This window comes from Microtus oregoni, unplaced genomic scaffold (assembly GCF_018167655.1).
Source record: "Microtus oregoni isolate MIOR12 unplaced genomic scaffold, Mior012 000009F_ref0000495, whole genome shotgun sequence".
Taxonomy (NCBI): Eukaryota; Metazoa; Chordata; class Mammalia; order Rodentia; family Cricetidae; genus Microtus; species Microtus oregoni.
The window spans coordinates 3,084,309-3,156,397 of NW_024543068.1; positions in this window are offsets into that span (position 1 = coordinate 3,084,309).

Here is a 72,089-nt window from a genome sequence, read left to right on the forward strand (position 1 = left end):
AGTTGAAACAATGAAACAATTGTAGCATCCTGTCAAAGACCAGCAGAAAGAGGAATGTGGGCTTCAAATCAGATTCCAAGTAGCAATGGATGAATGTGTGGCCCTTAAAGAAAATATTTTTATTTATGTTTTTTCTTATTCCATATGTGTGTGTGACTGTGTGTGTATGTATGTGTGTGTGATCATGATTGTGAGTATGGGTGAACATGTCATAATGCATAATACATTAAGAGGGTATCCTAGAATATTGTTAGCCCTTACTTTCTACCTTGGTTGAAAGAGCACCTATTTTTTTTTTATTGCTATGGATGCCAGACCAGTTGGCCCATGTGTCCTTGAGGATTCTTTCTGTAGTAATTAGGGTGGCAGGGCTGCATTCCCAGCACCCCGGCCACCTGCTCGGCTAGCTTATGCCCCGAAATAATTACGCAGACACTGTATTCTTTTAAGCACTGCTTGGCCCTTTAGCTCTAGCACTTACAGGCTAATTCTCACATCCTGATCAACCCATCTCTAATAATCTGTGAGAACCGGTCTTACCGGGAAGATTCTAGCCTAGTCCATCCTGGGTTGGAGCTTCATGCCGTGTGTCTTCCCGGGAGCGGGGCATGGCTCATCCCGGGAGCGGGGCATGGCATCTCTCTCAGGCATCTGCTCCAGAGAGGAGAGATGTCGAGACTCTGACCTCACTTCCTCTTCCTCCCAGCATTTTGCTCTGTTTACTCCACCCACAGGGCCAAGCAGTTTCTTTATTGGCCAATGACCTTCCTCCATCATCTTTCTATATCCCTTTTTACCATAATAGTGTTATGATTACAGATATGTACTAGTATGCTTATTTTACATGGTATTCACATTCTGGTGATACTTGAATGGTAAATAATTTACCCACAGAAAGACCTTCTTAAAGCCATACCTGTAAGCCTCACTTGAGCTAATAATAAGTATAAAAATACTTATGTGTGAAACTCAGCATCCTGTTTATTCAATTAGGATTCCTACAATTATGAATGCTTGTCTTTTCCTGAAGAACATACAATTCTGTCAACACATTAATGTTTGAAATTGATTAAATTCAAAAGTACATTTTAATAACTGTTAGCTAAGTGGAAAAGTTACTCGTTGGTCTTAATTCAAAACTGGAAAATATCTAAACAAATAGACAATGTTGTCTCAATTTGTGTGCCTTTGTAACAATCCAAAAACAATTAATACGGACTGACACTATCCTTAGACAGACTCTACTGAGTGAAGCTCCTTGGGTGACAGATATCTAGTACAAATGGACATTTCCCTTATGATAGCCCATAAATTCATTTTAATTCTGTTTTATAGGGAACTTTTTTTTAAGACAGGGTTTCTCTGTGGTTTTGGAGCATGTCCTGGAACTAGCTCTTGTAGACCAGGCTGGTCTCGAACTCACAGAGATCCGCCTGCCTCTGCCTCCCGAGTGCTGGGATTAAAGGCGTGCGCCACCACCGACCGGCTATAGGGAACTTTTGAAACCATTGCTCTTAACAGTTACCTGAATGCACACATTATTATTTATATTTTCCTGAGAAATACTCATGAGAACTTATTTTTTTATAAACAAGTTTACAATATTTTCTCTCTATAGGCTTTGAAATAGGCCTCCAAACTTGCTATGATTCCGTAACTGCAATTTCACATACAAGTGAAAAGTTTTCCTTCCTACACCAGAGAAAATCTTAACCTTAGTTCTAATATATTATACAGAAGAGATTTTAAAATTACAAAAATGTGGGATCCACGCTGACATCACACAATTAACAAAAACACAGAGTATTGGTGTTATTAAGTATCAATATTATATTTTTAAATTATTACATTCATAGTGAGATAATAAAGTGATAATTTATATAAAATAACTAGCTCTGGAGGAACTAGCATAGAAAAGTTGACCAGGGTTGGGAATGTAGATTAGTAGGCAATGTACTTGCCAATAAAGCATGAGGACCTGAGTTTGATATCTAAGACCCATGTAAGAGTGATTGCTTATAAGTTCTGGCATAGACTTAAAAGTGCTGAGGAAGAAAGATCTCTGAGGTTTACTGTTCTGTTAAAGTAAGTTATGGTTTCAATGGGAGCCATTGTCTAAAAACATATGGAAGGGAGTGATTGAGGAAAACACTTGGCCTCCACATGTAGAATCCACCTATGGCCTTCGCATGTATACACACACACACACACACACACACACACATACACACACACACATACACACATGCACACATGCACAATGAGAAAGAGAGGTTCTAAATTATTTTATTTGTAGTTTAGAAGGTTTGTATTAGTAATTTATTTAATTAAAATGTGAGAACTAAGTCAATTAACTCATTATTTACAATTACTTACAATGAGCTGAACTATATTTTGTGCTATACTTAAATTAAAAATTGAATTAACTATTTCTTCAGTTGTAGCTGAAATGGTAGAATATCATAATATTAATATAAAAACGTGAATTTAATAATCTGTTTTGTACACTGACAGATTTCATAACAAATCAATCTAGCTATTTGTTGTTACACATAAATGAAATTCTCAACCAAAAATCTCCATTTTAAAGACTTAGTTACTCGGGAATAAAGTAATGGTTTAATACAGCATTTTGTTTTTGTAGTAGGTTCTCCAGAGAAAAAGAATAATATGAATGTTGCATATCTATATTATATGTGATATAAATATATCATGTAGATGAATATATAGGCAAAAATATAAGAAGTTATCTCACACTATTAGCAGAGGATCCATCCCAATCTCTGCCATTTGATTTGCCAAGCTGGAATATATATTCTAGGATTATCAGTTCAAATCAGCAGGAAGAAGACCCAGGAGGGCCCATGATATAATAATTCTTGCTTGGAGAGTGGCCAGATTGATCCCCAGAAATAACTCATGCCCGTTTAAGTCCAAAGAAGGACAACAACTGAGGTCATATTTAGAAAGTTAAACAAAAGAGTTCTGCATAATTATTGAAGAATCTACTTTGTGTTCTATTAAGGCCTTTGCCTGATTTCACTATGCTGTCCTATAACACAGAGTTCAACCTGTCTCATGCAATCTACCATTTTTAATTCTCATCTCATCTAAAACTTTCCATATGGACACAGTTAAAATGCTTATAAGCAAATATCTGAACTTCATGCCATAGCCCCATCCAGTTAATCACCACACCCTTGAAGCTCCAATCCTCCAAAAGAAACAAGAAATAGCTATCCCAAAGTTTATATAACCCCCCCTTCACATTAACTCATCCAGTTATCTTAGAAATAGTTCTGCTCAGGAATTTCCTGAATGTTCACAATATTTCAGATTCTACACATGAAAATAGTCTACAGACCAGGATATAAACCAGGTGTGACACTTACCTCACAGTTCATCATAGGGATTGCTGACTCTATCTTACATAATTCATGCTTTAAATTTTTAAAAAAAATATGTTGATTATAATGGCTACTACAAAAGTAAAATTTAGAGTAAAGGGTGATATTTTATCTGCTTTTTTATCATCAAACTACTAAATATGAGATGACTGCAGAGACTAATGCTCATAATTCATATTATCTCCATTCTCACTCCTTAAATGAGAATATTTTGGTATATATACACCAACGAGAAAATTTAACTATTAACATGTCAGAGGGAATGAGCAGTTACAAAAATAGTATAGAACTAAGTAAGAGGGTTCCAGAAACCTCTACCTTGTGCTCTCAGTATCGGGCATTTAGTAGTGTGATCAAAGGTATATTGAACAAATAATTAAACAAGAAAAGGAAGAAATCCTACAACTCCAATCATTAATATTTATGTAAACATTTGAATTGACAAATAGGACACAAAATGTAGTCCTAGAGCTAGCTCACTCAAATTGCATAGAAAAAGATAAAGACGACTCTACATGGATTCTGGATATGCTGTTGGATAACGCTTTTATACCCTACAAAGATTTATCACTCATATTAGTTTAATAAAATGATGATTGGCCAGTAGTCAGGAAGGAAGTATAGGTGGGGTAAACAGACTAGGAGAATTCTAGAAAGAGGAAAGTCTAAGTCTGCAGTCACCAGCTAGAGGCAGAGGAAGCTAATGAGAATGCCTCACTGAGGAAAGTACCAAGACATGTGACTCAACATGGACAAGAATAATGGGTTAATTGAAGTTGTAAGAGCTAGTAAATAATAAGCCTGAGCTAATAAGATAAATAGTTTATAGTTAATAAGCCTCTGTGTGCTTCTTTGGGATTGAATGGCTACAGGACCAGGCAGGACAGAAATATCCCATCTACACATATCTTGTTGTCTATAGGGGGAAATATTAATATTAAATGACTGAATAATCTTCAAAGATAAGGGGAGTTAGTTTTATAACAATAGTAATGAATGAAACAAAAATTGAAACTTGGGATCCAATATTATATATACAAAATATTCACTAAGAAATTAGTACAAAATAATGATATTTTACAGAGAATGGGTATGATTTACATGCAGAAAAAAAGAATACCCCAAAAGACAAAATAAAAATTAAGATTAGAGGATTATTGTGCTAAGTGCTATGTGTGTGTGTGTACACACACAGTTTTCCTATGAATTTTCATACTTCATTTTAAGCGAATAAAGTATGATTTTAAAGGAAACTTCATAACCCACATATGTGTGTAAGCATGGTTCTTTTTCTCTTAAACAATTTAAAAAATAAAAGACAAAAGCACATGAAATACTGTAGTCTGATGGTATGATAGAAGAAGCAGCAGGGTATGAAGAAAAAGGATGAGAAATTGGCCAATACGTACTATATTTCCATGGAAAGTTCTATGAAAGTTTTCACTTTGTATAATACTCAACAAGTAAATAAAATCAAATGACTATATAGATATTATTTAAGGAAAAATATAATCCCTGAATTACCTAATATAAATGTTATATGTAACATTATGTATATATTATGTATTAATTATATATTATAATGTTAGATGGTAGATATATTAGTAGATAAATAAACAGATAATACAATATATCTAAGATGTAAATAGAACTAAGGAAGGTAGCAGGGACTAAACTAAAATAAATTGCCTTAGAGCAAGGAAGTCAGGACCGCGAGACAGTGCGGCTGATCTATTGGGAGCTCACCAAGGCCAGCTGGACTGTGACTGAAAAAGCAGGGGATAAAACCGAACTCTCTGAATATGGCGGAAAATGAGGCCTATTGAGAAGCCAAGGACAATGGCACTGGGTTTTGATCCTACTGCATGTACCTGCTTTGTGCGAGCCTAGCCTGTTTGGATGCTCACCTTCCTAGACATGGAAGGAGGCAGGAGGACCTTGGACTTCCCACAGGGCAGGGAACCCTGACTGCTCTTATGACTAAAGAGGGAGGGGGAGAGGAGTAGGGGAAGGGGGAGGGAAATGGGAGGCGGGGAGGAGGCAGAAATTTTTCAATAAAAAAAAAGGGAAAAAAGGGCTACTGGGTTTAACTAGAACTGTGCATGAGACTCTCTGTATATTACGTGAAAAGCACATAACAGTAAGAGCAAGATAGAGACCATGAATACATGACACACCTCTTTATACTATGTATGTGCCTTTAAGATATCTCTTGCTTGGTCATCTATGCTTGATCATTTATTTTATCATTTTAATCTCTCTCTCCATCCCCCCCTCCTTTGCATGGGTTTCTGGTAAAACCAAGAGAAGACTAGTTAAAATCATTACACTCTGGAAGTTCTATGACAAGGTATTTATCTCCACCAAGGCCCACTGCAATTCAAATATTGTTTTTAAAAGGACAACATATATCGGCTGAAAATATTGTTGCTATTTTTAAAACTCTAGACATCTGTGATGATGAGTGTTTTCTTGCTCACAACAAGTCACTCTGCCATCGACACTATCTTCACCATGGCTTCTACTCAATTAAAGGACACAGTGACAAGGAGTTGTATTAATGACTATGTGCTTCAGAGCAGGTTTCTTTATATTCCAGACCCATCTTAGAGCTAGAGGCCCTGAATATTAGATAATATCTTGGCAAAAGCAAAACAAATAGAGTGTTTTCTTTGTCATGAATGGTACAGAAGAAGAAATCAAGGACTTCTTAACTGGTAAGTGGAACTGGAGAGATGACTCAGCTGTTAAGAGCACTCCTTGCTTTTGCAGTGGACCAGAGTTTGATTCTCAACACCCACATCCAAGGATACATAACTACCTGTCACTCCAACTCCAGCATATCTAATTAGAGCTTTTGGCCTCCGTGGGCACTTTCTCACAAGTTCATTTACTCTCCAGAACATACACACACACACACACACACACACACACACACACACCACACTCACATGGTTATTAAAGTAAGAGGGAAGAGAATCCATGAAGGATGAATTTACTTACAATACCACTCGTGAGACTCTGTGCTCTTTGCTGAGAGGAGCCAGCGCTCTAATCACCACTGATCACTCATCCCACGTGGTTCTTGTTTAGCTGTAGGTATGTTGGGGGTAGAAATACTCATACTTGTTAGGGGAAAAGGTATCACCTTGCCACTAAGAGACACTTTAAAATATATCACCTTTTACCACTGAAATATCACTCCTAACTTTCATTTCATATTTCCCTGACTGAGGTTACATTTTAAACTATTTTCTTTTACTTTTTCTTTCCGTAAGTAGAAATTTCAGTATCATTCTCAATAGTGATTTTGATTGATAAACAGCATGAGACAAATAGATGCTTAACGAGAGAGAGCAGCAGTGGAACCGAGCTGACATAGGAAAGAGCTTTGAAATAACTCACCTCTGCATTTTACCAACAGTAGACTCTGCTAGGATGTGCGTATCACATAATGTTCTCATCTTTTACATAGCTAACACATTTATAAAATTTCTCTAACCATCAATATCTATCCTTTTGTATTTCCTTTCCAGTCTGAGATAAACCATGCCAAAAAATGCTCTCATGAAGCTTAGCACAAAGTCATTAATGTAGTTGCTATGTACCAGATGCTAAATGGAAAACAAGTACTATACACTATTGAATGTATAGGCATAATTTGCATAATATGTGATTGCCTGCATATATTGTACGCTGATCTGTGACACGGGTTTATAGCTTTCTCCTCTCCTATGCTCTCTCCCACACATTTCTAATTATTAAAATTATGCTTCCAGGGTAAAAAAAAATGTAGATATGAATGTGATGCCCTTTTCTTGATAGCATGGGAGTAAGGCAATTATCATTTTGAATAATGTTATTTGATTACAGGGTGACTTCCATAAAGGAATGATAGAGCTCAACGAAAGCCTCCAAATGATGTATTATTACAAAACCAATGTGAGCTTGCCTTTGTCCTGTCACAAGTCAAGAAAATGAAGTGTACTTCAAATTAAAAGACAACAGTTCTAAAGCAGATAAAACAAACTGATTTAATATTTAATAGTCTCATAGCACCTTTCTTCTAAAGAATTTTACAACACAGTGATTTACATTTCCACAGTACTCTTTTTGTCAGATTTTAGCAAAACCTATTGCATTAATATGAATTCAGCTATGATATATTCTTTCCAAAAGGGATTTATTCTTCACATCCCTGCTTCACAGGCAAGCACATTAAGTGTCTTGTTGAAGGGCATGCAACAACCCATAAGTCAGTTAGGAAATTGATCCTAGAAATCCTCATTTCCGATCCCTTGCTCCGGTACCATAGCAAAACTGTTTTCCAAATAGAGAAACATATTGCTCTGCAGCTAAACAGCAAATTAAAGGCATGCTGTCTCATGTAATCTTATAAATATGGTTTAAAAGCCACCAGTACCCCTGAGAGGTTTGCCATCTGGTTCCTATGGTGCAGAAAGAAATGAGCCAAGTATGGAAGAGAAACTGACTTTTTTTTTCCTACGGGTCTTCTTCTTCTCCACTGGTTAGGGTTCCTAAAATCAAATATCTAGAATAATTTTGGAAAGGTGAAGTTAATACCTCCTGAATCCCTTTAAAGAAATGGCCAGATTTAATTAAGAGAGAACAATGAAGGAATGTTCCTCAATAAAACATGATAAATGATTCATGCTTTATTTAATGTTGACTGTTGAGTTTACCTACTATGATAGCTAGCCTACAGCATGTCCCCAGTACACCTTGCTTCTATGGCCTTGTTGTATGAGGCCACGTGTTTGTTCCTGGCTGATCATCTTTGAAATAACCACACAGAAATTTTATTAATTAAAACACTGTTTGGCCCTTTAGCTCTAGCTTCTTATTGGCTAACTCTTACATCTTAATTTAACCCATCTCTACTAATCTGTGTATTACCACGAGGCCATGGCTTACAAGGTAAAGTTCTGACACCTGTCTCTGGCGGGGCTACATGCTACTCTCTAACTCCACCTTCTTTTTCCCAGCATTCAGTTTAGTTTTCCCCACCTAACTCTGCTTTGCCCTGCTCTGCTATAGACCCAAGACAGATACTTTATTAACCAAACATAATTTACAGCATACAGGGGGGAATCCCACATCATGGCCTTGTGATAATCCATCTCACACTGAATCAAGACTGACTCATAAAAGAGATCACACGTGTCATTTCAGTATCCTTTAGGTCTCTTACAGTGTGGAAAGCCAGCTATCATGGTACGAGAAATCTCAGGCAGCTTTGTGGAACTGCACTCTAAAGTAAGAGTTCGTGTTAACCATAAACATTGGCTTCATCTTGAGTTATTTTAAATGCGCATACTGAAGTGTCAAGTATTCCTTCTAGAAACTACAGTCCCATGTGGATCCTCAGAAAATAAATTACCACTTGATTACCTCCTCACTAGAAGGCCTACATCACAGCATTCAAGTATGGCTGCTTTTAAAACCCTAATACACAGAAACAATGAAGGATAATATAATTATTATCTATTTAACCATTAAGTGTGAGAGAATTATTATACAGCTATAGACAGTGAATATATAATCAAACATCTGACAAATTGGTAGAACATGACTATGTAAACTAGTTGTTTCAAGTCAGACACAGTAGCATGTATCTGTAATTCAAGCACTTGAAGAATGAGATAGGTGGCTCTGAAGTTGGAAGCCTCCATAGATTGCAAAATGTTCATGGGGTTGTAGGGATGGCTCAATGGGTAAAAGTCATGGCTATGTAAATCTGATGACCTGAGTTTGTTTCTGAGAGCTCATGTAAGATCAAGACACAGTACTGGCATATCGGGGTGGGCTGCAAAATCATCATCTGCCTATGGGGAGAGAAAATCTTCAGAAGGTGGGATCCAGCACAGCATCAGTGTGATCCTGCTTCAAGGTGTAATGGCAAGAAGCAATGCACATTTTTGCTGTGGTATGTTCACCTCTGCCCTCATACTACACATACATTCACATATTATAGACACACACATATACAACTAAAAAAAAAACAAAGAAAATGTTGAAGGTAATTCCATGTGCATAAGTTGAACCAGATGAGAAGGACTCGTTTCCTTTTAGGACATTGGGATAGAACTTAACATTACTAAGCCCTGTTAAATACCACTGAGTCTAGTAAAATGCTGTTGCAATTAGTAATTCTGTGTTAAGATTTCCTTAAGCCTTTTTTCATAAATAACTTTTTGTTGATTTCTCTGAATGATTTAACTGTCACCATTGCTAGAAGCAAATCCAGTGCTCTGTCTAGTCCCTATCTCAGCTCCCAAGACCTCTACTTCTCATCCTTTCCAGCACTTCAAGCCCTTTATATACTTAGCTCCAGTAAACATTTTCCTTTAGCCACATCTGTCTCTGGACCAACCACTCCCTTTCATCTTCTTACCATGATTGACTTTCAATTTCAGCTTCAATACTTTTTCCTTGAAATAGGCATATATTCTGAAAGAATTGTTCTAAACTGCCGCACCATTCCTGTGTGAGCACCACTCATATGCATACCTCTATATGATGATTAGCAACCTAGTTCTTTTATTCACTTCTCTCAATCACTCATTAGATGCATAAGGCTAGGTCAACAGTCAGTTTCACTAATTTATACATTTTGGCCAGCACTGTATCCTCATACATTAGGTTAGTAGTTCTTAATGTCTGGGCAATGACACCTTTGGGCATCAAACAACCCTTTCACAAGGGTCACCTAAGACTATCAAAAAAAATCATAGATTTATATTACAATTCATAAAGGTAGCAAAAGTATAGCAGCAACAAATGATTTTATGATTGGGGTCACCAGAACATAAGGAACTGAATTAAAGGGTTGCAGTATTGGGGAAGGGGGGGTTGAGAACCACTCGATTAGGTGTTTAATATATAATTATTGAATAAATAATTTGAAAATCAAACCTGAATAATCATCACAGTCATTGAAAATCTTCTTACATCCTTTTATGTTGTCTCCTTGGAAACAGTAATATTTAAGTGTTGCTGGCAACTTAACTTTAAGAATTAGAAGATGGGCTGGTGAAATATATCAACAACCAAACCTGAAAACATGAGTTGAAGAAAAGAATTGACTTACTTAAGACACCATCTAATCTCTTCACATGTTTTCTGTTATATTCATGGACACATACACACACACACACACACACAAATGTAAAAAAAATATAAACCTAAAATCTAATAATCTAATATTGTTGGTACATACTATTCAAGACTCTCAGCACACAAATAGTTGGGAGAGAGAAATGAAGCTGCTCTCTCAGACACCCATGTTTAGTTTTGAAACCAAGTCGTCACGCTCCTCATGGAAAAACAGCAGAAAGTAAGTTAGCATGGCAGGTAGAGCTTGCATTTTAAAGTACCAATATAGCTGAAAAACAGAATAGGGAGTTAATGAAAAAATTAAATTAGTGAACAATGTTCTACTCATACTAAGTAGAACTGGGAGCAATAATTGGGTAAGTTTGACAACATCATGTACAGTAGTTTGTTCCCACTCTCCGTGTTTGAGCCTTACCTGCTGCCTTCCTAATATTTTGAACATTGGGGAAAAGATAACATTACTGAGTACTCCTCAGGACCTACGGAACAGACTTCTCTAATCAGAGCACATAAGGATGGGACTTGCATATTAAGTAGTAACTGCCTGAAGAAGTATGCATTATACCTTATTTAATTGTAAGATGCTTTAGAGAGAGCTGGAATCACTGTAGCTTTTGATTTAAATCAAGGAACTTTTCTTGGGTGAATGCCTTTCCCCAAGAGTGTGTGTTAAAGACTTGCAGGCTTGCTACTGGGAGGTGGTAGAGCCTTTAGTAGATGATGGTAATTGGAGTGAAGTTAGGAGCATGAGGGCATGCCATGTTAGGACCTCAGCCCTTCTTCATCCTCAGTTTTGAGGTTGCCAACAAATGTCCCCTGCAATTATGTCTACATTTCCACAGGTCCAAAGAAACTATGTGCTTAAACCTTAGCATCCATGAGTTATGATCAACCTTTCTTCCCTGTAAGTGGACCAACTTGAATGCTTTGTCCTTGTGATGGAATGTTAACTAACACACAAGAGAGGCAGTTTGTATTTTTTTTTGTATTTGTTTCTATATGAAAGTGTCTTGGCCAAATGTCAGAAAAAAATTAGCTCTTAGCCACACATGCAAAATGGCAAGCTCATATAAGGCAAACAGATTAACTGACAAGAGGTACTAAATAAAATAAACACAACTTATAATGGTTTAAATGAGATTGGGCTCCATAGGCTCATATATTTGAATGCATGATCAACAGTAGGTAGTTGGAAAAGATTAGGAAGTGTAGCCTTGAAGGAGGTGCACCACTGGGGGTGGTCATTGAGGATTCAGAGCTCACACTTCGTTCTCACTTAGCTCTCTCTGCCTAGTGGTTGTGGATCAGATGTAAACTCACAGCTACTGCCCCAATGCCAAACCTGCCTGACTGCTTCCATGAGTTTGTTAGAATGGTCATCACCATTATAAGCACTCTCCAGCAATTGAAATAAGTGAACAGAGTTCAATGATAACTGCAAGCATATTCATAACTAATATTACACAGAATTACTTAAACTTCTACAAGAAAGTCTAAAACATCTACTGTATAATTGGTGGATAATTTTCTTAAATACAGTGTGATGATACTGAGGTTATAATGAATTTTATTTTCAAGGTATTTCTAGGGTAGATGAGAAGACAATTGAAAGTATAAATGATTCTGAATTTCCCCTGCACTAGTACATAAGATTTGCTGTGTCACCAAACAACCTATGCTTCCCATTTCATTTTTCTTTTCTTTTAGCAAACTTTAATGGAATTAACATCTAATAGTAATATTTCACTTTTCCTTAGTTATAATCTTAGAATTTCCTAGCCAGTTGTTGTGGCACATGCAAGTAGGATTTGCTGAAGGAGGCAGAGGCAGGAGGATCATGAGTTCGAGGCCAGCCAGGGCTAGACATTTTTTTAAGTTGAACAGTAGTGGTGCATGCCTTTCATCCTAGCACTCTGGAGGCAGATACAGGAAGATATTTGTGAGTTCAAGACCAGCCAAGTCTACAGAGTGAGATCCAGGACAGGTTCTAAAGCTTCAAAGAAATCCTGTCTCAAAAAAATATATATATATTCTTATTGTGTCTGGTCTGAGGCATAGTGGTTGGCACATGTCTGCATGTGCACATGGAGGCCAAAGGAAGGACTGGGTATCATTATAGAGTAGTTTTTTACATTGTACTTATTGATGCTTAATCATTTATTCTTTTATTTTGTTTTATTGTAATAAAGTCTATAATTGGTCTGGAACTTGCCAACTAGACAATGTTGTTTTTTTCAGGGAGCACAACATTTCATCCTTCTCCCATATTCCATATCTTGATTTTAAGTGTGTACCATTGTGCCTGAAATTTTTTAAGCATGGATCCCGAGGAATAAAATAGGTTCTCATACTTGCAAGGGAAGCCATCTCCTCAGGCCCCTAGTTAGATTTTCGATCATTCTACTAGCACATTGCTTTTGATTTTTTATAAATAAATGTTCATTAACTCAGAATGTTAGTAACTTCACTGCCCCTATTTTCATCCCTGGATTTCTCAAGTGAAATAATCATAGTGCTACCCATGTCTGAAGTGTTACCAGTTCCCTTTGGACTGTCATTGCCACTCCTGAAGCAAACTCTTGAGAGAATTCTTCCTTTGGACTATCTTCAGATAAGCCCTTCTAAGAATTCTCTGATCTCTCTGCCTTTATTAATCCATCTTATAGCCAGAGAGTGCTTTATCCATTTCTCAGCCTACAATCTATATGAAGATATCAAAGTCCTCCAAAACATGATATTCCTCTGAATATTGTACAGTGATCTCTGTCCTCTAGGTTTGTGGAAAATGCTGTCTCTATGAGATTACATCACTCAAATCCAGACGAAAGTTTTGACTAACCTAAACTGTTGTATATCATTTGTTAACTTACACAGTAGTGATAACATTTCACAACACCAAGTTATAATTTTTTAAAGTTGACCCACTCAAAAGTTCTTTGCTGTCCTTTGAATTTAACAGAGTACAGGTTTTATTGAAGTGATGCGACAGATTGTATTTTCTAAAGATGACAGTAATAGAATAAAGTACATATCTTAGGACACAATGACAACATTCTTCCCAATCAAATATGCTATTTGATTCTCTCCTTTAACTACCATGGACCCTTGCATGTTTTAAAATCAAATGATTCTAACAGAAGTGGTAATGGCTTATCTTAGGTTGGATCATCTGGTTCACTCTTTCACTCTCAGGTCTTAGGAGTCAAGAGATGAAGACACTATGGTGAAACATTTCAGGGATAAATAACATTGAGAACACAGAGGAAAATAAGGATTAAAACTTTCTACTACCCCAGCTGTTGAACCTATGCAGGATACAAGCAGGTGATTAAACCATAAATCTGCAAGATAAACCAATAAAACAAACAAGGGGCACTTAACACCGGTTAGGTGCTTAGGACCACCTCCCCACCCCCAATGCAAACTGCTTAAATTTTGCATTTATAAAATAGTTTAGCATCACAGTTTCAACATTGTAATAGTATACATAGTTTAAATTTATTTTAAAATTAATTTATTCTTTTTTTTTGGGGGGGGGGGACCTTGCAGCCTGACTGACTAGCAGCCAGAGTGCTTCTTTATTTATACAGAGTTTAATAAGCAGGGATATAATCATGTGTTCCAAAGCATAGATCATATCATTTCTGTTTTTGGACCTGTGTTTCACTTCCTCTTGAATACCTTTGAGTCATCAATAAACTTTGACAGAACAGAGTTACCATTTCAAATCATTTTCCTTAAGTTTTGACATCATTATTTGCAACGTTTCTCAGTTTCCCTAATATTTCCTTCCTACCTGTCTTCCTTCCTTATTTATTCTTCCTATTTATTTCTTTCCTTTGGTTAGTGAGATTGAATTCATGGTTTCATCGACAGAAGCTCATTACTAAAATATGCAGGGAAACTACTTCTTGACTTTTAGTTTAGTTTTAAATTTTTTTAAATAGTAAGAATTCTGCCCCATGCATTTGTCTTCCTACGCTGCACTATAAGCTCAATGAGTAAAGAAATTTGATGTTTTATTTTTCACCTTACCATTTCCAGCCAAAATTAACAGCTATTGTGCCATTGGCTTATAGGGTATTGAAGAACTAGGTATGTATTTCATTGCTATTGGAAATATCAACAAATAGTAAGTATACATATAATGCATGATATGCACAAAAATCCTTAAGCTTGTATTTGTGCTTATTGAACAGTGGAATAAATATGGGTGATGTCTTCATTTTAGACAAATGCCCATATTTCACATCCACAAATTCATGTATTAGACACAGAACATTCATTTATCTTTACATTTTCACCCTTGGGACATATTTAAATTTCATTACTTTTTCTCCCTAATGTAAGTTTGAAATATGATTCAATAGTTTTAATTATCATTATCCTCTTTTCATTATGTAGGGGTTCAGTGTTGTGGGCATTTTCTTTTTACTATTTAAATTCTTCTTCACCATTAATTCTACATTTTATTAGCACTTAAATGTTTTTTGCCTGACCTTGCTAGGGTTTTCAAAGGCTATTGAATTAATAACATCTGGATTTAATGCGCTGTTTGTTCCTTTTAGATCATTAATGAAGATGTACAACAAGAGCCGTATTCTAGCCTTTTGTCATATTTCTTGATTTGCTGTCATCAGCTAGCCATCATGGCTGTTAATAGAGCTCCTATCAAATCCAATTTGGAAAGATGCCCTTTAAAAATGCCTAATTTCAAGTTTGTTATTCCCAGGGCACACTTTCGGTGTGCATCAGTGTTAAGGTAAAAATCTCAGAATGTTTTTCTGAGAAATAAGATAGAAACTCAGAAATATATAGAATGGAATAAAGCATTGCTGCACCTGCTCCTAATAGCATTATTTTCTATGAAATAAAGAAATTTGATCTGACTGGAGTCAGGCAATTCTCTTCTTGACACATGGCTTCTTAAAGGCAAGAGAGAGAGAGAGAGAGAGAGAGAGAGAGAGAGAGAGAGAGAGAGAGAGAGAAAGATAAAGAAATAAAGTAGCCAGGGAAAGTTGATGTGAATAAAATCAATTTGAGGGAAGATTGAGATGGTTTATATTTAACCCTGTGTATACTTCCTGTTCTTTTCTGTGTCTTAGATTCACAAGAAGAGTGTGGTTTGTAGGTTTCCAACAATTGGAGATCTGATGCATACTCTGATCTGCCCCAGAATACATCATAGTTTCTCTTTCTTTTTGTTTGAATTTCTTGCTGCTATGATGCAGTGATACAATTGGAGAATAAAGACTCTTTCTATTTCTGGAAGTCATTTTGGATTATATAAGCAATACAGTCCAATTTTGGAAGAATGCCATTTGATAAAAGGTTAAGGTCACAATCACACAATTACCTGCAATATTTTGCCTTACTGAATCTTAGTAAAATCATGACTGGCTGTCTCTTCTTTCATCTGAGGTTCTAAGTGATCCTAAAACTCCTTAAGTCAATTTTGTCATGAATTCAATTTGATAAATCTTCCTTTGGTTTACTCTCACACACCAAGGAGTTAATAATGCTTTATTATTCCCATCAGATTATAAATTTCAAATGTATAGTTCTGTAATAATGGGACATTTTATCCAAGTAAGGTCAATAAGCTCACGAGGCATGTGCTTCACTGACCCGTAATGAAGTATTAGTGGTTTAATTTCCTACTCTCCCATTACAATGATTTAGGCTGGTAGCTGATCAAATAAGTCTCACATCAAGAATCAGAAATGGCAAAGAGAGGAAAAAAAAACACCATTAGAGTGAATTATTCAAATCATATCCTATGCTCTCAGCTATCTCAAGCACTCCCCCTTGGCCCTCATCTTCCCAAAACATATCCATTGGGTTTGCAGTTCTGTGACTCCTCCATGGAGGGAAGTGTATGCTCTGATCAATCCTAACCTAAATAACAACAAGGAAAAGTATTATCTTTCTCTACTTTCCAATATCCTTATGGCTCCATTCCCAGAGCAGAGTTCTGTCAGAGCTCTCCTCTGGAATGTCTTACATGTGTTGGTCAGATATGTCCTTCTCCTGTCACTGGGATGTTCCACTCAAAGCCACAGAGACAGCCTACTGTATTGTTTTCTCCCAGGTAGGTGAACCACCAACATTCAGACCTGGATCTTCCCACATGTCTAACATTTCATTTAATTCCACTCCTACTTACAATTTCATTTCTTTACAAATAACTATAAATTTTATCAAGATGAAGAGTTGCTTCATTCTATACGCTGAATTTCTTCCCAGCGTTTGCTCAGTAACCCCAAAGCCTCCAAGCAGAGATGCTCTAATACCTCTGACTTTCTGAAATTTCCTAAAAGACTATAGTGTCCCTTCTAGTACTACAGTCCGATTTGCTCATGAATGGAAGTACAGCTGGTATATTTACTTATTTATACATACTATTGAGCTCTGCAACTAGCCACTATGTGCACAAAATTTATATGTTCATGTCTTAGCCTCCAGCTCCTTAGCAAGTGAATTATTTGTAGATATAGATATAAATATAGATATAGATAGATATATAGATAAGTCAGTTAAAACAAGATCATTAGTTTGGATGCATTGCAGTATAAATGGTACCCTCGTAAGGAGAATGAATTGGAGTAAGTGAATGAATTACACAGACAGAATATCAGTTGAAGATATGAGATAAAAATAAAAAACAGATATAAAACAAAGAGGGAATCCTCAGGAGACGTCAGCTCTTTAACCCCTTGAGCTCAGAGTTCGAATACCAAATGCAGTTTGCTTTGTTGTTGAAGTCATATAGCCTGTATAATTTTTCATGGTAGCCCTAGGAAATTAAAAACAAGCAACCAAGGACATAAACAGAAAACATATATAACAGTCCACTGGAAAATCACTGAGGCACTAAATAACAATGTAGATACAATCACTTTCTTCAATGAGACACAAGCTCCTCAGGCAGTAGAAGCATTTGAATGTTGTGGAAACTCCTTCAACCAATAGCCTTTTAAATACTAGCCCACTCTGGGCATGGTCTCTGGCATTATAAGTGAAGCATATTCCTCCCCTTTATGTGAGTTTATTTCCAAATAAATAAACCTTTGTTATACTTCATTCAGGGCTATTATAGAACTCTTTGATATGACTACATTTGAAAATTATTGGGTGTGACCCGAGAGGTCTTTGAGTGCTCTGTAAAAGTTTCATCACATATTCTAAGACACATTATGCACAATTAGACACTAAAAATAATAGAAATTCTAAAGGTCTTATCCCTGCATGAATTTTTTAAAGACTAAAGATCCTCATAGTAAAAGCACTAACAACAACCATAAAGCCCCAAAACAAACCAGTTTCATAGTTGTATTAATTAGTTTTCTGTTGCCAGGACAGACGACTCTGACAGAAGCAACTTAGGGAAGGAAAGGGTCTCAGAGGGGACACAGTCATCCTGGCAAGGAAGTCATGTCTGCAGGAGAATGAGCCCAGCCTGGCGGTCAGAAAGTAGATTGAACACATTTTGTTGGCATACAGGAAGCAAGGGGACAAAACAGTTTTCTAACAAGACCCAGGCTATAAAAGCTCAAATCTCATTCTTAGTGATGTACTTCCTTCGGCAAGAACCTACCACCTAAAGGTTCCATAAACATCCTAAACAGTGCCACCAACTGGGTGTTCAAATACCATGCCTAGGGCTCGGATTTCTCATTCCCCATAGCAGTTAATTCAATTTGTATGCTACCTCATGGCTAGCCTGTACTTTGAAAATTCTGATTCCTGCTTTGAGAGGAAAGCCATGAAGTTCAATCTGCTAGTAGCTAGCTTATTAATGTTTGAATATTGGATCAAAAACAGAGACCTCAGCATCTTTTATGTTAGTGGTACTCATCCAAACTTCCCCACCTGCTTCTCCAGGCACATCCAGCATAGAAAATACATCAGTGGTTCTGGAAATCACCAAAGCAGTCAGTGGATACACTAAACACACATGTTCCTGCCAGTTTTAACATTTATTTCTTAAACCATTTTAGAAATTCCCAGGCTTCTGTTTAACCTGGTCACTTCAAAACAATATTCTGAGGAAAAACCAATATAAACCAGTCTTTCAATCACCGAATTAAACTGACATCAATCCTGTTTTCAAACTATTTTTAGAAGGTAATTTGCATTGACAATTCCTTAAAGAAAAACTCATTGTTTATCTACCTACAGAGGGATGGGGAGAGGTTTTGTGACCTTTAACAGAGGGCTCAGGTTACACAGTAGGAAAAGATTCAAATATAAATTTAAATGGTAATAGCTGCAAGATACACTAATCTGTGTGGGGAAAAAATTATTCAATTTAATTATATAGTCCCATGCCACTACAGAGCCTATAATATCCTATGAATATTTTACAATTCCTCTTAATATCTGCAAGCAGCAAATGCTATTTCACTGTATGTGTTTATTTAGTGGACCACTATTTAAGTAAGTAATTTCTTGTATACTCTCCAATTTTTGCATAGCAATTTTACTATCATTGAAGGCTCATAAAATTGAGACTTAATTCTCTCCAGCTCTGAGAAGTTCAGCTTGAGTATACCATTCCTGAATTAAGTACATCAGGATGTTTTGATTCATTTAACCATATATAATCCACCAACAGCCAATGATTTTGGAGGGGGTATTTATAATTCATTTCAAATATCAAATAGCCAACATGTCTTTTTATTATATTTTTGAGAAATAAATGACTGATGTAACTGATGAATGGATAGATTACAAATAGAAGGAAAAGATAATGGATAAATTCTATGTTTTCTGTATTGAAATCAGGAGATATAAAAATACACCAGAGAAAAACTTCTGCCTCCAGGATCCCTCTTTTCTAAGTAAACTAAGAGAGGGAAGGAAATATACATAACTTAATAAAGGAGGTGTAAATGGAACCATATGTAAGATGAACTTCTGTCAATAGTTCCCCCACCACAGGAGATGATGCAGAGCCTGTTTAGACACTCACTGTTTGAAGGATCAATTATTTACATATATGAAAGCCAAAAGACTTGACAAAAAATCTCAGGTCTACATTTTTATAAGCTTGGGAAGTGTCTCTACATATGACAGTTAGCCTAACTTATAGTAGAAATGTAATGAAGATGATACATTTTAGATGAAATTCACTCGTGTAAGGGTTAAGAGAAAGTAGAGTGTGAGGAGCAGTCAGCTGATAATAGTAAAATTTTAAGATGTAGAACTCTAAACTTCTGAAATTATTGATTAAAGTTAAATAAAGAAAGGGAGAAAACTTCAGAAAGTTCCTGATAAACACAAAACATACTATGTGTGATAGTAGAGAATAAAAGCTACAAAATTTTCTCCAACAGATACTTTGAGTCTCTGAATGTGTCCCCATTGTCACAACTCTAAGCTGAAAATTAACATGTTTTAAATCCTGCTGTGTATGGGCAAGAGTTCATTCTTGGTTATATTTTACTAACAATAATCTACACATTTCAGATTCATAATCTGCCCCAGGAAGTGCCTGAAATCCCTATCATTCATTGTATCACAGTTATTACATGGAAGGTAGATGTGTCTCCTGTTCTCACCCATGTGTTCTGAGTTGCATCTAACCCTCAGATCTCAAATCTAAAGCACTTTTTATTTTTCAGAACTTCTACCAGATAAGGGTAAAAGCAATGTGGTCAACTGCCTAAAGCAATCTTTTTTTTTTTTTTTGAAAGAAGACAACTAACTACTAAGAGTCAATAACTATTAATATTCTAGAATTCATTTGGGGATAGGAAAATCATTCCCTTTTACTTCAAAAAAATTCATTTTAAGTACACCAGTCAAACAACCTCCTGATGCACCATATAGGATGGAATTAACAAGCCAAGGCAGCCTCATTTCTCTAAAATTCCAATTTGTCACTTTTATTGCAGAGGCCAGATCTCCCCAACCCTCTCTCCCTCCTTTCATTTCCCCTCCTTTCCCTAGTCTCTGTGCAAATCCTTTAAAATCACATGCATGTATTTGAACAGAAGGACCCTCTCAGGATGCTTTCCAACAAAACCCACGTTTACCTTCACAGAATGCGGCAGCATTATTTATCTCAAAGTTAAGGGACAGGACTCTGTTCCTTTTTCTTGTAAGTAAGGCGTGAACTGAAGTGTGTTCTGTGGTTCCCTGCCTGGTAATAGTGTCTATCTCTTATCTTTATCAGACAACGTGGAGACACTCTTTAGTCTGCTGTCTTTATACTGGGCTGATATGGCAAAATGCAGCTTTGGGGAAATAAACACACACATCACCACCTACTCGAAAAACTGTCTCCTTGTATTTCATGCTGCCCCCAGAGAACAGATAGTGCCAGAGTAATAAATGAAGTGGGCGATTTAGTTATTGAACCCGAGAAAAACTCATGGTGTGGATCCGTACTCATGAGCGAATTTGCTGAGTAGCATCAGACAAGCTATTTTCTGACAACTTGTAGCTAAAGCTCAAATGGAAATTAAGTGTTTCAGAGCCATTCAGGTAAGTGACTCACGCTGAAGCCACCATACTCACGTGAAACAGAGATTTCAGTGGAGGCCTTTGTTCAGAATGGAAAATGTAAGCAGGTGAGTGAGAGACCCGCTTTGTGGAGTGGCCTCGTTCCTCTGGCTGCCCTTTGGAGACAGCTGCCTAGGGAGATTGCATCTTGGATTTTAATGAGTTAATTAATTCCAGGCTGTACTGATCCTTTTCAGAAAAAATGCTTGCCCAAGCTTCTAAGTCTTGGTATTAGAAAGAATCATACTAATAGAAGTAGGGTTTTATGTATGGAAATTGGGAGGTGTTTGTTTGCTCATATTTTTTTTTCCAAATCAAAAGAATAACTCAAACTCAGCAAAAACTAAAAAAGGAACATAGTGGTACTAACCACTTAAAGTTCAAGGGTTAACACAAGTCTGGGCTTGTCTGATTTAAGATATACAGGTCTAGGTTTCTCTGAATTTTTTAATTCTCTCTGAAGGCCCAAGGAGGAATGTTATCATTTCAGATGTGACTGCCCTTCAGTTTTACATATAGCAAGGAACAATGTTTCCTTTCCAAAGGCTTCAGTGAGTGTCATGATTTTGCCTCGTCTCTGGTAGGTAGCTGTAGACACATAGGGCACAACAATTTGAGAGTCTGGCAAATCCCATCACACCTCTAGTCAAGGGGAAGGAGAGTACACAGACCAAAGCCGTGCATAACTGAATGAAAAGGCTATGGTAAAAACCAAATGCGAACTGAAAAAATCATCACAAGGGACTTGTGAAAGGCAGGACAAGAATGTAAAGTGGAAAGAACCTGGGCTGTGGCCTGCATTCCAGACCAATTATACCAGAATTCTTTGGGTCGCATCCAGATAGTTCTATAACTCCCAAGCTGATTCTAATGCATAGCCACGCTTAGGAAATACTGCTAGTAGGCATCAAATCTGCCTTCTTCAAAAGCCCTCTGTCCACTATAAATGCCAAAATTCTTTCAATACTTGCCTAAACTCACTCCTTTGAATAGTCATTGGAGAAGTGATTGTTCTATGTTCAATGAGTCAGCTAATCCTCTCAATGTCAGGGGATTTCCATTAACCCCCCCTCCCACTTGCTTTTCATTGCCCAAATCAGATAACTAAGGTTCATATTAACTTGTTTGTGGAATACACCAAAACTCTTTGATGGTTTAGACAGAGCTTGAAATCATATATGATTGACTAGGCATCTATTTGTGTAATAGTTATGATGACCACTGAAGCTGTCATGTGTGAGTCTCATACCTAGTAAGCCAGACATGAAAGCACAGTGCCCTGTCCCATCTGCCTCTGCTCTCCTCTTCATCCGCAGCACTGTGGCTTCTCATTTTTATTTGCTCTTCTTGCTGACCTGTGTTTGTTGCACTCACAGATTGCACTTTAAATCCTATGAGCCACCGACCTTCTCCCTGTGGACCCTGCCTAGCACTGTCTTCGTCTTCCACATTCTGCCTGTCTTTTCACATAATATTGCTTCATCTTGAAGCTCACACGTCTTTACGCTTTGTGTGTTTGCGTGTGTGTGTGGGGGGGTGCATGCTGGTGCAGATGTGTGTGAGCATGTATATGGATAGCATAGATCAACTTCAGCTAGCATTACTCAGAAACTGCCCAGTCTGCCCTGAGATAGGATCTCACACTGGTATCTGGGCTTCAACAATTCGATAAAACTAACCAGTGATTCCATGAGAATCCACCTCTCTATCATCCCAGTTCTGGGTAAAAGAGAATTTCCCCACCACACCAAAAATTTTATATGCATGGTAAGTAATGAAGCTCAGGTCTTCATAATTGCATAGGAAGCATTTCAGCAACTGAGCCTTTTACTCAGCCCTACTCTTTACATTTTAATGTACTGAAATTACTTGTTTCCAGCCTGCATTGTGATAAGACAGTCATACACTGTTAAAGTATTTCTTAAATCATTTTTTTCTGACATTACAAATATGATTGTTATAGGTTTATGTCCCAATCTTAGAGCCTATCATTTCCTGAAAGAGTTCTCATTCCCTTACTAAATATTAGTTTTGGATATCAAAACCTGAATATTAAGATTATTATTGGTAGCCAGGCAATAGTGGAGCATGCCTTTAATCCCAGCCCTCAGGATGTAGACAGGTGGATCTCTGTGAGTTCAAGCCCAGCCTGATCTATAGAGCGAGTTCCAGGACAGGCTCCAAAGAAACACAGAGAAACCCTGTCTCGAAAAACCAAACAGAAAAAAATTAAGATTGTTATAGCTTAATAAGAGTTCGTTCTATCTGTATATATGTCTGGATAGATACCTATCTATATCTATTTGCTGGGGGAGATCACTCGGTCACTTCCCAGCTGCCCATAATCCCAAAATAATCACACAGAAACTATATTATTAGCAATGCTGTTTGACCAATAGCTTAAGCATAGTTTTGGCTTACTCTTATATCCTAAACTAACCCATCTCCATGAATCTATGTTTTGCCACGTGGCTGTGGCTTACTGAATAAAGTTCTGTCCAGTGTCTGTCTCCAGCAAGGTTACAACTTGGGCATTATCTTTTATAGTATAAATGCAGCTGTAAAGTGTGTGCTCACTCTCTTGCTTTCGGCTGCGGTATTTGTTTCCTGTTCCCCGATTGTACAGAGGACTGTGATCTGTGAGTCTACTCCTAAATAAATAATCCATTATTATACATAATTCTGAACTAGTGTGAGATTATTTTGTAATTTCCATCATCAACCATCTATTCTAAGTCTCTATATATCTAGAGATATACTGAATAAAGTTCTGTCCAGTGTCTGTCTCCAGCAAGGTTACAACTTGGGCATTATCTTTTATAGTATAAATGCAGCTGTAAAGTGTGTGCTCACTCTCTTGCTTTCGGCTGCGGTATTTGTTTCCTGTTCCCCGATTGTACAGAGGACTGTGATCTGTGAGTCTACTCCTAAATAAATAATCCATTATTATACATAATTCTGAACTAGTGTGAGATTATTTTGTAATTTCCATCATCAACCATCTATTCTAAGTCTCTATATATCTATTTATATCTATACCATCTACTACATGATTCACGCCCTCTCTAGATCCCATCCTTTTCCATGCAGATCATCTTAGCCTGTCCCTCTATTTCAGCTGTCATCCTTCATCCCACGGTGAAAATTCTGGTTCTCATCATGCATGTGCTACAGTATACATCATTATTCTCGTACATTATGCTTGCCGAGTGCTTTCAGAATTATTAACACATCCCCTGGAGAAAGCATTTTTATCAATCGGAGCATGTACACACAGTTATTTTGGTGCTTAGTCTTTCAGACTCCACCAACTTCCAAATCTACTTACTCCTACAATTTATATCCGCTCGCTATTCAGTGAGGTTATCATGTTTTTGATATGTTTGGAATTTTTTGTCAAATTCTGTTTTCTATCTAATAATTCACCCCAACTCCTGTATGCTTTTTGTTTTCATGTATTAGCCTATTACTTGTGTCTGAGGCTTTATGCATTCCAACCACTGCTTGTATACTTTAGAGACTTTTACAGATCACACAGTACAGTCTCACTATAATGAGAACCTTAAGCTCCATCTATTATTTCCCACTAATTATTTAATTGTTATTTATTTTCCCAAACACGTTCAAGGCTACTTTGAAACCCTTATCTCTTTATTGCATGATTCTATCTTCTTTGGAACATTGTATATTTGATAGAGTATAATTATGTGCCTTAGTACTGGCTTGTTTTACTCAATGCTATGCATGTAAGATTCAGCTATATCTTTTCATGGTTTGATAGTTGAATAATATCCCAGTGTATGAATGGTTCACTGTTTTGTTTTTTACCCTCAAACAAAGCTGCTGTGAATTTCCTCATACAGAATTCATGTCAGCACATTGTTCAACTCAGTCAGATCAATGCCTAGAACAACAATCGTTGGACAATAAGATTATGTTTATCTTTCCTGGAAACTGTCAACTGCTTATCAATGGGGCTGTGCCATTATTCTTTCCCACCAGCAACAAAACAGGATTTCCTGCTTTGAGCTGGGCTAACAACTGTTATTGACAGCTTTTTAAAGTTGTGACTGCTCTATTGGGATGATTTAGTGTCACACTGTTGTTTTAACTTGCTATTCCTCAACCACAAGGAATGTTCAGTATTCTGATGTTCATTTGTCATCTGCTTGTTATCTAGAACATGTATTTAGAGTTTCACCAAAGTTTTATGGAATTAATGCTTATTGTTGAAATTTAAGAATCCAATGTTTACTTTAGTTGACTATTTTAGATGTTTCTTTAGCAATTATTATTATTATTACTTTGGTCAGAGATCAGGAGATCTGTTTTATGCTCCCTTACTTTTGTCTACCCAGTTCACTATACAATGCACTAGTGTCTCTGTAATTATTTATGTGTTTAGATCTTGTTAATCTATTACAAGCTAGAAAAACAAAAATCCAAATGGATGACTTTGCTTTTTACTCTTTGCATAGATATTGTGAAATGAATTTTGCTAAATTATGATAGTTTATTCAGAGTTTGATCTATTTCAGTGCAGAAGCAAAAGTAATTGGTTGACACACTGACCAGGACAAATAAGCATATAGAAGGTCCCTGAAAATGAACAGAGGGAGGAATAGCTTTTCTCAAGGTAAATAGTAAATTCTCAATTAAAAGACAAAATCAAAACTATAGTCAAGAGGAAATCAAATTTCTAGAAAAAATATTGTCTAAGTGTTAGAGTCATGAAATGACTCAATGTGATTAGAGGATACTTCTTCAGTGCCTTTGGACTATACTCCTCGACTCCTAATGATGTGAGCAATGAACCGCTCATTTGACCAAAATGCTCAGTCTCAACACATCCATAAATCATTTTTCTGTTGTAATTTCTACAGTTTAATCTTGCAAATAATATTTTACAGTCTAATTCCAATTAGGGAACAGGTCATTCTTAAAATTACCGAGAAGAGAAAATCATGGAAAAAAACTTAAAATTGCCACATGAAAAATATTAAAAATGAGCTTAAGCTATAGAAAATGCTTTGCATTTGTAAGAACAGGGGAGGCACATTTTACTCTTTAAGCCATTCTTAGTTCCCAGGAATTTCTGTTCTACCCGGCCAAGGAGCCTAGCTGGCATCAACTGTAGCAGCTACACCATGCTTCATTATCAGGATCTCCTTTCCATTTATTGGGTGTTTTATGAGAAATATTAAAGATTGGCCAAATAAATTAGATCTTGCTAAGTAGTTGGAAACTCTGAAAGAAAATTTTAAAAAGATGAAAAGTAAATCAGTCTACCATGTGAATAATTGAAGAAAGGGGAATTTGCACACAGAAGTGGTAATACTTACAGATACAGTAAATTAGAATGTTTCAGAATTAGTAAAGAAAGAAAGCATACATCCAAGAATTCCAGAATTTTCTCCTCCTGACAGATAAAAATTGGTAGGAAAAATAGAGAAAAATGAGAAAAAGAAAAAGATTAAGGTTAAGTTGTGACAAAATATTGAAGTAAATCTGCAATGGCAGAAAAAATATTACTTCCCAGATTGCTTAGCAAGTTATTACACAAAAGTTTTCTGCTTTGTTTTGAGAATTACTCATTGATCACCACTGTAATTTTCTATATACCACTTCATTAGACACATAGAAAAAAAGGGTATTTAAAATAAAAATGGATCTTCACCTCACACAGTTTTTTTTTTCTTAGTAACTGTTTTGTTCACTTCAAATTCTGCTTCATAAAAGTTGTATATATAAAATCGTGTCCTCCGATGAAAATCATTTCCTCCCACTTGGTATGTGAACATGCCCTTCATACAACCCCAAGTCATGTCTGATGGTGGGGAGCTAGGCTGTTCCAGCAGAAGTAGAGGGAGAGGCTCAGAGTTTTGTGCCACAGTACAGACTTTATCGGTGCTCTGGTCAGCTGTGCTCTTCATAGAGCCTATAGAGAAGGGTGTGTGTGTCAACCATTCTGCACAGCTGCTGTGCTCTACCCTCTGCTTGAGCTCTTTCCTATATCAAGGCTTACTCCAGCATATAAGTATGCTTGGTATTTTCTTGCCAAACCCATCTACATTCCTATTTTCATTTCTTGGTGTCCCACATGGTATATCTAGACAGAGGATTCCCACAATGCCACACCATCAAAACTATCACAATGGCACTGACTGTGTTATGTTAATTATTGGCTCCATGTCTCAATCTGTTCCAAAAAAAGTGCAGGGGGATGAGTTGTTAACCTTAGTTTTTTTTTTTAACTATGTATTCTGTCTTAGAAGTTCTACACACTGATCTCACCATCACTGTGACAGTACTAGAAAAGCTTATAACTTACATCCTGTTATATTTTGATCTCTCTAGGGCCTCAGTTGTACTCTACTTCCCACGATGAGAAGATCTCCATCTTATAAAATTTTTTCTATGTCATATTATCTTTTTATTCTTGTTAAAGTAAGAATAGAAAACAGGCAAAACAAAATTCACCAAAACTGGAAGAACATGTTTAGGTGAGTCAAATATATGCCTCTTGTATGTATTCCATCAGCAATGTATCAATTATCTTTGGCACATCTTTGTCAGATCTCTATCTTGCATAACTTGCACTAAGACTGTGCAATTACATCTTGAAAGATGCTGAAGTTCTTCAAAAGAAGGACATGTTTAAGAAGCGACTGGGGTCCCTACACAAAAGTGAGATTCTTTAAACAACCCTGTCATCATCATCTGCACATGCACACATAAGAAGTCCATGAAACTTTCCAGAAACATTCTAACCTCCTCAACTTTCTTATACAATATTTCATTCTAAAACTGAAGGTTAATTGTATTAAAATCAGATAAAGGAATAGTTCAGCTGGACAACAACATCCATGAGCAAGAGACTCAGTAATGCTACATCCTACAAACTACTATAATATGATAGACACCTTATTTTCAAGGAAGGTTTCTGTCATCTTTGATTCCTTGAATATTATTGTCTGAATTACCTTATATTCTAAATATTAACTTAATCTGATGCTTTTGAAGTTCAGATCTCCTAGTTATCTTTATTTTCTTGATATCAATGCATAGATGCTACTCTTTATGTATCTGTATTTCTCGTAATTATCTTTTAAGTTTGTTATTTAACCAAAAATGTTCAGTTTGCATTTAATAAACTTGTCCTCAATAGAATCAGTTCCACGAACCTTCTCTCTGTTCAGCCATCTTTATCATTTCTTCCAAATAGTTTCTTCAGCTTTATTATTAGGCCTTAAGAAGAAGCCACTATTCCTTCTGGAGCTCTCTTTATATTTATTTCCCCTCTTTTTCATATAATATACTTCCAGAGATATATTGTTACTTTAATTATAATTATCACAACTTGTTTTTGTATTCCATGCAGCCTTCTATTAACTCTCTTGCTCTAAGTTTTAATCTTCAGTGTTTAAAGAATATCATGTAAGTTACATTCGATATTGTTAGTCTGGAAAATGTGTGTAATACAAGGATGTAGTGTATTCTATTGTATTACTTTTGCTTTATTGGGCACCATTGCCAATGTAAAAAAATTCTATAAAGTAAAAGAGAAACTCACTTTAAGAAAACCACACAGCTTGATCTGTGATTTCTTTTGTATGTGTTGAGTAGAATGTTGTTGAAAGACAGCAATAACTCATTTTTTTTAAAAAAAAGTACATTAACCAAGGACCCTAGAAGCCACCATTGTACAAAAGATGGTTTTCAAGCTCCTGACAGTAGGGTGGCAGGTTCAGAGTTCTAACACTTACACTCACTGTGTTTCTGCTTTAAAACCCATCTTTTTCTTCTCACTATTAATACCGTGCTGAGAATTAATCTATGAAATACTGTGAAGCAACTAGGAAACTAGGAGAGAGAAATCCATCATATTTCATATTAGGGTTGATAAAATGTTTTTGACAAACCTTCTATAGTTAATACATCATTTTATTATTCTTTAATTACGATGCATCTGGGTTTAACAAAACTCAGGGAAACAGCTAAGCAAACAGTTCTCCACACAAAATGTTAAAATATAGTTTGTTGTAAGTTAAAATTCAGTCTAAATAAAATGAAAAAGAACAATTATTTTTATCAAAAAAATCCTAAGTAACATGTTTGAATAAACTCTTCACCCAGTAAGAAAGATGCTACTTTGGCAAGGCATGGGAAATACTTACACTCCCTCATGATATTAAAATACTTTATTATGATGACTTTTGATCATTGTTGTGTGTAACAATGATTCTGTAGAAACCATCCAACAAATTTGAGGTTTTATGGATAGGAACAATACTTTTTATTATGTTTTCTCTTAATGATTCATTTTCCCTGGTGATAATAACACAGTGTTCTATGATTGAAATTCTACTTTTTGTGTATTAATCCTAGTCTACTTAATCATGAAACATAACAAAATGACCTGTGTTATATATATGTATATATAACATATATATTGATGATATATATATATATTATATAGCAAAAGCCATAAGGAGTCACTGCTTTGTTATTAGTAAATATATTGCTTCAAATTTATAAGACTGAGTTAATAACCTACAAGATTTGAAATATGTCTCATGAATAAGACCAGTTTGATCAATTAATGCTTTTAATTTTAACACCAAAAATCCAATAAATCTCATAATCAAAATTTAATTGTATTTATTTATTTCATTCCTTTGTGATTCATGCATAGCGTTGAGCTGAAGAGTTCCACATGCTAGACAAGTACTACACCACGGAGTGGCATTCTTAAACAGTTACTTCTTTCAAAGAGATATTTTGTTTTCAAAAAATGCAGAAAATACACTATTCCCTGGGATATCTCTTAGAAAAATTATATAACTAGATATCTGTACAGTGAGCATTAATCATAAATCATTCTCTTCTTTTATTTATAACAAGATTTTTCCTTAAACCTCATAAAAGATATGCCCAAATGCACCCCCTTAAACATGTGCCTATGTGAAGCTTATTCCTATGTATTGAAGTCATCTACTTTACTAGTGTTTGACTATGCAAATATAGTCCAAGAACAACATTGAGGTAGACACACCCAGCTTTCTTAAATTAGTTTGCTATCAATTGATATGAAAAAAGACCAGTACCAAAATTGACCTAAGGATGGAAGGGTTCAAGTGGCTTGCATATCCCAGGTTACAGTTCCTCACTGAGGGAATTCTGGGCAGGAACTCTAAGTAGGGACTTGGAGACAGGAATGGAAGCAAAGACCATGGAAAAATGCTACTTCTTGGCTTGCTCTGTAATGCTTTCTCAGATTGCTTTCTTTTATCTAGCAGAAACTTCTGCCTAGGTATGACACCACCCACAGTAGGCAATGCCCTCTCACATTAATCATTAATCGAGAAAATGTTCCACAATTGTGTCTACTGGCCATGATAATGCTTTTTATTAATACGATGTAAGCTATCTTGTTGGAACACAGTCCAAGAATGGTGTTGTGAGAGGAAAATTCTGAGTGTTCACCAGAAAACTCCAAGAAGACAAGAGACTTGTGAAAACAATTTCCTTAAAAACATGGAATTGCCGGGCAGTGGTGGCGCATGCCTTTAATCCCAGCACTCGGGAGGCAGACGCAGGTGGATCTCTGAGAGTTCGAGACCAGCCAGGTCTACAAGAGCTAGTTCCAGGACAGGCTCCAAAGCTACAGAGAAACCCTGTCTCGAAAAACCAAAAAAAAAAAAAAAAAAAAAAAAACCACAACAACAACAACAAAAAAAATGGAATTGATCTTGTAATGTTCTTTTTTGTTTTGCACCTCTCAAGGGTAGCAGACAGGAATGAGTTTACTTCTGATTAGTCCTTACAAGTAGCTGTTCTTATTTGTTTCTATACCTCTATAGAAACATGATTTTTGCTGCATGAGGCTTGTTCGTGTGATTATATACTCTACTCAGTTGACTCTTCTTAACCCACAGAGTATAAATTGCTTGATGTTCTGAATAAAGTTGTCTATCATATGAGTCTGCCTTATTTTTAGGCCGTGTTCTTTCAGGTTCATGCTGGCAACTAGATCAGCAAACAAATTCCTTGCCAGATGATCTAAGTTGTGTCAAGTTGACAAAACAAAGCAACAAAACCAGTGAGAAAGCTTCTTCACCGAGATTGTAGTAAGTCACTGCGGAATGTTTTGTTAAGTATGCAAAAAAATAAAACATCCTGTAAACCCCAATGTTCTGTTGAATCTTTGCTAGACTGAACATAAATTTCCTTCATATTTCCCTTAAGTATTAAATTCCATTGAGTCACTGTTGGAAATTATTGAATGATATCTGTGCATCAGAAAGTGGAGATGTATATAAAAAGTGGATTAACCAAGAATTAATATAATCTTTATAGACCACAACACTATTTGCAGAGGCGCAGCAGAATGTTGGCATAGCTTGGAGAGTATCCAAAAGGATTGTAGCACTGTTGGGACTGTGAATACCAAAATGATTTAATACATAGAAAACAAGTGTGGTAAATGTCTTCCCACCTATTTCATATCACTTCATTTTATCCTTCCTCTACCATTCTGTATTGTTATAAGTAGTCTAGACAGCCAAATATAATTGCTTCATTTGCTTAAAAAGAGAAAAAAATACAAAGAAATAGTGTAAATTTATAAATTATTACTTTAAGTGATGAAATCAACTAACTGAACTTAGATCTTAATATTTGCAAGTAAATATTTAGCCATTTATAGTGGTTTGTGCAAAATGGTGTTTTAACAAATTATATCTGTATTTTGACAGGAAAGGGAAATTTGCATAGGTGTAATGTATCTGGAATCTTTCTATGTTAAAGTGATAATCTGATTGAATTTCTTCTGAGGTTCAGATGAAACAGGTTTCTCTCTCTCCCATCAGTTCCTGAATAACCACTCTGAGGCTTAAAATTAATCACAAACGTTTTGGCCTATTACCTAAGGCTTATTATTAACTAGCTCTTACAACTTAAATTAACCCATTTCTATTATTCTATATTTTACCACAAGACATGTTTGTTACTTCACAACTTTCTTCCCTGGCAGCTGGCGGCATCTTTCTGACTCTGCCTTCTTTCTAGCTGTATCTCTGTTTGGACTCTCTGACTACCTCTATTCTGCCTAGATATTGGACAACTCAGCTTCTTTATTAACCAATGGTAATAAAACATATTCACAGCATGCAAAAGTGCATCCTGCATCATTCAAATTTTGTTAACAAGGTATTATTGAGATATAGTGCACTTAAGAGTTATTCTGGAAGAATTATCGTGTCTTTAATTGGAGTGAAAATTTCAAAAGAGAATCCCTTAGGTACTCAGGTAGCTTGTCTTCCTGACTTTCATTATATAAGAGCAGACAAACCCTCCTTCTTTTCCACTTCCACACCCTGTCAGATGATTTTTCCCACCTAAGGTTCCATTTCATGATATGAAGGTGATAATAGCATTAACTTTAAAACAAAATCCCATGATTTAATTTTGAACAACACATTGATTGACTGACAAGTTGGCTCATCTATTTTATCTTTCTCTTTGGCCAAAACATGGCAGTAGTAGCAGCCTCTTTGTGATGTTGTTCAACTGAAAAATTTGACCTCTGTATGTTTGAGCTGAGGAGTCAACTTCTGTTTATACTTTCCTGAAATGCATCTCTCCTTACTGTTATAATTTGTTTCATGTTATGTATAGTGCATTCCTTATAATAACTCATATTAACATTTTGCTTTCTGGAAGAGATGATATTTTTCATAGTGGGCTTCCTTTGCTTAGCAAATCTTGTGTTATTTTTATGATAAACAAAAGTTGAATAATCAAATGCCAATCAAAAACAGAATTTAGGAATTTTAAACTCTACTGCAAGTTCTTCTTCAGGGTAACTATTTGGTTGCTTTGATACTTATTTACTGATATAGTTAAAATAGAATACTTTTTTGCTCATGTTCTCCCTCCTTCTGCTCCTCATTGGGACATTGGGAGCTCAGTCCGGTGCTCCAGTGTGGGTCTCTGTCTCTATTTCCATCCATCGCCAGATGAAGGTTCTATGGTGATATGCAAGATATTCATCAGTATGGCTATAGGATAGGGTCATTTCAGGTTCCCTATCCTCAGCTGCCCCAGGAACTAACTGGGGACATCACCCTGGGCACCTGGGAGCCCCTCTAGGTCCAAGTCTTTTGCCAACCCTAAGATGGCTCCCTTAATTAAGATATGAGCTTCCCTGCTCCCCTATCCAACCTTCCTTTATCCCAATCATCCCGTTTCCCCAAGTTCCCCCCATCCTCCCCTTCTCACTTTTCTCTCCCCATCTCCCCTTACCCCCCTCCCACCCCACCCCCAAGATCCCAATTTTTTGCCCGGCAATCTTGTCTACTTCCCATAACCAGGAGGATAGCTATATGTTTTTCTTTGGGTTCACCGTCTTATTTAGCTTCTTTAGGGTCAGGACCACAAGGGGTGCACCCACCCACGGAGACAGTGGGGCTGATCTATTGGGAGCTCACCAAGGCCAGCGGGACTGGGACTGAAAAAGCATGGGATAAAACCGGACTCTCTGAACATGGCAGACAATGAGGGCTGATGAGAAGCCAGGGACAATAGCACTGGGTTTTGATCCTACTTCATGTTCTGGCTTTGTGGGAGCCTAGCCAGTTTGGATGCTCACCTTCCTAGACCAGGATGGAGTGGGGAGGACTTTGGACTTTCCACAGGGCAGGGAACCCTGATTGCTCTTCAGACTGGAGAGGGAGGGGGAGAGGAGTTGGGGAGAGGGGGAGAGGAGTGGGAGAAAGGGGAGGGAAATGGGAGGCTGGGAGGAGGCGGAAATTTTTTTTCAATAAAAAAATAAAATAAATAAAAAATAGAATACTTTTAAATATATATATATATATATATATATATATATATAGTGTGTGTGTGTGTGTGTGTGTAATGTTGGCTTCTTTGTCATTGCATAGCTACAAATATTTTCAGACTATACAATTCTAAAATTTGGAATATCTTGAATATTAGTAAGGAGAGACAGTATATATGGCAAGTAGTATATTCATTGTGCTCTGGTACAATACGTCTTAAACATATAGATTAGTTTTCTCATATCAAAGTAAGCATACATATTCAGTAGTTGGTGGAGAAATTACATCTAGTTCCATTAATTATAGTGCTTTATTGAAAACAGTGTATAAAATTTTTCATTAAAATAAATTTTGGAATTATGTAGTTGGTGGTAAGATTATCATCTTTCATTCCCACATTTCACTATCAAGTCATACTTAGTTTCTAAAAGACTATACAGGGTCTATATGTTTATATACTCTAATTGAAATAGAATTGTATCTATTTCTCCATTCTGCCATTCAGCTCCTTCCAGATACCCTCCCTTGAATGCCCTCCATACTCCCCCTAACTCTCAAATTAATGACCTCATTTTTTATTATTGCTACACATTTATTTGGTTTGCATATGTATGTGTTTGCATATATTAAATATATTTATGTTATGAACATCTATATGTGCATACACATTTGCTGTGTACATACATGTGTGTGTATATATATATATGTATATATGTATATATACGTGTGTGTATGTGTGTGTGTGTGTACAAATGTGTATATTAGAATAAGACTCCTCTACATTGAACAAACAATAAAGAGATCTACCACTGGAAGATATTAATTTTCCTAGCTTTCATTAGTTGCCTGAAACTATTTTTCTAGGACTAAAACACTGCAAATCATGCCCCCTTCCATGTTGACAAGTTTATTGATATCATCAGTATTCTAGCCTTGTTTATATAACCATTTCTGAAGGAGACTTTCCCTTCAGATTGCCTGGTATTAGGACTTGTACAATATTTCTGCTTCCTATTCCACAATGTTTACTGAATGATAGAAGCATTTATTTACAGCCAATGGAGACTTACAACGAAACACAACAGGACATAATGGAGAGGTCAACAGATTGTGGGGAGCCCATTACCAGTGGAAACATCTACTTCATAACTTCTGCAGATTCTGTTTGTAAAGAACATCCCCCTCATCCTCCTCTAGTCCCTCTGATCCCTTTCCCAGACCATCCTGCATTCACTCCTCCCAACAGGTAAGAGCTCCCATGGGAAGTCAACAAAGTCTGGCACATTAAGTTGGGCAGAACCAAGCCCCTCCTGCCTGCATTAATACTGAACATGGCATCCCACCATAGCGTTTTTTGAGTGACTTGATGTCCATGTTTATAAGCAACAGAGGAAACATGCAAAAATTTGTCTTTATCAGAATTAACACTATTGTGCCTAAAAGAATATTACAAAAGGAAAAAAACTGGAGTTCATAGACTAGAAGAAAATATTTCAATATTATAAACTTGGTAATGCCTAATAAATATATAAATGTGGATGCATTCTCATCATAAGTGCAACATTAGTTATGTTAGAGAAATATTGCTGTGTAAAGCTGATGGACCAAACATTTATTAGGCTTTGTTGGTCCTCTCTGTCTCATAGGATGTGCAGCTTTTTAAGCCCACCTTCAGGTAGAAGAACAATGGGTATGACATTCTAGAACACCATAGGTGTGCACAAGTTCTTCGCTACTGAAATTGCTTGTATCTCCTCTTCCAGGGACTTGAACTTTTGATACTTTAGGTTTTTGGATTTAATTTTTAAATATAATCTTAAATTATATGCAACCAAGTCTCCTTTTTTGTATTTTGTGACTTTAAACAAAAACTGTTATGCTACTTTGAACAAATGCTATTTTACTTCAACAAAAATATTTTGTTACTTTTAACAAAAATGGGATGTGTATTTCTTAGAATGTATACTAAATACTCAGTTTATTGACTTTTGTAAAGTTTAGAAAACTTTGTTTTAATAGGAGTATCAGATTGTACCGCAGATCAAGTGATGACAGAGGGAAAGTTCAGTCTAGTTACTGGCATCCCTACTGGGAGTTGGTACCCATATTCATACGATGAGAAAAGTGTACACTTTCTGCATCACCCCAAGTGACATTTTTCTCACCAAAGTCAAACTAAAGTGTGGTAAACCATCCATTACTTTATTACTTTTCAGGACAAATTACCTTAAAAATCATGAAAACTTTACCAGGACTTTAGCATTTATTGGTTAGTTACCTGAAATGAAGTTTCATTTGCTTCCCTTTTCTTCATAGGGACAATCTGGAAGTGGCATTTCTCAGGAATTAGGCTAGTCTATAATTGCCTAAGATTCATCGTGCAAGGCAATGTCCTTAGGTTAATGCATTTAAAAAGTAACATTTTTTAAGGCAGTGGTTCTTAACCTTTCTAATGATGAAGTACTTTAATACAGTTCCTTATGTTGTGGTGACCCCCAACCATAAAATTATTTCATTGCTACTTCATAACTGTAATTTTCCTACTGTTATGCATTATAATGTAAATATCTGGATTTTGCCTTTTGGTCTTTTTGTTTTGTTTTCTTTCTCTGATAAGCCAGTCAATCCCCAAACCATTAGTGATATACAAGTTGAGAACTACTTTTTAAAAATAAAATATGAGTGTATAGCAAATTATTATGATTAAGAAAATTTGGCTCATATTTTAAACTATGGATTAAATTTCAGACTTAAGCATTATTATGACTTTGAACAAATTACTATTTTTTTCATCAACAATAGCATCACTGCTATTGATGCTATATTTCAAATTTAAAAATCACTTTATTATGATTTTAACTGTAATAATTATTTCTGGATGTTATTATTTTTATAATTAAAAAGATAAATTATCAGTTGGATGAGTGAATTCATTTTAATATAGGGTACTTTGAGTATTTTGATAAAATCAAGTTATTGCAAACAAATTACCACATTTTTAAGACGATGTATCACAACATAAAATGATAACATATCAAAGATACCAAATGATTATAAATGCCATTGTTGATTTAGTTTCATTTTGTCATAAGTGACCAAAGACTTGAGTTACTTTCATTAAATTTCTATTAAAGAGATAGAACAATAGAGAATGTAAGAAGGAAACACACAAGCAACACTCAAGCAATGGCAGCCTTTGCTATACACACAGTATAAGGCACTAGACCTTTAAGACTCTTAGACTCCTTACTTGAAAATACATTTTACATGATCCTTGATGACAATCTGCCATTGCTGAAACATGCACATAATGGCTTTGCCAAAAACTGTATGTTCAATTGGTCTCCTAGACAGGCAGGACTTTGGAAAATACATCTATTTCACCTGAAGTCCTAGGACTCAAGCTCTGCAAGTGGAAAGGGCTTATAAAACTATATGTGCCTTTTCAGAAAAAAAAAATCTCTGTAGAAAATTCAAATTATCAACCTAAGCCAACTTTGATTTTTAAATACTTTAGTTCTGAGTTAAGCAAATTAGTTAATACATTGTCTCAATGACAGTTAATACTTACTTTTTCTTTGACTTTCTGACAATCTGTAGATGGAAGCTCACCAGATCAGGAGCTCCTGCCCATTAAACACCCCAGAAAGGAACTGTCAGACATGTGCATAAATGACTCGGGAGGTATACTCTTTGGACATAGAGCTGTCATCACACCCTTCCAAAACACATTTTCACCTGCATGGACACATTCATGCATTCATCAAACTTATGTCTTGAAACATTTTTGATAGCACTCTTTCCACTTTCTGCCACCTGTCAAAACAACTGCTTAATTAGGTTAAGCTGTCTGGCTTTGTGAAAAGGTTTACTGTGCTCAGTTGTCCCTGCCATAAAATTAATAGTTTGACCAACTTCTAAGGAGATGGATTTTTGCACTCGTGAAAGTCAAATTAAATCCACCTTTGCCAAACAGGTGAAAAAAATCAGTGTGTCTGAAACATTGAAAGCAGCACTTCATTTATTATAATCCTCCGAGTGCCAAAGTACAAATTAGGTAGAACCGCAGCTGCAAGGGAGCCCGAGTTATAGCATACTGCTCTTGTGACCCTCTTAGCAGGCAGCCAACTACAAGATGACAAACGGAGGGAATGACCATACCAAAGCCCGCATGGCCAAATTCTCAACCAAATTCACAGTACGCAATGAATCATTCATTAAATTAGTACTCTACACACTCAATTACTACATAACTCAAAGCACTTAAGGACACCGTTCTCCTGATGTTTTTCAGGACTCTTTTCATTGGTAAAATTCTGAGGAGTAAAACCTGCTCTAAAATACATATGAAGTCATTCAGGTCTAAATACGATAAAAGCAGAACCGGTCTTCTTTTCAGTGAAATCAGAACATGATGCATTGTTTTAGGGATCATTTAAGGTGTGCAAAGTCTGCAAATGATTTTAAAATTTTGATTTGTGTGTGAGTGTGTACACCATGGCAGACAGTTAAAGATGGGAAGGCAACGTTCAAGTTTCCTCATTCTGCTTTACCATGGGGCCAGGAGAAAGGACTCAGGTCTTAGAGTTGGCCAAGAAAGATCTGTGTGTCATCTAGACTAGACATCCCTATGGTAACGTGCATTACAATTTGTTACAGGACATAGATCAACTTTTCTGGAACATTAAGTCACTTTACTATAAACCATTTTTGCAAAATATGCTGATGTGTTGAATATGTTCTGAAAATGCTTTATAACCCTGACTATAACTAACATATTTTAGACACATAACATCCACAGATCGTTCGTACGACATATGTATATGACAGTATGATAGTGACATTAAGAATTAAAGTTATATTTTCAAATGTTTCTACTATTTTTGAAAAAATATAAATTCTTAGAGTTCAGGATTTTAAAAAATGTTGATAAAACATATGCGCTTATGATTAATTTCAAAACATGACCTAGTTACATAAAATTTTAGAGTTGGAGACACCGAGCAGTTGGAGGGGTTAGAAGTGGGGCAGAGAAGGAGACAGGTAATATAACTATATTTAATTATAATTTAATTTTAATTATTAGTTTTAAAAATTAAAGTATATATGATAGTTTTTTCAAACATAAAAATCACTAGAGGGAACATCTATGATTCCAACATTTTCTTACTCAGCTGAATAGTAATTTACTCTTTAAAAATATGAACAGAGTTCATCTAATGGGGATGATAAAATAAAAGAACAAAGTTTGTCTGGGTCTTTTTGTGTCAGTTTTGACCTTTCAGTATGTTCATATGAAGGTAATGTTTTAAAAATTAAAAAGGGTTTTGAGGACTTCACAATCTAGAGAAGTATGATAAAATTTAATGATCTGGGATATACGATGATGGATATAGTTATAGCATGAGGCAGAGAAAGAAAAAGCCAAACAATCTATATAAAAAGATACTAAAGTTTTACTTTTAATCTATCTCCCACATAAACTCCAAATACTTTTATGTTTCTGACATAAAATCTAAGCTTGTTTAAAATTGGTTGCCTTTAATTTTGTGCTTAACAAACATAGCTCTTAACTTTCAAAGACATAGACCTATGAGAGACACTTATTTTTAAATCCAATTTGGCAGTCTCAGAAAATTTTCATTCTAGTGAACATGCATTATCAGACAATCTTAAAAATTTTTATCAGGCACTGTCTGAGATGTAAAACTATGTTGGAATTCTGACAGCACAGAGCTTATGGATAATACCCACATCCATGAAGTTTTCCATTTCCTGGTTTTTAGTTCTTGTTAGGAGATAATTAAGAAAAGCTGATTTACAATATATGCAGACATACAGGATGCTCTCAATTGAGTCTTTTAGAGTGTGACAGGAGTATATGACTCAATTAAATGTTAGCAGATTTGACTGATTTCTGACACTTTTGAAAGGCTCTCTAATGATATGTAGCTTATTATATTTTCTATGCTTAGGAGTGATTTTAAAATATGGACAGAGGAAAGGCTTGGGAATTCCCATCACTACCTGAGGATGTATTGATAATTAGTGGTGGCTAGAATAGAGAGATCAGCTCTCTTAACGGGTAAGATAACTAATGATCTGTCCATCATCTTGTAAATGGCTACACACACACACACACACACACACACACACACACACACACACTGGCAGCACTAAGTGAACATGAACCCTGTAGTTTTGTTTGTTTGTTTGTGATCTAACAAACAGAGCTTTCCTGAAGATCAGAGTGCAGAACTAAGCCATTAGTTAGTCATAGAAGCCAGGCCGTGGTAGCACACACCTTTAATACCAGCACTTGAGAGGCAGAGGCAAACAGATCTCTTAGAGTTCAAGGCCACTCTGGGCTATGCAAGATTAAACCATTTAAAAGACAAAGAAAGATCACACAAAGATTATCTCAACTCAGCTTTTCATCCCAGCACTCCGGAGGTAGAAACAGGAGCCATAAGGCTGGGCAGAGAGAGGAATATAAGGCCAGAGGAGACAGAAGCTCTGATATAGTCTGCAATCTGAGGATTCAGTCTGAGGATTTGTAGAGATGAATGCAGTCTGAGGATTCAGTCAGGGCATGCAGTCTGAAGTTTTGTAGAGACGGCATTCAATCTTAGGAGTTGTCGAGACAAAATCGCCCCATTTATTCTGAGTATCAGTAGAGGTAAGAATTCTTTAGTGGCTGGTTGCTCTGCTTCTCTGGTCCTTCATCTTTCACCTCCTAATATCTGACTCTGAGTTTTTATTTTTAAGACCAATTAGAATTTATGCTACAGAACCCAGTGGAACTAAAAAAGAGCCCATGATGTGAGTGAGGAAAATGATATAATATGAATAGATGAACTGGACACTAAGGGTGGGGTAGATTTTATTTAAATACATTAGATGTGGGGTATGTGTGTATATGAAATTCTCAAAGAATGTTTTCTTAAACAGAGCTTTAAGATAGCTTAGCTGGAAAATTGCTGGTGTTACAGGCCTGAGGAGTTGAGTTTGATCCCCAAAATTCATATATAAAAGCCTGATGTGATAACTCATGCCTATAATTCCAGTGGCTGGGGTCAGAGTCATTAGCAGATCCTAGGAGCTCACTGGCTAGTCAACCTAGCCAGAACACTGTGTTTTAAGTTCAGTGATAGATTCTTTCTTAAAAAATAAGGTGGCAAGTAATAGATGGAGACACTTAATATCCTCCTCTGATTCCCACACGTATGCAATTACCCACATATGTATACATATGCATATATCACACTGCTCCATATACACACAACAAATGCATTACGTAAGCTAATCGAAATAAGTGATATCCATCCCATGGATTTGCAAAGCTGATGCCCTTTTGTTTTCCACATTTCTGGTGATATAGCACTACAATTCCCATTCTCTCTTCTGAAATATGAAGCCACCAAGTACAAAAGCAAACAAACAAGATATAAAAAGCCTTTACAAAACATTTTCCAGCTCTACCTGAATTTTAAATACCTGTTTTTGGCTTCTTTGAGGAAGTGAAGCCACTCATTTTTTTTTTGTTTGTTTTTCTTTCTAAAATGAATTGGGAATGGATGTATACACCTTTCCTCATGTAGAGATCATTTGCAACTTACAGTGATGTTCACCAAGGCATTCCCCACATTGACATGGTGAGACAAGACCTTCAGTGTTCTGTAGAACACACACCGTCCAACCCCTGTGGACTTAATGAATCAGGGTAGCTGTGGATTGGAGACTGGAATCTGTTGACACCATGGAATGTAAACAGGTTATCAAGCCCACAGTTTACATCTACACTTCTTCACGTGAATGACTTACCGGATCCCTTCTCTTCTGTCTTTCGATCTTTTATAAACAAAACTGCTCTTGACATTTGTAAGTATGTAGAATATTGAATCAGAGTTCAGGGTCTTAATCTGGCTTGGCTTGAAATTTCCCTCAGGAATCATCCTTAAAGAAATTCATTTGGTAATATTGAAACAATAAAACCAGATATTTACACAAGCCCTTTGCAGCAATATCATTGTGTCATGGATCTCTTATGATACTGCTACAAAGGATTCAGTAGCATCTTCCTGCCCCTGGGCAGGGGAATTCTAATTTCCCCGAAAGGAGACCAGAGCTACAGAAGCACTATGCAATTCAGATTGATCACAAACTGTTTCAGCTGGCAGAAAAGGAGGGAAAAAAGAAACATGGTCATGTTTGGGGTTGTAGTGAAATAATAGCTGCAACTAAAAGACAACTGGCTGGGCTACCCAGACAGTCTGGATTCAAAGTTGCAGTGGGCTATAATTTAGCAGTCACAGCGCTGGTGTGTAGGGGGTTTCCCAGGCTGTGTGTGTGTGTGTGTGTGTGTGTGTGTGTGTGTGTGTGTGTGATATCCTGATTTTGCCCTGGTGGTCTATTTGTTGGAGGTCTTTTTGTTTCTGTTCAGTATGCATTTTGGATTGCTCCCTGCTTCTCTGGCTGGTTCATTCACGCTAATTATGATCACCTGATAAAAAGCGGAGGTGACACTTCCAAACCACTAGTCCAAACGGTCCTGATAGCCAGGAAGTCCTGCCATTTGTCTAATTTAAATAAGAAGGCACATTTTACACAGAAGAAACCCAAACAACCCACCACAGAAATTCCTTCCATCCAATCTCTATGTCTCCTCAGTATCCAACATGATCTTTTAAGCAGCAGGCAGTTATAATAAGGGTTAAATGATCCCCTACTTTTTCAAATTGAAGTCAGATTTAGAAGGTGTTAGTTTCTTACAGAACTGCTAAATTCCTAGGCTTAAACATTTCAGTGCTTAATCGTGAAATAGCTCAAAAAATACAACCAGCTTTGGAAATATTAAACAAAAACTATAGAGGGTGTTTTGTTATTTTAAAAGGACTTGGAAAACAGCATAGAAAATAGCTAACGCATTCAATTCCATGGCATTATTTTTTAAAAGATGGGTTAAAATTGTATAATATTGTCAAGAATATGGAATATAGAGTAATTGTGAATGCATGTTATCAAGCAAAAACTCACTATTGACATTGAGATGAAATGCTGAGACTGACAGTCAGAGGGGAAAAAATACTGGAAACAGCAAAATCTGACAGATAGATTACTATAGACTCGAGTTCTTTTTTTTTTCTACCGAAAAAAAAAAAGACTGTATTGAAAATACTGTCCTAAGTCGAGACAACTGAACTATGAAAATAGCATTGCTTTTAGAACAATTTTTGTTACTTCTACTTGAAGCCAAAATGACAATTAGGTGAATAGAGGAAGAAGTTCTTCAAGTCAAGGAAGAGTCAGGCTATGGATATTTTATGGATTATGCTGCAATTTGAACTTGACACAGAACATGGTCTGTGGTCACTCTGGGTTCAGATAGTGTTGAACGGATTTGTGGTGGCAGTAATGCCAAGCATCTTGCCTTGGGTGGGGTGTCTCGGTTTTAAATTAGCAATGCACTCTCATTCACAGCAACAGAACTTGGATTCTCTCGTTTTTATTGGGAAAGGATAAGAGGTGACATAGCAGTGGTGAGAACAAGCATGGGCATGATATCAAATGGAGCACAACGACAGACTTCAGTTGCCCTTTCAAAGACAAATTCCAAATCCTTTCAAGTTCTTCATAGTATCAAGTTAAAACAAACAAACAGAATTGAGTTCATTTGGAAGAAGAAGCATTAGTCGATGACAGTATTTCTAAGAAGATGAAAATAAAACTGGCAGAGTTAAAAGCTGAAAATTACCTTTTCTTGGCCCCATGTCTCTTAGTAAACAGCTGTGTACAGCAGTAGCAGTAATCATAATTATAGAAATGTTTGTGACATGTGCTTATTTGTATCCACTTCTGAGACACCTGAAATTCAATATTTTCATTCCTTATAAAAGTTATGATTCTCAAGGTACAGGGGAGAAACAACTAAGGGAGCAGGCCTAAGCCAGAGACCTCCACTGGAGCTGGCCTAAACCTGGCACATCCAAGGGAACAGGTCCAAGCCTGTAACATTAGCTGGAGCAGGCCCAAGTCAGCCACCTCCACCAGAGCAGGCAAGGAACACTGACTTCCACCAAGGCAAGCTCAAACCAGTGACCTGCACAGGAGGAGTCTATGTGGGGCCAGGCCTGATCCAGCAACCTTAATGGAAGCAAAGAAAAGCAAGTGAACTCCTCTTCAGGAACAAGCATGAAGGGGGCAGGGCAGGCATTAATCACATCTGGGATTGGAGCAGAAGGAGGGAGAACATGAGCAAAGAAGTCAGGACCACGAGGGGAGTACCCACCCACTGAGACAGTGGAGCTGATCTATTGGGAGCTCACCAAGGCCAGCTGAACTGTGACTGAAAAAGCATGGGATAAAACTGGACTCTCTGAGCATGGCGAACAATGAGGGCTGATGAGAACCCAAGGACAATGGCACGGGGTTTTGAACCTACGTAATGTGCTGGCTTTGTGGGAGCCTCGCCAGTTTGGATGTTCACCTTCCTAGAAATGGACGGAGAGGGGAGGACCTAGGACTTACCACAGGGCAGGGAAATCTGACTGCTCTTTGGGCTGGAGAGGGAGGGGGAGAAGAGTGGGGGGAGGGGGAGAAGGGTGGGAGGAGGGGGAGAAGGGTGGGAAAGGTGGGAGGAGGGGGAGGGAAATGGGAGGCTGGGAGGAGGAGGAAATTTGTTTTTTTTTTTCTTTTCTCAATAAAAAAAAATGGAAAAAAAAAAAGAGTGACCTCCAGGAATGTTGAGTGATTTCCGAGGTGACTGGATCCATAGCCCTGATTGCACCATACAAGAAGTTTATTGGATCAAAAACAAAAAAAAAAAAAGGCTCCTTGCCATATAATAATCAAAACACTAAACATAAAGAATAAAAAAAATATTAAGAACTGTAAACTAAAAAGGCCAGAATAATACCTGACTTCTCAATGGAAATAATGAAAACCAGAAGGTCCTGGTCAAGCATTATACAAATATTAAGAGACCATGGATGACATCCCAGAATACTATATTTAGTAAAACTTTTAATTACCATAGATGGGCAAAACAATATATCCCATAACAGAACTAGATTTAACCAATATCTAGCCACAAACACAGCCCTACACAAAGTACTAGGAGGAAAACTCCAACCCAAGGAAGTTATATACATCCATAAAACCATAGACTATAAATGAGATCACAGCAACAAATTCCAAAGAGATGAAAAACACACACAATAACATAATCAACAACAAAAACTAAAATAACAGGAACCAGAAATCATTGGTCATTAATATCCCTTAATATAAATGGACTCAATTCATCAATAAAAAAGACATAGGCTAACAGATTGGATACAAAAACAGAATCCATTCTTCTGCTGCATACAAGAAACACACCTCAACCTCAAAGACAGGCATTATCTCAGAGTAAAGGGTTGGGAAAATGTTTTCCAAGCAAATGGACCTAAGAAATAAGCTGTTATATCTATCCTAATATTTAACAAAATAGACTTCAAACTCAATCAAAAGAGACAAAGAAGGATATTGCATATTATTCACAGGAAAAATCCATCAATAGGAAATTTCAATACTGAACATCTATTCCCCAAATACAGGGCACCCTCATATGTAAAAGAAAAACTATTAAAATTTAAATCACACATTAACCCCCACACATTCAAAGTGGGAGACTCCAGTACCTTATTCTCACCACTGAAATACAGAAACTTAACAGAGATATAAGAAAACAAATAGATGTTATCACACAAATGGACTTAACAGACATCTATACAACTGTCCATCCAAACACAAAAGAATATAACGTCTTCTCAGAACCTCATGGAACCCTCTCAAAAAAATTGACCACTTACTAGATATCAAAGCAAACCTCAACAAAATACAAAAAATTTGGAATAACCCCATGTAGCTGATCGGATCACCGTAGCTTAAAATTAGAATTCAACAGCAACACTAATTTCAGGAAGTGCACAAACACATGGAAATTAAACGATGCTCACCTGAGTCACCAATAGGTCAAGAAAGAAATAAAGGAAGAGATTAAAGACTTCCTGAAATTAAATGAAAATTATTGGACAACATACCCAAATTTATGGGACACAATGAAAACAGTGTAAAGAGGAATGTTCATAGCACTAATTGCCTACATAAAGAAGCTGGGAAAATCCTACACTAGTAAATTAACAGAACACCTGAAAACGCTAGAAAAAAAAAAGAAGCAAATTTACACAGGAAGACTGGACAGCAGGAAATAATCAAATTGAGAGCTAAAACCAACAAAATAGAAACATAGAATACAATACAAAGAATCAGTGAGACAAAGAGTTAGTTCTTCTAGAAAACCAACAAAATAGACAAACCTTTATCCAAACCAATTAAAAGACAGACTATTCAAATTAGCAAAATGAGAAATGAAAACAGGGACATAAGAGCAGAAACTGAGGAAATTCAGAAAATCATTCATTCAGAAATTCAGAGAACCATCAAACACTCGTATTCAAAATAAAAAAGGAAAACTTAAAGGAAATGGACAATTTTCTGGATAAATATCAATTACCAAAATTAAGTCAAGACCAGATAAGCAAATAAAATAGACCTATAACTGCTAAAGAAATAGAAAAAAAAAAGCCCTGGATGAGATGGTTTCAGCACAGAATTTTACAAGATTTTCAAAGAACTAATACTTCTCAAATTGTTCTACATAATAAAAACAGAAGGAACATTGCCAAACTCTTTTCATGAGGCTATAATTACCTACAAACTCATGAAAACTAAAAAAGTGATTAATTGAACCCCTCTGGGTCAAGGAACAAATAAGAAAGAATAAAGGCTTCCTAGAATTCAACAAAAATGAAGGCATAATGTACCCAAACCTATGGGATACTATGAAAGTAGTGATAAGAGGAAAGTTCATAGCACTAAGTGCCTACATAAAGAAAATGGAAAAATCTCACACTACTGACTTAACAGCACACCGGCAAATTCTAGAAGAAAAAGAAGCAGACTCACACAGGAGAAATGGAAGACAAGAAACAATCAAACTGAGGGCTGAAACCAAGAAAATAGAAACAAAGAGAATAATGAAAAGAATCAATGAAACAACGAGCTGGTTCTTTGAGAAAATCAACAAGATAGACAAACCCTTATCCAAACTAATCAAAAGACAGAGAAAATATCCAAATTAATAAAATCATAAACGAAAGGGGGATTATAACAACAGACACTAAGGAAATCCAGAGAATCATTACTATAGAAACCTATACTTCACAAAATTGGAAAATATAAAAGAAATTGACAATTTTCTGGATAGGTACCACATACCAAAATTAAATCAAGAACCAGGTAAACAATTTAAATAAAATTATAACCTGCAAGGAAATAGAAACAGTAATCAAAATCCTCCCAACCAAAAAAATATCCATTGATGCATGGTTTCAGCACATAATTATACCAGAACCTCAAAGAAGAGCTAATACATACTCCAAATAGTGTTCCGCATAATAGAAACAAAAGGAACATTGACAAACTCTTTTTTATGAGGCTACAGTTACCCTGATACCAAAATTACACAAAGACTCAACCAAGAAAAAGATTTATAGGCCAATCTCTCTCATGAACACTGATGCAAAAATACTTAACAAAATACTGGCAAACTGAATCCAAGAGCACATTAGAAAACTCTTCCACCATGATCAAGAAGACTTCATCCCAGAGATGCAGGGATGGTTAAACATGTAAACATCTATCAATAGAATCCATCATATAAATAAACTGAAAGAAAAAACATATAATCATCTTTAGATGCTGAAAAAAATTCAACAAATCCAACACCCCTTCATGATAAAGGTCTTGGAGAGATCAGGGATATAAAGAACATATTTAAACATAATAAAAAGCAATGTACAGCAAACCAACAGCCAACATTAAACTAAATGGAGAGAAACTCAAAACCATTCCACTAAAATAAGGAACAAGACAAGGCTGTCCACTCTCTCTAGATCTATTCAAAATAGTTCTTCAAATTCTGGCTAAAGCAATAAAACAGTAAAGGGAGATCAGGGGAATACACATTGGAAAGGAAGAAGTCAAACTTTCATTATTTGCATGATATGAGAGTATACATAACTGACCCGAAAAAACTCTACCAGGCAACTCCTACAGCTGATAAATGCCTTCAGTATTGTGGCAGGATATAAGATCAACTAAAAAAAAAAAATCAGTTGTCCTGTTATATACAATTCATAATGAAGCTAAAAAAGAAATCAGAGATACATCACCTTTCACAATAACCACAAATAACATAAAATATCTTGGAGTAAGACTAACCAAAGAAGTGAAAGACCTATTTGACAAGAACTTTAAGCCTTTGAATAAAGAAACTGAAGAAGATACCAGAAAAATGAAAAGGTTTCCCATGATCTTAAATAGGTAGGAGCAACATTATAAATGGCAATCCTACCAAAAACAATCTATAGATTCAATGTAATCACCATCAATATCCTAACACAATTCTTCACAGACCTTGAAAGAACAATACTCAACTTCATATGGAAAAACAAAAAGCCCAGGATAGCCAAAACAATTTTGTACAATAAAGGAATTTCCAAAGCCATTACCATATAATATAATAAGATAAAACTAACCATCACATTAAAGTTGAAGAAAGCAAATTAACAAAAGGTAAACGCTCCAAGGGAATGAACAAAAATCAGAGACCCCCTTGTTCACATACTCAGGAGTCACATAAAAATACTAAACTAAAAGCTGTAGCATACAGTTTAAAAGCTGGTGCAGACCCATGCAGGTCCTGTGCATTCTGCTCCAGTCTCTGTGAGTTCATCGGAGCTTTGCTAATACTGATTTAGAGGGCTTTGTTCTCCTGATGTCCTCTATTCCTTCAGTCTCTTACACTGTCTGTCTGTTTTTGACACATTTAGGATTTCCTAAACTCTGAGGGAAAGGATTTAGTGGAGACATCTGATGTAGAACAGCATATTATAAGGTCTCTCTGCCTGTTTGTGTGTGTAATGCATACCTGTGATTTTCTGTATTTCAATCCATGTACTGCTGAAGGAATCTTCTCTTGATGGCTGAATAAGACACTGATCTGTGCAGATATCATTTGGAGTCATTCTTGTATTCTCCTCTTTTTGATTTTTTGAGCAGTAGTATTTTGTTTTCCATCAAGCAGTATTGGGTATGGGCTCTATCCAGTGGAGTGGGCCTTAAGTCAAATCAGACATTGGTTGGTTACTCCAAATAGCTTTTTGCCACCATTACGCTAAAATATTTGCTAGCAGTACAGATGATAGAGCAAAGATTTTATGGCTAGGTTAGTATGTATGTTTCTCTTGTGATAGCATGCAGAGTACCTTCCCATACCAAAGACACTAGAATATAGGGATGAAGGTTCTATGTAGGTGCCAGCTTTACCTTTCCATGTTCAATGAGTTGTGTGGGTACTGTCTTCAGCAATGGGGTCTTTGTCAGTTTGCAGAAAGCAACCTCTTGTCTTCCTAACAGCCTGGATTTTTGGAGATTTCCATGGGACTCTTTTGGCCTACAACTCAGTTCACTGCAATTCAGTCTCAGTACTGGAAGTGTCATTTGATGACAAGAGATGTTCAGTTGGTGTTCTGCCTCCCTCATTATTTGGGGACTTTGTTAAGATTATTCTCATATATTTTAGGAAGTTTCCACTGCACTAGATTTTTGTACCACCCCTTAAATGCTCCACAATTCTACATTTCTTTCCCCTCTTCCCCTCTCTGAACCCTAGAACCATTCCCCCTCTCCACCTGATCCTCCCGTTCCTATGTCTCCAATCCACCCATAAATTTATTCTATTTCTCTCTTCCATGGAGATCCATGTGTCCTCCCTTGTCCCTTCCTCTATACCTAACCTTTCTGAGTCTATGGTTTATAGCTTGTTTATTATTTCATATATATTCTGAAATGTCCTGAGTGAGTGAGGTAACCCAGTCCCATATTTATCTTTATTGGTCTGGGTTACTAGACAATTTTTTCTGGTTCTATCTATTTGCCTGCAAATTTTGTGTTTTTTTTTTAATGACTGAGTAATACTCCAATATGTAAATGTGCCACAGTTTCTTTATTCATTCTTCTGAAAAGGAACATCTAGATTGTGTCCAATTTCTGGCTGTTATGAATAGAACAGCAGTGAACTTTATTGAGCAAGTGTCCTTGTGGTAGGATGAAGTTTATGGATTCAAATTCTTGCACTTTGTTACTCAGATATCTGCATGTTGAAGGATGCCAGGACCTCAACTATTTTTCTATCCTAGGTCATATCGTATTGGATCTCTCACAGATGGTGATGCAGAGATATAAATTCCATCCTAAATAATCTGAATCATATAATGACTTAAAATTATTTTCCCTTCTAATACCACTAGATCCTCTTCAAAACAGGTAAATGACAAGTGTTTATTGTCATGTCTATGCATGTTCATCATTCCTAAGTTAACAACCTTTTTTTTTTCTAGGAACAGTTTTTTAATTGACCTGAACTTTGGCCATTTAGCTAGATTGCTGGGTCATTGAACTGCAAGGACCCACTTGTCTGTGGCCACCCTCATTTGAGGATTAAAACACATGTCATCATATGCCATCTTCTTTAAATATGAGTTCTAGGGATAGACTGCAGATCTTCAAATTTGCACCATAAATACTTACTGACTGAGATATCTCCCCTCCCCTGATAGCTGCATTTTTATGTTACAAGTGCACAATTCCATGAGTGGTGGACATTGAAATATCACATTAACACATTAATTTAAAAGAAATAGTTTCTGACTTAATGATAAAATACAGTATGTGATCATGGCCTAACAATACCCTTTATATTCAATGTTCAAGAGGATAAAATGCTAATATAGCTTTACTAAAATTATGATATCAACTTTATTTATGGTCCATCAAACTAAATATCAATTTCCTAGATTCTTAGTAGTATGGTGATCATGCGGTAAAAGATGGGCCTGAGCAAGTTACTTTCTCTAAAGACTTATGCTTTGGCCATTTCCCTGTGTCATTGAGTCAGTGCTCCTTCTCTGTTAATTCTGAGGGGGCTGAGACTTGTTTCATTATGTTCCCCACAGGGAGACACAGACAGTTAAACTTTCTTTGAAATGTATCCTGCTGGTATTTATTGTTACGGTCTTAATCTCTCCTGCTTCCCTAATATTAAAATTTATTTGGTTGGTATCTCTATTCCTTTCACCCAAATTTAAATTCAATAGCCTTCAACTAATAGAGGTAAGTCAGCCCATGCTCTTAAATAAAGAATGCATTTGGGTAGTTCCTATACATGTAAACCAAAAATGGGAGGATTGCAAGCAAATTTTAAAACTTCTTTTGGAAATACATTTGCTGCAAGGGAGAGGCCACTTGTTTGTCCCAGCCACCTGGCTAGCTTACACCTGAAATAACCCCACAGAAACTGTATTAATTAAAGCATTGCTTGGCCATCAGCTCTAACTTCTTATTGGATAACTCTTTTCTTTGCATTTGTCCTATGTTTTATCAAATGCAAAAGATTGTATTATTGAGATTTTGCCCTAGGAAACCCAGCTTGGGTAATTATTTTGCTTTTATTTTTTTCTTATTAATTAATTTATTTATTTTTACTTAAAAATTTTCACCTCCTACCCGCCTCCCATTCCCCTCCCCCTCCCCCCATTCCCTTCCCCCTCCCTCTCCAGTCCAATGAGCAGTCAGGGTTCCCTGCCCTGTGGGAAGTCCAAGGTCTAGGAAGGTGAGCATCCCACAAAGACTAGGCTCCCATAAAGCCAGTACATGCAGTAGGATCAAAACCCAGTGCCTTTGTCCTTGGCTTCTTAGCCCTCCTTGTCCAGCATGTTCAGAGAGTCTGGTTTGATCACATGCTCCATCAGTCCCAGTCCAGCTTGCTTTGGTGAGCTCCCATTAGATCAGCCACACCGTCCCAGTGGGTGGGCACACCCCTTGTGGTCCTGACTTCCTTGCACATGTCCTCCCTTCTTCTGCTCCTCATTTGGACTCTAGGAGCTCAGTCCAGTGCTCCAATGTGGGTCTCTGTCTCTAGCTTCATCCATCTCCAGATGAAGGTTCTATGGTGATATGCAAGATATTCATCAATGTGGCTGTAGGATAGGGCCATTTCAGGCTCCCTCTCCTCAGCTGCCAAAGGATCTAGCTGGGGGCTTCTCCATGGACACCTGGGTACACCTCTAGAGTCAAGTCTCTTGCCAACCCTAAAATGGCTCCCTTAATTAAGATATATACTTCCCTGCTCCCATATCCATCCTTCCTCCCTCCCAAAAGTCCCATTTCCCCCAAGCTCTCACCATCCCCCCTTCACACTTTTTCCTCCCCATCTCCCCTTACCCCCATCCCCAAGTTTTCAATTTTTGCCTGGCAATCATAGTTATCCTCCTGGATATTGGAAGGAGACAAGACTGCCAGGCAAAAATTGGCTAGCTCTTATATATTAGTTTAACCCATCTCCATTAATCTGTGTATTGGCACATGGCAGTGGCTTACTGGAGATTCTAACTGGCATTCATCTCAGGCAGAGAATCCACGGCTTGGCTCTAATTCTGCATTCTTCCTCCCAGAATTCAGTTCTGTTTTTCCCTCCTACCTAAGTTCTGCCCTATCAACAGGCCAAGACAGTTTCTTTATTCATTGTCTAATGAAAACACATAAACAGAAGGACCTCCTACACCATATATTCTAGGCCATGCCTCTACTGATGATGCACAGACATCGTTTTGCCAATCCTGTTAGTGTGGCAGCTTCCATCCAAATGTATCAAAGGAGGAAAGGAAACCAACAATCTAAACTAATTTCTTTAACTTAGAAAACTTAGAAAAAGCTCCGATCTGAGAATTCATTTCCTAGAATTAAATAATAGAACACAAACTTTAGTCATAATTCCACTCTTTTCAAATAGAATTGACATTGTTAGCACAATAATAATAATTCCTCAAATTTAATTTTTAATATATAGCTAGTAGCTAACATCAATCAAGTTGTAATATAGCAATTCATATACATGCTTTCTTATAGTCAGACTTAAAGGTGATCAAAGTTAATAAACATAGACTTGAGAGAGCCCATCATGGGTTTTCTAATGGTGTACACTGACAAAGATGTAACACTGTGGTGGTATGGTGTCAAAAATGGAAAAGTGAATTTAATGATGAGTGGAGTAAAGGCCACTTTTTTTCCCAGCCACCCAGAACTGAAATAACCTCATAGATACTATATTAATTAAATCACTATTTGGTCCGTTAGCTCTAGCTTCTTATTGGCTAACTCTTACATATTAATTTAACCCATTTCTATTAATCTGTATATTGCCACGAGGCTGGGGATTTCTGGGTAAAGTTCTGGCATCTGTCTTTGGCAAGGCTACATGGCTTCTCCTCACTCAGACTTCTTTCTCCCAGCATTCAGTTTAGTTTTCCCCTCCTAGCTAAGTTCTGTCCTGCTATAGGTCCAAAGCAGTTCCTTTATTCATTAATGGTAATCACAGCACACAGAGGGGACTCCCACATCAGCACATCAAGCAAACCCTAAATAAAACGACCCTTACAGTACATACGCAGTTGACTCCTAAAGGAAAAGTCAGGAAAGATAAAGAGCCTTCCCAGCCTGTAGGAGACAAAGGAGGTCTGAGATCTAAATGCAATGTGGGATCTCGGACTGCTCTGCACCAAAAGAAAACACAATAGATTAGTAGAAGAAAAATGAGGTAATGTAGCACAGCACTTTATAACTTAATTGTATTATGTCCTTGCTATGTTCTTAGATTTGACCATTATAAATGTAGTTGAGAACATTCTGACTTCTGAAAAATAGGTATTAAGGAGTTCTTTGTAATATTATTTGAAACCTGAAATCATTTTAAAAGAAAGTTGCAAATTTTTGCTAAGCTTAATAAAAGCTAATGATCACAACAATCATGCAAAAGTAGATCACAGCAAATTTAGGAAATAATTAATGTGGTTTAATTGGCGATCCTAAAGGAGAAAATTACAGCATTAAACACAATTCAGCAAGGAAGCTTTAAGAAGTTGCTGAACACAATGTGCTGCTATACAGTCAAGTTGAGAAAAGCATACTCTTCAGTCTTTAAAGGTACAAAAGATATATCAAATCTGCGAATCTTAGTTTTGAGAAAAAAAAGATAGAAAATGTATGTGAAACTCTACATCATTAAGACCAAAGCAGGATAATTTACATATTTTCAAGTATATATTAAAAAAAAAAAACACTTCACCATCAATGAGATGGTTCATCAGGTATAAACTGAATTTCTACCAAGCCTGATGAGCTGAGTTCAATCCCTAAGACCCACATGGTATAAGGAGAGAACCAACTTCTTCAAATGTTCTAGAACCTTCACAGATAAACCTTGACATGTGTGTACCCACACACATAAACACATACCTACTCACATACACACACAAGTAAAGAATTGTAATTTAAAAATTAAAAACTCTTGAGAATAATGTATCAGGACTATTATTATAATAACTATGCTGTATGTTGTAGATAAGCAATGATGCTAGTTAAAATAAGTATGCATTTATTGGAATAGGAACTATGAGAAATTCTCATGTGATATTCTAAAGGACTAATCACATAAATCTCAGAGTTGGGAGTTTGATCCTGAGGTCATTTATATAGTCTAAGATTCATAATATGAGAAATACTTCATATGTATTCACTGGTGAGAGAAATGATACTATTTTCTCCTACTTTATGTCATTTCAGTAAGTGCATCTAAGTATATATAAAGTGAAATACTCCATCAGGATATCCAATTTCCATGGGCCATTTGATCAATATTACCTCTGCTGAAGAAAATCATATTGTGCATTATGTACGTGTAAAAAATCCTACTTTCTCAGGAATCTACATAGTTTGTCCTAAGAGTTATCTTCTCTCAATATCCGTGGCAGTCAGAGAGCACATTTTTCCTATAATTGTGGGTTGATGTGGGGGTGATGTATGCTGTGAAAATGTTTTATTGCCATTCGTTAATAAAGAAGCTGCTTTCAGTCAATTGCTTAACAGAGTAAAGCCAGGCTGAAAGAGATATATAGAGAGAGGAGGCAAAGTCACAGGAAAGCCATGTAGCCACAGAAAGGAGACAAATACACCGGATCCTTGCCAGTAAGCCACAGCCACGAGGCGATACACAGATTAATGGAGATGGGTTAGTTTAGGATATAAGAGCTAGTTAAAAATATGCTTAAGCTATTGATCAAACAGTATTGGAGATAATATAGTTCCTGTGTGATTACTACAGTTCTGGGAAGCTGGGAATGAACAAGCAAAAGTGGGTGTTTCTATACTAATGATATTATCATTTTGTACAGTGGCTACTTGTAATTGTCAACTTGATATAACCTAACATTACCTTGGGAAGAGAGTCACAATGAGAGAGTTTCTACTGGGTAAGCCTATAAGCATAGCTATGGGAGGCTGTCTTAGTTAAGTTAATTGATGTGGGAAGAAGACATAGCCCACCGTGGGGCATACCATCCCCAAGGTAGGAGGGACTTGACCTATATAAATAGAGAAATTGAGCTGAACACAAGTGATCAAGAGAACATGAATTCATTTGTTTCTCTTTATTCTTACCTGGGTGTGAATTGACTAGTTGTTTCAAGTTCTTGAATCCTTGAGTTCCCTCCTGTGACGGATGGTAACTTGGAATTACTAGCTTTATACAGAACACAAATGCTGATTTCAGTTCAGGGTGCTTCAGAAGATAGCAACTGCCAACTATGATGCCTAGATTATCACACTTTAACGGACATGTGCATGAATAATTCCACCTCTAAATCAATATGAATTTGACAATTCAGAATCAGCTGTCCCGAGATACAATGAAAAAGCAAGTGAGCTTAATGGAGTTCGTGATATGTTGTTTGTTTAGAGATAGCCTACAATAAAACAGTTTAGGCGCTGAGCACTTGATAGTCTAGATTCCTTTTTTAGCCATGAGGACAGTGTGTGCCTATAAATTTGGTCTTTTCCCCCTGTTTGATCTAAAACAAGATAGATTTGTTTAAGCTCCAAAATTCCAATAGTCTCGTAAGAGTAAACACTTTCCATTGAGATTTCAGGAATGCTCAGCCTTCTTTTCCCACTGCAGTCTTTGAAGTTACTTCAAGACCATCACTGTCCTTTAATTACTAGTGCTTCCTGTATCACTTAACATTCCAGTGAGGGTGGCATGGGCAAGTTTTGCTCTCTAAGTTGCCACAGTGTACCTCTTCAATTTGGTCCCCTGTTGTCTGTCCTGAAAACCAGATGAAAGCCTCTCTTTCCCTGCTTGGGGCAATTACATTTATCCTGCATCACTCAGCTTTCCCAGGCCTGACATTCAGCTTCTCTTTACACTGATATTTGATACTACAGGTTGTGTTAGATAATTTCCTACAAGCCAAGCAGGAGATGTCGAAGCACCAGGGATTTCTGGGTTTCTACTCTGCATGTCATAAAGGGTTTCCTGCTCTGGATTAACAACCCCAAGGAAGAAAATTGTCCACACTAGGGGGGCTGAATCTCCTACAAACAGCAGAATCTTAGGACGGAATAGCTTGGCTTTCCTTATTAGAATTACTATGCTAGCACTCTATAACTAACCTTAATTATCCAACCCAACCTTAATAAGCTCTGATTACTCTCAGAGGTCTGACTTTAAGGAATTATTTCATGTAAAAAAAAAAGTCAGGTGGAATTTGTAGTTCTAAATTTGCTGATACAGAAAAGTTTTTATTTTTAAGTTTTTTTTTTCTTTTTTTGCGTTTTTGTTTTGAGATTATAACATAATTACACCATTACCCCTTCCTTTTCCTCCCTCCCAGCCCTTGCATGTTTCTCTCTTTCAATTTTATCTTCTTTTTCTTTAATTGTTATTGTGTGTGTGTTTGTGTGTGTGTGTGTGTGTGTGTTCCTAAATACATAAATAAAACCTTATTAGTCTGTATAGTGTAACTTTGTTACTTGTATGTATGCTTTCGGGGCTTAAAGTTTGGTATTAGAAAACCAATTGGCATGCTCATTCCTGGCAAAGACTCTTTTTCCCATTCTCTGCAGTCCTCAGTTTGTCTGTCATTGTTTGTCTAGGGTTGAAGCCTAGAGAACTTTCACTGCTTGCACATTAACATATACATGGGTGCCATCCTTTTCAGGTCATATTCAGACAGCCATGTTGGGAAGACATGGATATAGCTTCTGACATTCGTAGGAGACACAATCTCACAAAAATCTTTCTGTTCCTTTAGCTCTTAAAGTCTTTCCATTCCCTCCCTTCAACAATGATCCCCGAGCCTTATGTATAGAACTTGTGCCATGAATTCATCAACTGGGACTGGGCCCCACATTTTTACATTTTAACAGGTTGTAATTTTCTGCAACAGTCTAATATTTATTGCAAAGAAAAGTCTCAAGATACCTCTTTTTGGCAAAGATTAAAGCATAGTTGAGACTTAGCTGGATAGAAAATTAAGTCATGGTGAAAAAAGGCACAAGACATTCTGATATAGAGAATTCTTCAACATTGTGTGTTCTAATCCAGGACTAGTTTTTTGTCTGTGCACTTTTCAGATAGAAACTGAATTCCACTGGGATTCAAGCCAAAGACATGAGATTGTCCTCTTGGCTGTGATATTTTATTACTATTGGGAAGGCACCCAATTCTTTGAGATTCTATGTTCTTACTGGGAAATAGGAGTAACACCCAGCACAAAAATTTTGGGTTATATTTAAAGAAGGCAATGCAAAAGAAAGTCTTATAAACATTCCAATGGTGTCACATCTTTGTCAGTTACCATTGCAATTTTAAAGCTTTTTCAGAACCATCGTGTCTCAACATTTCGGGATAGTTTGGTTATTATGAAACTAATTCAAAGGTCTGAGACGTGGCTCAGTAATAGACCACATGCTGTTGTGTGCTGAGAACTGGATTCCATCTGAGTAGCAACAGAAAAATGCAATGTCATGTATGTGTGTGTGTCACAACTTCCAGTTATCACACTGAGTCATTCAATCAAAATAGGGTTATTCTAATAAAATATCAATATCTCTATATCAAAGCACAGATAACCATTAGGTGGCATAAATAAAAATTATGTACTTTCATAATTACTTCAGACAAGGCTCACTTTCAATAAAAATACTTGCATATTCCAGTACTATATTTATTCATATTTTGGAGTTAGAAATGAGAAACTTCAGAACTTTTTTTCCTTTCATACCAGCACAAATCAAAATTTCTTTTGAGGAAGTGAATGCAAATTTTATTTTTATAGAATAAGTCTTGAATATCTTTCTGTTTGTATCAGATATGATTTTTGTGGAAGATATATAGTGGAAACAAATATTGGATGAGCAAAGACAAAGAAAGGCAAGAAGAGCAGGAGGAAGATGAATAGGGGATAAAGAGGAAGAACAAGAAAGGAAAGGAGAAAGAATGGAAGAGGAGGAAGAAAGGGAAGAGTAAGAAAGAGAGAATAGGAGATGGAAGGAGAAAGACTGGACTTCAGTAGTTCTTTTTAAAATTACTCAACAAAGAAAGATAAAGTAGCCCAAGCAATGGTAAAAATTGTGTTCATAATTCATAAAGTTTATTATCAAAATGCACAGAGTGTACACTCAGAAGACTTCAGGAAAATCGTGTTTGGGCTTCTGCAAGCAGCAAGTGCCACTTTGAAGTCACAGTAAAAGCCAGTAAAATTTAAAAACAAAATTAAAAAGAAGAAAAATAATAAAAGCATTTTTCTGTCCCTGCACCTCTCTGTCTCTCCCTTTCTCTCCCCCATTCCCTTCACTGTAATAAAACTCTTCACACAAAGGAAAGAAGGAAAGAAAGAAAAAAGAAAGAAAGAAAGAAAGAAAGGAAGGAAGGAAAGAAAGAGACGAAAATAAAAGCTACAAAGAAGAAATCTCTTCGTCCATGGTCTAGAAATGCCCGCTGCCACTAATCCAAGTATACAGGTGTCCATCATCAACACAGCAATCTCACAGGAGCACAAATGCATGCAGCTAACATTTCCAACTGTTTCTTTAAGCATCACTTCCTGTTCTGCTTGGGCTTTTTGCCTCTATCGTCTATCACACATATAAAGCATTTCCAAATTGCCTTTAAAGGAAGCAGTTTGACATGCTAAATTAAACGGAGCTCCAGAGACATTTGTTTTCGGCAGCAAAAACAAACGCAACTAGACAAAAAAGAAAGAAAGGGGGAAAAATGCCTAGGCCATCAGATCTTAAACCATATTTCTTTTTTGTCTGCGTGTTAAACGGCAATAATGTAAATGAATGTGAACCGCTTGGCGAGTTATGAGAAATTAAGCTGCAAATTGCAAAGCTGGTGAGTGAAGGCTGGCATGGGTGGGATGCGATGATAACACGGTGGGTGGGGACCTGAGCCTTTATTAGGGATTCTCATTTCTCACTCATTTCATTCCCAGTTATAAAGTCCAGTGAAATGGATCTCAGTAATTGCAAAGTTGATGGCTCCATTGGTTTAGGGGAAATGAGTACAACCATTACTTCTTCCGCTTTCTCTTTTCTTCCTCTCCTGCATTTTTTGTTGCATCCACAGGGCTTTTGGAACGTTTTTTTTTTTTCTGAATTATCAGAAGAGTAAAACTCTACCATAACTGTGACATTTGGATGACCTACAGCCTCCAGCACACACTTTTTTTTTTAAATTGTGATACAATACCATCAACAGATGATGAACCAGTAGCAATGTTCTGAATATATAACTCCTTACACTGTTAGGAAAAGGATGGGCACAGAGAGAAAGAATGTAAAACAACTCTCAGTTTGCTTAAGTAACGGCTCAAGAAGGAAACAGGACAAAGCAGAAAGTTTAGTAGATATTAACAATGACAGGGCATGAACTACAAAATCTATTAAAACACATTATATTAGATATTAGCTAAACTGTATTAAAAGCTCTTTAGACATTAAAAGTATTATGATTTAAAAACAACTTTAAGTAGACAGGAAGTAATCTGTCCAGTGACCAGTTCTTCAAATTAATATAAAAGAAACATCATGTTAGACACTCATTTCCTGTACTGCACCAAAAGCATGTTATGAATGTACCTGCTCCAGGAAAACCGTCCATACTTTCCTCATCCCCTAAGAGTGACTATATTTCTAAATCCCAAATATCTTATAATTAATGATGAGATAAAAATCATCTACAGATGAAGTAGGTAGGGTCAGCTAGAGGTGATATGTTGCAGGTGACCCTGCTCTGGCATCCCTTGGGGAAGACAGGGAGAAAGCATGGAGTCAATAACATAGACTGAGTCACGTGAATAGCAAAGTAGGTAGCTGTAGGTTCATTTATTGTGGAGATCAGGCTTGCTTATAAACCTGCCACTCTGCATCCCATTGGCTGCAGTGAATGAGGCTGTGTTGCTGACCTCCTTCTTTTGGTCTGTGGATCGGGCAACCCTACATTGTGGTCTCCAAGCATGATGAAAGAGTTCAGGTTGGACCAAGGGAAAGTCATTAGTGTGCATGCCCATGCCAGCCAGTCTATGCACGGGCGATCACTGCCCAGTCAGGCAGTCAGGCTGTTTTCCTCCTACAGTGTCGTTTGTAAAATTTCTAGTTATAGGAGAAATTAATCAGAATGTGGAAACTTTCCAGCTAAGGCAATTATATCTGTCCACGCCCAAGTTCCACTTTAAATCTATAGACCGTGATCACAGTTTCAGGATGAACCCTCTCTGTTTTCTCAGGAGGAGATATCTATTCATGAAAGTTCCATACTACGTTACCTACTATTAATGTGCTGGGCTAATCTATGGCTTTACTTCTGGTATTTGTTTTGTGGAATTCAAAGTACCCATATACAATGTGTGTATGTTTAGAATTACTAGATATGTTTCACGAGTTGTTCCTTTCTTTAATCAGTATAAAACAACCTGTGGTATATCAGCAAAATTTAATTTTTCAGCTATATAAAGAATGAAATTATGCCATTTACAGGAATGTGACTGGAAATAATCATATTATTTGAATTAAGCCAATCTCAGGAAGTCAAATATTGTGTGTTTTGCCTTTTGTGCGGTTCCTAGATTTTATACAGATATATAACATGGATTAAAACTGATTCTCGATGGGCAGTGGTGATGCACGCCTTTAATCCCACCACTCAGGAGGCAGAGGCAGGCGCATCTCTGTGAGCTTGAGGCCAGCCTGGTCTACAAGAACTAGTTCCAGGACATGCTCTAAAACTATAGCAAAACCCTGTCTCGAAAAAAAAAAACTGAATCTCTAGATCAGTGGTTCTCTACCTTACTGGTGCTGTGACCCCTTAATATAGTTCCTCATGTTTATATTGTGGAGACCCCAACCATATAATTATTTCATTGCTACTTTATGACTGTATTTTTGCTACGGTTTAGGATCATAATCAAATATCTGAAATGCAGGATAACTGATAGAAGACCTCCAAAGGGGTCATGACCCACAGGTGAAGAATCACTGCTTTAGAATAACAGAGGATATTAATGGAAGAGGTGAGAAAAAGGGAGGGTAGGGGAATGCAGGGATAATGAGCTCTATGTATAGTATGCACTTGTGTGAAACTTTAAAAATAAATTTACTTAAAAAAATCTGTCATCAACAAGACAAAGTATAGCTGAAATGTTGGTACTCTTTAGATGACATTCTTTTACTGCCAAGATATTTTTAAAAAGAACACAAAGAAAATATGAACATGTCTAAGTATAGGCTCTGGAAGCAAGTAAGTGCAGACTCAGGTGGGTGGGACAGGACGACTGATGCATTCGGTACTGTCAGTGACATGGTCAGTGCACAATTCAGTAGTGTCTGACATCACAGCAAAGGGGATCGTTCTTATCTATTTGCCTTTCATTACAAAGACCTATGACTATGTCCTCTATAACTTTTCTGTCTCTTATTAGAATAATCTTTTTACCATACACAATTAAGTTATACAGAAAACCTGACTTTATATTTAGGTAAATTTTGAGCCCTTCAATTTCAAGATGTTATAGCTTACCTGTTGGCTCAAACTTACAAACATATGGTCAGATGCTTGGGCAAGAATTCTGAGGGTCTAAACTGATCGTTCTGGAGAAAATAAACATGCGAATTGATAGACTGGGAAAAGAATTGCCCTCTTCTAATTGACTGGGTCCCATCCAAACAGTTGAAAACGTGTGTAGAACAAAAACCTGAATGTAAGAGAAATGGTCCTGCTTGCATGCTTGAGGCCAGGCATTGGCCTTTTATGGCTTTTAGACTGAAAATCAGTCTTTTGTGTTCTAGAACATGCATCATTGGCTATTCTGTTTCTCAGTCACTTAGACTAGACTTTGAACTACTACAATGATTCTCTTGATATACAACTTCCTAAGTGGATATTGATTGAGAGAAGTCAGCCTTTGCATGCACATGAGCCAATTCCTTATAATGAGACTAGAGGGAAGATATATTAGATAATTATAAATAATATGAATGGGATAAGATGTGAAATACATGTAGATATTGATATGTAGATAGAAATATTCTATTGATTATTAATTTCTGGAGAACTCTAATGCTAAAAACCCTAGGGCTATAAAAGATTGTAGATTGTAAACACAAAAATTTGTAAGTATTAACTCCAGGAAGACTAGGCATGTGAATGTGCACTTAACTACATCAGTGGAGGGCACTGTCACAATTTGAACCTAAAATGAACAAAAGCTCATGCCATCAACTCACAATGCCTTTTGCAGAAGACGGAGAAACTTTGGGACTGTAATCTAGTTTAGTTTGAAATACCTTGCTGTAGGAGAAACTTTGGGACTGTAATCTAGTTTAGTTTGAAATACCTTGCTGTAAGTAGGTGTTGAAAGTAATAGTCTACCAGTGGATGAGTGGACCCTACTTTTTGGTTCATCAAACTATAAAACTGTTATACCATAAACACCTATGACACTGAAAAGGCCATTTCATACTACAGGCCTTCCCTACAAGGATATATGGACACCCAAGAAACCATGAGCCAACATAGACCCATCCCCTCTTAAGTTGTTTCTGTTAGAAGTTCTATTACAAGAAAGACAACTAATATGAAGTTCAAGAAAATATTTCTCATTACATATTTTCAAAGTAGTTAAAAATTGCTTAAAAGAAAGTTTTGGCAAGTGATAAAACTAAATCTCTACATTGCTAAATGCTTGATATTTGAAAAAAATGTATCATGATCAGTAATTGTTTTTATCCTTAACAAAAACATTGCAAAGCATGAGGAGATGAGATAGAGTTATTAAATTGCATATACTCATGATTCCATCACTGATGAGAAAATTGAGAGGATGTGAGATTCTTCAATTATGCTGTCAATATGTTTAACTACCATTGGTTAATAAAGAAGCTGTTTAGGCCTATGGCAGGGCAGAATAAAGCCAGGTATAAAATCTGAACAGATATATAGGGAGAGTAGGTGGAGTCAAGGAGAAGCCATAAAGCTACCAAAGAAGAAAGATGCTGGAACCCTGGAAACTTACCAGTAAGTCACAATATTGTGGTGATACACAACAAAATTAACAAAATGGGTTAATTTAAGATGTAAGAGCTAGCTAAAAATATACCCGAGTCATTAGCCAAGCAGCCCTGCAATTAATATGGTTTCTGTGTAATTATTCAGGTTTGGGCAGCCAGAAAATGCATGAACAGTTTCCATTTACATTGAGCCAATATGGTTCTAATCCTTTGATAAGATTCTGTGACCAAGGCAACTAATAGAAGAAGAATTTATTGGAGACTTTAATCTTCAGAGTGTTAGAGTTCATCAACATCCTGCTGATGAACACTGTGGCAGACATGGTTCTGGATCAGTAGCTGAGAGCTCACATCCTTATGCAGAAGTAGGAAGTAAAGAGAGCTAACACAGAAAGGCAAGGACTTTTGCAACCTTAAAACCAATAACACATCTCATTAAACAGGATCATACTGCCAATCTTTCCCAAAAAGTTGCACCAACTGGGGATCAAGTATTCAAAATGTGAGTTTGTGGGGTCTATTCTCATCCAAACTATTATTTTCTATACTTGGCCCCTATAGGCCCTTGTCATAATGCAAATTGTATTTAGTTCAACTTCAAAAATCCCATACTCTTTCAAAATCTCACCACAATTTAGAAGTTCAAAATTTCTTCTGAAATTCAAGGCAAATTTTGAGCTGTAACTACCTTCCAGCATAAAATCAAAATAAAATGTGAATTATATACTTCCAGCGCAGAGTGTATTAGAATATAATTTGCCATTCCAAGAGTGACAGATAAAGATGTAATGGAGAAATAATGGACCAAAGGAAGACTAAAACTCTGCATGATGAACTCCAAATTCTGTAACACTATATTCTGTGTGATGAGCTAAGGTCACTCCATTCTTCCAGCATCGATGACCACATATACTTTTTTTCTTTCTTGAGTTTGTTTCATTTCCTTTATGCATCTTTTGCTGACTGACATCCCACAGCTATAGCACCTCAACATTCAGGGTTCTCCAGTGTAATCTGGGTTTCAATTTCATATCTTTCCTCAATGACTTTTCAGAGTCCCCAATGCAGGGAATCTCTTGCATACAACTGGCCTCTGCAGCTCTCTGAACCTTGGAGAAAGATTCTGTAACCCTTTAGTTCATCCTACCTTCACCACACTAAATCCAGAACAAAGTGGCAGAGCCTGCCAAATTTGACTCCTTCTTCGGATAGACCATACATCCCTTCATGAATTACATTTGTACAATATTTGATTTGTTGAATAAGCTTTTCCCTTGGAGTGGCATTTTAGGCATGGAAAATTCATTGAGCCTTTTTTTTTATAGTTTGGAATCTCAGATGGGGAGGGTCTTGCCTTAAGGACACTCTTCCTTTCATTCTATTCTAGATCATGCCTCTGATTTTCTCTTTTAGCACAAGTTTTGACTTCAGCATTCAGTTTCCTGGTGCTCTTTTTTCTCCTCAAACGATTCATTTTCATTTTATTGTGCCCCACTTGCTCTTTTTCATTGTAGAACTGCATAAGGGGCTTCACAGTATTAGTCTGTCTTGAGATCATTTCTGCCAATAAAATTAGTCTAAGGCTTTGCCATATAGCCTCAGGCTGATTTGCAGGATAAGAGTAGAGAAAAGTCACAGACTTTGAAGATGTAATAAGAATGTCCTCTAGTTCTAGTACTTTTCTCCTCTGAAACCTCCTGAGTAGGACCTCCATATCCATGTTTTTGCATAACTACTGTCATCGGATAACCGATTTACAGTTCACAGATGCAAAGTTTTCCACATTCCTTCAACAAACAGCATGGTATGACATGCCTCAACAATAGCCCACTCCCTGTGGACTATTGATATCACTGTTTTAATCTCTTACTTAGTTACTTTATGTTTGCTGTGATAAAACACCATGACCAAGTCAAATTACAGAGGAAAGAGCTCACTGAGGACTAAAAATTTCAGAGGGTTTTATTCCATGACTATCAAGCTTGAGAGCATGGCAGCAAGCAGTCAGACATAGGAGGCAAAGAGAACTAACTTGAAATGCCATGGGATTTTAAAACCTCAAAGCCAGTTCCCATTGATACACTCCTTCCAGTGAGAACAGACCTCTCAATCCTTCCCAAACAGTTACACTACCTGTAAACCAAATATTTAAATATGCAAGCCTATGGGAACCATTTCTCTAAAGGAACCACGTTGGTTAAAGTGGTACCTGCCAGTTCCAGTTCCTGGACTGATAAGAAAAGAGTGCGGGGAGCAACAAGGAGTAGCAAATATATGAAATGAGTAGTAAGTTGCTATCTAACTTACTAATTACCTTGCCTGTCTTTTCATCTTTTTCTGTTCTACATTTGGAGCAAGATTAAGTTTTGTCATCTTATTACTTCTACCAGCTCTTGAACAAACAGATGAGGGATATTCAAGGTACATCATGCTTGTGGTTTCTTAGGACTGTGGTTTTGCTATGGTTCCATTGAAACATAACAACAAATGAAAATTCTAGGAAAGCACTAAAATTGTAAAATTCATCCATGTATAACAGTTTTCTCTGCCTTTGGCTTTATTTTGGAGCAAAAAGCCAATGATGGGTAGGAAAAAATAAATATCTCTTAGTATCAAAATCTCTTTTCTGGTTTTATAGATAAGTTTTCATTTTCAAAATACACTTATTTTTAATGTTTTCCATAAAAACATAGCTTGCTTAATCGGTTTGATATATTTGTTTATCTGTATATATATAGATAGATATAGATATATATACAAGTATATATATATAGGCATATAGATACATTTAAATACCTTTATATATTCAGTAGCAATAAAATAAATAATATTCAGAGCAGGGACAAAAATATAGATAGAGATATATAGATAGATATAAACCACACATATCCAATATATCATGGCTTCAGATTTCTCTTCTATAATCATCCATTACCATGCTTCACTCTAATTTTCAACAGTCATGATTTATCCAATCTTTTATATTATCAAATTCAAAGGAATTTACTAAGTCTAAACATGTTGGATTCAAACCAGGAATCAATCTTTTCTATCTGTGAAATTAAAGGCATGGTCATGGTCACAAAAGGACATTCTATATAGAATTAAACAGGATTATGAATTTTGTTGTTTACTGTCTCTACTGTAACAAAATTCTGTTCTTACCTGAAGTTACTATGCTACTCTAAATTTAACATCTATTTCTATTTTTTATCTAGAATTGATTAACATGCCATACCCTCTCTTTCTAAATCATTGCAAGTAACAGTACCTTTTCTCACAATTCTAAGCAGCAAATTGACATATATTGTATGAATAAGATTTTTGTAAACATAAGCAACAATTATAAAAATGTCTCACATTACCAAGAGAGGTAAATGGAGGACATCACGGAGGTAAATTATGGATGAGTCCTTTGTAGAGGTTTGAATGAGAATGCCATCCATTGGTACATATTCAAATACTTGATTCCCAGTTGGTGGAACTATTTTAAAAGTATTAGAAGGTGTGGCTTTCTTGGAGGAGGTACATCTCTAGGCACTGGCTTTGACGTTTCAATATTTATGTCATTCCAAGTTACTTCTCTCTAGGTCCTATGTGAAGATTATGATATAAGGTTTCAGCCACTGCCCCAAAGCCATGCCTGCCTGCCTGCCTACCTGCCATGTTCTCTGACATAATGGTTGTAGACTATAATCTTCTGAAATTGTAAGTCCCCAATAAAAACCTTATGTAAGTTTCCTTGGACATGATATTTTCACAATAACTAACTTACTAAATAAATAAATAAGAAAGAAGAAACTTAAACTGACAAATAGGAAAATATTAGATGACATGGATACTTTCACCACTACAGTCCTCCTGAGAAATATATTTTGCAATTACAGCAATGATGAAAATCACTGTGGTTTAGAGGTCATGTGTTACTAGAATTATTCCATATGACCTTTGAAATTTTTAGAGCATCTCCTATGGAGTTAGAAAAGAACTTGCCAGAGGTCATAATAATGACTGATACTGAAAAGAGAAATACATTGAAATATTTAAACAAATTACATATATATTGGAAGTCCCCCTTAACTAGTCAAAGTTCCTCTAAACTCTTTTAGATTTAAAGATCATACCACAAAAGTCATACATTAAAAATTTGTGGTGAACATATATATTAATCCTGATGAATTTTCCGATGAGATACATTTTATTAGCATTCTATTTTGCATATAAGAGTGAAGAAATTATAAGCCATTTGTTAACATCAGCATGTGGCAGAGCAATCTTTGATCCCTTGTACTGTTTGCAGCTTCATAAGGACAGACGTCCTCACTGCTGTGCTGCATGGCACCATACTGCCCATGAGATTATTTTCAACTAATATTTCTCCTCATTCACTCATTTCTACATCACATCCTGAAATGATTACTAAATTTTCTTTTCCAGGTCAAAACCTATCAGAAAATATCTATTGAATTCTCACAAGTAAGAAAGAGACAATCCACCCATTGAAAATGTGATTGTAATTCTCCATTGTCTCTTAATTTCAGAAAACACAGCCATATTTTCACCGCTCTCAAATGACTCAAATAGTGAAAGACATAAGAATTCCAAATTAGAAAAAAAAAGAAACAAGAAACAAACAACAAACACACAAAAGCTAAGTTTTAGGTACATTTATTTTTCTGAAAATTAGAAACAACTGATTTCAAATTCATTTTCTAGACTTGAGAACTAAAGTTCTCTCTCAGTCAGAACTTCATCTAATAAAACCAAGGCAGCTTCATCCCAAGGAGTTCATTACTTCTTATTCTTTGGCATGCCAAGAGAGAGAGCTTGGTTCCCAAATGCCAGCTGTTTCAGAGGCCTTGGGGCCTGCATCACCTCTAGGAACATTAGCTTTAACCTTTCAGTCTCTTTGATTTAATCATATACCTGTGTAATTAAAATCTAATAGTCAAGTTTCAGGGGCAGAAAAGAAGCAGGGGCTGGGCCACTGCCATTTAGCCTAAGCAGATGGCAGACACTACTCCCTAAACAACGTGTTCAGATTGCATGGCAGAAGCTCTGTGGCAGAGACTCTGTTAAGGACCAGCAAGGAAAAGCTCGGGCCACTCAGTTCAAACACTGTGTGCCTTCTCACCTGCTTCTATGAGATAAGGTGCAATGCATTTTTAATATACACCTTTATCTCTCCTTGACAGTCAGGAGGATTTCCATGCACAACCAAACCATAAGGTAAGCAAAGCTAATAGGTTTGATTTGTAGACAGCATATGGACCGTTGGGTACAAATTAATGTATTCTTTTTTTTATTTTGTTGCCTAAAGCGTCTCAAGTCCTAAGAAAGAGTTTTTGTGATAGAGTTTAAAGATGCTTCTTCAATTTGTTTAAGGGTTGCTAATAGCCAGATGTTATTTTAACATCTGGTTGGAGTTTATTTCATGATTTTACCAAGCTGACATCAGCAGTATATCCTGCCTTGTTAATTGTGTTGTTCAAGGTATGCTAATATCACAGTTTATGTACACTGCATTTTTATCTGCAAATTGCAACGAAAGGTATTCAAAACTCAAAAATATGAGATAAAGCTTAAAATTGTCTTTTAATTGCCCAGTTTTACCATTTGTTTGATATTAATAGGCAAAGGTATATGCATAATTGGTTTATATCTGACACTAGCAAGCATCCATATGTTCATCACCCAAACATTGATTAATTACAATGTACAGATAATATGGTATCATGGGTGGTTATTTTTATATTTACAAAATAAGAATAGTTCACAATTACATGGAGAAAATAATCTATAAATTAATAACACTTCTCATTTATTGAAAATAGACTTTTTTCCATACACTATATTCCATTATGGTTTTTCCTCTTCTTACTCCTCCTACTCTGTGAGTTCATAACTTTGTCTATCCCACAGTGTTAGGAAGGACTGATATTCTTCATCTGGCTCTTATCCCCTTTCTGCTTCTTCTTCTGCAGGATTCCTTGATCTCTTGAGTGTAGATATTTGATGGAGACATAATCTTTAGAGCTGTGTGTTCTGAGATCTCCTGTTTTCTGCATATTGCCTGGCTGTGGGTCTCCATTTTTGTCCCCATCTTCTGCAGAAAAGGATTCTCCATTGACTGCTGAGTACGGTGCTATTCTACTCCTCTTGTATACTTGCTTTTCTGGATGGTTTGGCCAGTAGTTGGCCCACTACGCCTGTAGTAGTTGGAGAATAAGATAAAGAGATGAATACGGGAATAAGGAAATAAGACAAAAGGGGAGAAAGATTGGGGGAGAAGCTCACTTTGTTATTCTTATATAGGCAGAAGTTTTTGTCCTGCCAAGTCCTACAGCCATTCGGTCCCAATAAACACACAGATGCTTATGTTAATAATAAATTATTTGGCTTGTTGCTCAGGTTTATTACTAACTAGTTCTTATGACTTAAATTTACCCATAATTCTTGTCTATGTTTAGCCATATGTACTTTCTCAGTAAGGTATTCTCATCTTGATTGCTCTGTGTCTGGCTGGTGATGGTGTCTCTGTCTTTTCTCTTCCCGGAATTCTCTTAGTCTGTTTGCCCCACCTATACTTCCTGCTTGGCTACTGGCCAATTAGTGTTTTATTAAGTCAATATGAGTGACAAATATTTACAGTGTATAAGAGCATTATTCCACAGCATTTTGGAGATTGGAGCAGAAAGGGAGGGGAAGTCATAGCATCTTGTCTGCTGCAGAGGTGGGGATGAGACTGGGAATTGGATTTGGAGGAGAAGATAGAGAGGTAAAGATCTGTAGTAAGCCTACCAGCTTTCATGACCAGTAGCTAGATGATATTTTAATAGTGGTCATAAACCCACACTATGCATAGAAAGACCATAAAATACATCACCATTCTCTATTGCCCCTAAAAATTATTTATGTGTAGGTGCATGTGACTCTGGGTGTTTATAGTCACATATTCAGATTGTTTTCCAGAAGGTCAAAAGAGGGTGTTGGTTTCTGTAGACGTGGAGTTGCTGATTATGGGTACTGAGAACAAAATTCTGGTTGTTGGAAAGAACAGAAAGTGTTTTAACCCACTAAGCAATCTTGTTGGCTTTCTTGCTATAGTTATTTTACCATGAACTCACCAGGGCAAATCTGAAAAACATATCAGTGGAAAGGTTTTGTTTTCAGCAGTATATTGAAAATGTTATTCATATTAAAGTAAATTATTCTAATTTTTTTATCATATAACATTGAAAGACATATGATAGATGACACGAGGTCAATTAATACAAAGTCATCTTTACTTGATTCAGTACTTGAGATTGAATTGTGAAAGCACATCATTTTAGTCCAACTATTAAAGACACAGGTCATTTGTATTCAATTTTAAAACAAAGTAAAAATTTTGTTGCTGCATCTCCCTCATCATTTCTTAGAAAGCTTGATACTCAGCCCTGTCCCCATGACTAATAGCAACACACAGAGAAGGATCCATAAAGGTAGACTTAGCCTCAAAACATCCCTGCAAAACAGGTGAGGAACGGAGTTTCAAAGAGCGCAGAGGTTAAGCGACTCAATCAAAGTATCCCTGTGGCTGAGCACTTAATAAAGTCCACATCTCCACATCTCAGGGCAGAATCTCTCCAAGGCAGCTTTGGTGAAGCAAGCACAGTATACTTGGATCTGTGTTTCTTTCATGTGCTTCTAAGGAAAATACAGCAAGCCAGAGTGGCACTGGGGAGAATACTAATAGGTACCATAGCAGAAGAATCTTTAGTTCAGGTAGCCATTTCCCTTAACTTTCTAAACGACACACTTAAACTGTCCTTCCAGAGATTTCTTGCTGGGGAGTTTGGTTTAAATGACTTAATGAGGCACCCTCAGTGATTCACTACATATTCTTCACCCAGGCATGATTAGGTCAATGGTACTCCATTGCTGCTGCTGGAAGATTTGTCATCTAAGATAACCACACAGGCACCTTTCCAAGTTCCCTTTACTCCATGACAGAATGACTTTGTTTTCTAGGTTGCAACGCTGCTCAACACTGAATTCAAATAAGTAGACTATATGTGCTGTGCTAGACCCTCAAATAGAGCCTGAGTGGAAAGGCTATGTGTTCTAAATTCAAATGCACAGCTAAATATCTAGAACTCACCCCCCTTATATCTAGTAAATGAGCTTCTTTTCAAACAGTGCATGTAAGCTGATGGATATGGGAAAGAGGGAAAAATCCAGTCATAGCCTAGCTATAGAATTTGCCCATGAAGAAAAAAAATCAATGTACTATATAATAAATAGAATCAAAGTTAAGTGATTGTAAGGTGCTTTTATATTGTTTAATGGCCAAAGTGCTGTGACAACCTGTTTTTTTCTCTTATGAAAGAATGGCAATAAATTTGCAAAGAAAAACCTTTTCAAAATAATATAATGTCGAATAATAGGTAATTTGTAAATTTTTGTAAACCACTAAAAAATAAATTCCTGGTTTGTATTTATTCTAAGAAACTTAGTCAATGTCAGTAAAATCAAAATGTTTAAATCCTTTAATAAATGAAGATTATAGTTAAGTTATAGATTATCAGATAAGCTAAGAAAAATCAGTTCTTATTTCATGGGTCTAATAATATTTCATTATGAT